We start from the raw sequence: 60,948 nt of genomic DNA, 5'->3' as shown, positions 1-60,948 counted from the left end.
GTAGACACTTCCGTTGCATTACATCACACTTACGTTTTTACCTAAATATGTAGTTAATATATAACAAATATGTAGCTACTGTGTAGTTACCATGTACAAAAATACGTTTTTATTAACTTTTTTAGTCAAAATACAATAAATGGGAGTACTTAAAAGTAGTTAATCTTGTAGAAAATTTATTCATCAATAGGATAAAACTATGTGGGCAGGGTTGATGGTTTTAGTTAGGCAGCATTATTCAACGGAATATCAAAATTGAGCAATAGGAACGATTACTCTCTTTTGTATTTTTGGTTTGACCTTTTTCGCTAAAAACCTTTTTTAGACTAAATCCAATAAAAGCCAGTATTTAAAATATACCAGTCAAGTAGAAAATGGATTCTTTAACCGAATAAAATTATGAGGGCAGGGCTGAGGGTTATATCTAGATAGTAATATTCCACGAAATATCAAAATCGAGGAATATAGTTTGCAAACATGGACAAAAAACGATTAACCCATGTCGGCTAAAATACACTCCACGAATATGATGAAGCTTGAAGAATTGTAGCTCAGTTCAGGTGAAAGATATCGTGGTTTTTCTTTTAAGTAAAAACAAAGGACATGATGAGTCTACAAGAAAAATGGTTATTAGTATTGTTTATCGTGGTTTAACTCAAGTTGTTCACCGGTTTAAATAAGGGGGGCTTTAGTGGCCTAATAATCCCAGCTGTTCTGACTGTTCGGGCTGCTAATTTGTGGACAACAACGAGAGCCGTACGTACCTGTTAAAATTTAACGAATTCGGTTCGCGATCGGTCGTGTTTTCTGTCCGGCGGTTCTTCTTGGTGTAAGCAGAGTAAAGAGAAATGATTAATAAACAAAAGACTGAAAATGTTTAATAACCAAGGGAACATAATTAACCTGTTGCTCTGAGGCAGTGGATAATAGAAGAACAATCGGCGCGCTGCACTTTTTCTGCGATTGTTGGTGCGTGACCTATTTATGTAACCTGTTTTTGAAAAGAATATCGTATCCCGCTTCAAAACTGGCTTAACCCGAGTGGCCAAAGTGCTAATTAATGCAACAATACATTTAGATGTTCTGTTCTAAAGAAAAAGAGTGCAAAATTCTAGGCGAAACAGGCAGCAGAGAGTGTTTACGGAAAGAAAAAAAAGAGTGCATTAACCCTGCAAGACAGACCTAAGTCGTCTATGTGTATGTGTATGTGAGTGAGTGTTGGCTAGAAAACCCATCAAGAGAAAATGACAAGGGTCAAGCTAAACGAATGGAGCATCATCATTTTAATTACCATTGATTTTAGTATCTTCTCCGACGCGACGTGGCTGCATGCATTTTTTGCTTTTTATTGCCTTAAGCCTCTTCTCTGACCAAAAAATTATAGCTACGCTTCAGGTTTCGTTGGCTAGAACGGTACTAACATGCACACACACCGACAGAGCACACTCTCTCATACACACTCATACTTGGGCAGACACCTGCCGAAGAAGGGAGAGCAAGCGAGAGAGGCATGCGTAAAGAGCGGCTCACAGTGCAGCAAAACATACACACAGATTGGTTGGGTGCCCCCCTTTCCTCTCACTCTCACCCGCCTGTTGCTGTCTGGTTTTAGTTTCATAGAAGTTGCGCGCTCTCTCCCTCTCTCTGTCTCTCCTTGAGCTTGAACCTGGCTGTTCTTATTCGAATATCACACAAACACACACGCACACTTGTTTGGCCGGTTTGTTGGTGTTGTTGTTGCGCAACGGGACATTTTGTAGGGGGGCAAGGGACGATCCAAAAACCCTTTTCCCTTAAACGCTTTTCATTAGCTGTTTTTCTTGTTGTTTCTCTCTTAGCCACAAACCTTTTTTGCGTTTCCATTTCGGGGTAAGGTAACCCTAATGTTGCTGCCCCCCCCCATCCTCATTGGTGTCTTAAGCTTTCGCGACTTTCTGTTTGTTTGGTGAAACTTTTTTTTAAGGTCTTCTCTAAATACATAATAAAAAAAAACGCATACAAAAAAATGATGATAATAATACTTTGGCCAGTTTTTTGTGGATTTTTGTGTGGTTTTAAAGAATTTTAAATGTAAGACTCTAAAAAATGTGAAAGAAATTTCGGTGTATAATGCAAATTTGAGTAAAAGTATGGGGAGAAGGGAATTAGAAATGGTTATTACATACATATGTACGAAAAGTGTAAGAAAAAAATATTAATTGATAATTTGTATCGTAGACACAATTACGCCTAATTTTGGTAATAAATTATAAAGTTTAAAAAGTGTTTACAGAAGACTCAAATCAAACGGTGGTAATTCTACAAAATAATACAAGTTTTATAATAATAAAAACAGCATAAAAACATAAAAGTTATACAAAAAAATCAACTAAAAACCAATAATAATAAAGCTATTTTCTCCCCTCAAAATATATAAAAATTCGGTTTACTATAAACGTTGTCTTTAAGAAGAGTTCCATAAACTAAAGCTAATTCTGCGTCTCTTTCGTGTATTCTCCAAGTCCATGCCATTATAGCAGATCCAATTCCGTAATTCTTTACATAATTTTACAACCCATATTCCTACCAAACCCCACCCTTGCTCTCAACGCGATCTTTGTACAGCCAACAACAAAAATTGTGGTAAATGTCAAAGTCAAATTGAACAAAAGCTAATGTATAATAATAATGAACGGTATAAAGGTTATACATACAATACACATGCATATATACATATGTACATGTGTGATGCATATACCGTAATTGTACGTGGCAGAGTAGAGTCACAGCCACAGCCCCCCCCCCCCCCCCCCATACGAACTTTCACTAATGACTCTCGATGAACTTTTGGCTCACTCTCACACGCACACGTTTCACACAACGAACGCACTCTCTTAAGAGTCGCTCACGTGCTGCTCTTTTCCCTTTCTCCCTTTCACCTCCTCTTTCCCCTCTTTTCCACCTGCCTTTTGCATGGCAGTACGTGCCAAAGTTGAGTCAGTGATGGATTGATGCAGAATCTCTTGGAATCTGCATTCATTACGGAAATTCTTAGGCGCCTCTCTGCGGCTGATTCAGTTTCAGAGATACATACATATGTCTACGCTGATAGGGCACTTACCGCCCAAAAACCCCCGCCCTTACACCTGGTTTAATGTTCTTTGCTTATCTGGCAGGCACTTAAGCGGGTTTCTCCGATAAGAGCGAAATGGAATAGGTATTAGGCAATACTCGTATTTTTAAATGTTTATTTGTACGAGTGCTTGAACTCCAAACAACTGATATTCGGGTACAGTGGATACTCCCAAATTCCCAAATTCAATTGATTTTTAATAATATACGATGCAAAAACTGTTCCGTAGAATTCCATAAAGTTTCCGGCTCACGTTTTGCGCCCGTCTCTAGATGTTCTACTGTATATATGTGTGTCTGTTGATGTGTGGTGGTGTGGCTTGTAGATCAGTTCCCTATGTGCTGCTGCTGGTAATGCTGCTGCATTATGGGGTATACTTGTATTTTGACCGCCAGAGCGTAACCAGACTGGTATACGTGCCGCCGCCTCACTGTGTGTGCCACTAAATTTGGTTGCCGTTGTTTTTGTTGCTGTTTATTGTCTGGCATGTTGCAATTACCTTCGAGATAGGAGTGTATCCCCACTATATAGAGACGCCTCCAAATGAGTAACTATACCTGGTGGTGCGGCAGTGTCCGCTGTAGCTGCTGTTGCTGTTGCTGCTGCTGCTGCCACCTCTGCCGCTGCTGTTAGTCCATGTGTTAAATGATGGATGGGGTGTCCAATTGGAAGGCGGTTTCAAATGGCAACCGACTGGGATATGACGCCAACGTGAAATTGAGCCTCCATGGGGTGCTGCTGCCTCTTCAAAGGGGTCTTCTGTATGGGATATCTATGATCTGTAGGAGGGGAGCTATCCAGTGTTGAGTTATGGCCAGTTTGGTTCTTAACTGTTTCAAGTTTTTGCATAAAAAAGATATATGGCTTGACCATTTCGATTAAAAAGATGATGACAAGTGGAGTCTCACATGATCCAGTAGCTGTACCTTTAAAGAAACGTTTGTTAGTTGTGTTATCTTTGTAGGTCAATTCTTTGCGATAAGATTTGTTTATAAAGTAAAATTTTATGACGGCTAAGATTCAAAGAATTATCATACGATAATTGCTAAACGATTGTACAGATTTAAAGGATTATTCCAATGTAAAAAACCTCACAGAATTAACCTATGGAGATATTATGTTCATCTAAAAAACAATTCAAATACATATTTGTCTGCTATAATAGAATAAAATCATCTCATATCAAAGGGAAGATAATTTCTTATAAAACTTCACATGCCCCTTAAAATTTCCACATCTATCAATGTCCAAGTCCATTTTTCCCTTCAGATTTTCTTGAAACTTCCACTTTAGGATGAGAAAATAAAACCAGAACAATGGAAATATTTTCCAATTCAAATTTCTGAATAGAATCATCTCGTACATCACTTGGATTTGCCCCCCTTTGAAGAATCCATCAATGTCAACACCTTTCTTTTCTGAAATTTTCTAGAAATTTATCGTTATAGACTTGCAGTTTTCTATTGCTAATCGTATATAGTATGGTTGCCCCGAGCTCCTCCGTATAAAGCAATGAAAGTACATTTTTTCAATGAAACCCTAAAATCATTTGCATAACAAACGCAATCCATTCAGAGACCTTCATGGCTTTCGGTTCGGGTTCTCTCGGATTTAATTTTTGGTTACTGTCACGGAAGATTGTCGCTGAAAAGTGAAAATAGCTGGTTGGCCTTTTTTGCATGTCTATGGGATTCATTATTTATGAAGATCTTTTTGGTCACGTATTGGATTGTTTGATTTGATTTCGGAATGAAGAAAGAAGTATCGAAAGTAACGAATGGTTTAGGAATCGGTGACTAATTTTTGGTTGGAGTTTTTTTTTTTGGTGGTATTTGTTAATATGAATCTGAGAGTGAGTGTGTGTGATTGTTGGGGTTTCGTTAGAAGAAAAGAATTGACGAAAGTTTTCGAGGGGTTAAGAATGAATGACTAATAAGTTTTCGGGAGGCTATTACGATTTTAAGTAGAAAAGGAAATAGTTTCGAGCCCATGGCGGTGTTATATACTAGGATATATTTATTTTCTTTCTAAAAGATTAATTTTTACCAAACTCTGGCCTTGCGACACATAAGTGTTTGACTGTAAGTTTGACTGTAAATTAAAGTGTCTGTTAGTGAGTGTATGAATGGGTTATGTTATGCCAAATGAAAAGAAAGAAAGACATTGACTAGAAATGAGAGAGATATAGGCGGAGAGATAGATATAGAAAGCAACAACAAGAGGACGTCGACGACGACGGACCACAAACGAAGACAGCGACAAGTTGTGAATTCTTTCAATTTACCGTAAACTTCACCTTAATTCTTCGTCTTGTATTTTCCAAAGCCGGTTTCCATTGCCGCAGGCAGGCGCTAACTTGTTGCTTTTGCTGTTTGCTTATGGCTAACTCTCTTCCACTTGTTCTCTTTTATGGAACAGAACAACACCACTACAAAAAGAAGAAGAGGAAGGCAAAGAAACGAGGCAGAAGCAGACGACGACGACGACGGAGAAGAGCGGACGGACCTTCGCATTTGGATGCCAAAACCCCGGGAACAGTAAATGAAGGACGACGAATATGGTGATTGTAACACGTGTAAGTATCAAGAAAGAGAGAGACACCGAGAGAGGGAGAGCATAAGCTTCAAAGAGAGAGCACAGATCGCGACTTATCTATAATCATGCATCTATGTTGCTCTTCCTTTTGCCATAAAAAAACTTTAATGTGTATAAATTTAAGGTGAGGCCTTGTCCAGAGATCCAGAGCGAAAGAGGGAGAGAGAGTGCAAAGCCTCACCTTACATTCAATGCACCTTGTGCTTTTGTAGACAAAAAAGAGTAGGAGAAACACACAGAAGAAGCAGCAGCAAAAAGCGGAAGTTTCTTGCACATGTGTGTGTGTGTGTGTGTGCGTGCGTGTGTGGTATGTAAGCCATACTCCCATTGCGATGCTCCCACCCAGTCCGCTCTACACACTGGTGGGCAGAAATATTGAGACCGGGAACGGGTTTCGGGTGGGGGTACACTTCATTTTGTAATGGTAACACTTCTCCCTGAAAAGAACAGAACCCTTGAAGTGAGCCCCTTCTCCACCTGTCGTGTCCATATCCGCCCACCACTGTACTAACCATCGTTCAGGTCTGTCCCTGGTATCACTCTTTCTGTTGTTGCTTTTTGCTGCGTTCCACTCCACCGATTCTTACAACAAAAAACGTCAAGCTTTTGTTTTTTATGGCTCTGGGACTGGGTCCGTGGCAACCAAATGTGGCAGGCAGCCTCGTCGTAAAGCTGAATGTCAAATTGTACAAAATTGTAAAACTTGTGACCATCGATTCCACACACAGGGTGACTACATCTGGATAGAGCCCGCCTCGGGGCGAGAATTCGATGTGGCCATTGGAGCACGTGTCATCTCCGCGGAGGGTCGACGCATCCAAGTGCGTGACGATGATGGCGACGAGGTCTGGCTGGCCCCCGAGCGTCGCATCAAGGCCATGCACGCGTCCTCGGTCCAGGGCGTGGAAGATATGATATCGCTGGGCGATCTTCACGAAGCCGGTATCTTGCGGAATCTACTCATACGCTACAAGGAGAATCTAATATATGTGAGTACAAAAATACCCAATAATATACATAGATTTGTGGATAAATCGGTAAAACCTATATCGAAATAACTATAGAAATGCTAAAATCCCTTGAATCCACGTTAAGTTCTTTAGTAAACCCGCAGTAGATTCATTGAAAGTCTCATATGACCCCACTTGGAATATATTACATCATTACTGTGAAGGTATTATAGATATCAAAATTCTTATCACGCCCCATTTCACATTAGGTATTTATCGGGTTTTTTGCTTCCCTATTTGATATGTTGTCACATTCGAAAGAATTTAAGGGGTATTCCAAATGAAAAGAAACCTTAAAGCATGAAAAGATTATAAAAGAATCAAGATATACCTAACATTTTCTAGAAAAAATCAAGGCTTTTTTGGAGATCTTTGGATATTAATATACCCCTCTTTTATCCGACCTTTTTCCTTTTCAGACCTACACCGGTTCCATATTGGTTGCCGTCAATCCCTACCAGATCCTTCCCATCTACACGGGCGACCAGATAAAGCTGTATAAGGAGCGTAAAATAGGTGAACTCCCGCCGCATATATTTGCCATTGGCGACAATGCGTATGCGCATATGAAACGCTACCTCCAGGATCAGTGCATTGTGATCTCGGGCGAATCGGGGGCGGGCAAGACGGAGAGCACAAAACTGATCCTACAATATCTGGCGGCAATCAGCGGCAAGCATTCGTGGATCGAACAGCAAATCCTAGAGGCAAATCCCATACTAGAGGCCTTTGGCAATGCCAAAACCATACGAAACGACAATTCTTCCAGGTAAATATATTATTTAAGAGGAATTTTCTCATTCTTTGCTAATTGTTTTTTTTGTTTCTGTTCATTAACAGATTTGGCAAATATATAGATATACACTTTAGCGCGAATGGTGTGATCGAGGGGGCCAAAATCGAGCAATATCTATTGGAGAAGTCACGAATTGTCTCCCAGAATCACAGCGAACGTAATTATCATGTGTTTTATTGTATCTTGGCTGGTCTTTCGTCCGAGGAAAAGAGTCGCCTCGATTTGGGTGCAGCTGCGGATTATAAGTGAGTCGAAATGGGTGCCCTTTTTGGCTCAAAACTACTATATTTTCGCTCCCCCAACAGATATCTAACAGGTGGGAATAGCATAACCTGCGAAGGACGCGATGATGCCGCTGAGTTCTCGGATATACGATCCGCGATGAAGGTTTTACTCTTTTCGGATCAAGAGATTTGGGAAATAATCAAACTACTGGCTGCCCTGCTGCACTGCGGCAACATCAAGTACAAAGCCACGGTGGTGGACAATCTGGATGCCACGGAGATACCCGAGCATATAAATGTGGAGCGTGTGGCTAGACTGTTGGGCCTGCCCATACAACCATTGATTGATGCTCTGACCCGACGCACGCTCTTTGCCCACGGCGAGACGGTGGTGTCGACCCTCTCCCGGGATCAATCAGTGGATGTGCGAGATGCCTTCGTGAAGGGCATATACGGACGACTTTTCGTGCACATTGTGAGGAAGATAAATACGGCCATTTTCAAGCCGCGTGCAACTTCGCGCAATGCCATCGGAGTGCTGGACATTTTCGGGTTTGAGAACTTTGATCAGAACAGCTTTGAGCAGTTCTGCATCAATTATGCCAACGAGAATCTGCAGCAGTTCTTTGTGCAGCACATATTCAAGCTGGAGCAGGAAGAGTACAACCACGAGGCCATCAACTGGCAGCACATTGAGTTTGTGGACAATCAGGACGCCCTCGATCTGATAGCCATCAAGCAGCTGAATATTATGGCGCTGATCGATGAGGAGGCACGCTTCCCCAAGGGCACGGACACCACGATGTTGGCCAAACTGCACAAGACCCATGGATCGCACAAGAATTATCTGAAGCCCAAGTCGGACATCAACACCAGCTTTGGCCTGAATCACTTTGCTGGCGTGGTGTTTTACGATACGAGGGGTTTTCTGGACAAAAACAGGGACACCTTCAGTCCGGATCTGTTGCATTTGGTTAGCCAGAGTGGCAATAAATTCCTCAGGCAGATCTTTGCCCAAGACATTGAGATGGGAGCCGAGACGCGGAAGCGAACGCCCACGTTGTCCACGCAGTTTCGGAAATCCCTGGATGCCCTGATGAAGACCCTGAGCAGCTGTCAGCCCTTCTTTATACGCTGCATCAAGCCCAACGAACTGAAGAAACCCATGATGTTTGATCGGGGATTGTGCTGTCGCCAGTTGCGCTACTCGGGCATGATGGAAACCATACGGATACGTCGCGCTGGCTACCCGATACGTCACGGGTTCCGTGAGTTTGTGGAGAGATATCGCTTTCTGATACCCGGAGTGCCGCCCGCTCATCGCACCGACTGCCAGGTGGCCACGTCGCGCATTTGTGCCATGGTTCTGGGCAAATCCGACTATCAGTTGGGACACACAAAGGTCTTCCTGAAGGATGCCCACGACTTGTTCCTGGAGCAAGAGCGCGATCGTGTGCTGACGCGCAAGATCCTCATACTCCAGCGAAGCATACGTGGATGGGTGTACCGCAGGCGATTCCTGCGTTTGAGGGCTGCTGCCATCAGTGTGCAACGTTTCTGGAAAGGCTATGCCCAGCGGAAGCGCTACAGGAACATGCGCGTTGGCTACATGCGTTTGCAGGCTTTGATACGTTCGCGTGTGCTGTCGCATCGCTTCCGCCATCTCAGGGGCCACATTGTGGGATTGCAGGCCCATGCCAGGGGCTACTTGGTTCGGCGCGAGTACGGCCACAAGATGTGGGCCGTCATTAAGATCCAGTCGCATGTGAGGCGCATGATAGCCGTCCGACGCTATCGCAAGCTGCGCCTCGAGCACAAACAATTCGCGGAGGTCCTGCATCTGCGGAAAATGGAGGAACAGGAGCTGATGCATCGCGGTAATAAGCATGCCCGGGAAATTGCCGAGCAGCATTACCGCGATCGTCTGCACGAACTGGAGCGACGGGAGATAGCCACACAGCTGGAGGATCGTCGCCGCGTAGAGGTGAAAATGAACATCATCAATGATGCGGCACGCAAGCAGGAAGAGCCCGTGGACGATGGCAAGTTGGTCGAGGCAATGTTTGACTTTCTGCCCGACTCCAGCAGCGATGCCCCGACGCCCCATGGCGGCAGGGAGACGTCTGTGTTCATGGATTTGCCTCAAGGGCAGGCAGCCAACCAGGAGGACATCATTGCACAACTGCACGTGTCCGAGGATGAGGAGGATCTGTCCGAGTTTAAGTTTCAGAAATTCGCGGCCACCTATTTCCAGGGGAATGTGAACCATCAGTATGCTAAGAAGGCCCTAAAGCATCCACTTCTGCCGCTGCACACGCAGGGTGACCAGCTGGCCGCCCAGGCGCTGTGGATCACTATACTGCGATTCACGGGGGACATGCCAGAGCCCAAGTATCATACAATGGATCGCATGGACACCACATCGGTGATGTCCAAGGTGACGGCCACATTGGGACGTAATTTTATCAGGAGTAAGGTGGGTGTTTCTTGAAAAATCTCTTTTGAGGGAATGTTTCTAACATCTGTCTGTAATTTTGCAGGAATTCCAGGAAGCTCAACTCATGGGCCTGGATCCGGATGCCTTTCTCAAGCAGAAGCCGCGCTCTATACGCCACAAACTCGTCTCGTTGACGCTCAAGCGTAAGAACAAACTGGGCGAAGATGTGCGTCGGCGACTGCAAGACGACGAGTACACAGCGGATAGCTATCAGTCCTGGCTGCAGTCGCGCCCCACCTCCAACCTGGAGAAGCTGCACTTTATTATCGGCCATGGCATACTGCGCGCCGAGTTGCGCGACGAAATTTACTGTCAGATATGTAAGCAGTTGACCAATAATCCCTTGAAATCCTCGCATGCCCGTGGCTGGATACTGCTGTCCCTGTGCGTGGGCTGCTTTGCGCCATCGGAGAAGTTTGTCAATTATCTGAGGGCCTTTATACGCGAGGGTCCGCCCGGCTATGCGCCCTACTGCGAGGAGCGACTGAAGCGCACGTTCAACAACGGCACGCGCAATCAGCCGCCCTCGTGGCTGGAGCTGCAGGCCACGAAATCGAAGAAGCCCATCATGCTGCCAATCACGTTTATGGATGGAAACACAAAGACACTGCTGGCAGACTCGGCCACCACGGCCAGGGAGCTGTGCAATCAGCTGTCGGACAAGATAACGCTCAAGGACCAGTTCGGATTCTCCCTGTACATTGCCCTCTTCGATAAGGTCAGTTCTCTGGGCAGTGGCGGGGATCACGTGATGGATGCCATTTCCCAGTGCGAGCAATATGCCAAGGAGCAGGGCGCCCAGGAGAGGAACGCGCCCTGGCGATTGTTCTTCCGCAAGGAGATCTTTGCCCCCTGGCATGAGCCCACCCACGATCAGGTAGCCACCAATCTGATCTACCAGCAGGTGGTGCGTGGCGTCAAATTCGGGGAGTATCGCTGCGACAAGGAGGAGGATCTGGCCATGATTGCGGCCCAGCAATACTTTATCGAATATGGAACGGACATGTCCATGGAGCGGCTGTTCACGCTGCTGCCCAACTTTATACCCGATTTCTGTTTGAGTGGCGTCGACAAGGCGATCGAAAGATGGGCTGCTCTTGTGCTGCAGGCCTACAAGAAGTCCTACTATGTGAAGGACAAGATTGCTGCGCTCAAGATCAAGGAGGATATTGTCAGTTATGCGAAATACAAGTGGCCTCTGCTCTTCTCCCGCTTCTATGAGGCCTATCGCAATTCGGGACCGAATCTACCGAAGAACGATGTCATCATTGCCGTTAACTGGACGGGCGTCTATGTGGTGGATGATCAGGAGCAGGTGCTGCTGGAGCTGAGCTTCCCTGAGATCACAGCAGTGTCCAGCCAGAAGACCACAAAAGTGTTCACGCAGACATTTAGTTTGTCGACAGTTCGGGGCGAAGAGTTTACATTCCAGAGTCCAAATGCAGAGGATATCAGGGATTTGGTTGTGTATTTCCTGGATGGCCTAAAGAAGCGGTAAGTAGAGGGCAGGATATACGATCTCTGAGACATTTTAGAACCTCCTTTGTCCTATTTCAGTTCCAAATACGTCATAGCCTTGCAGGATTATCGCGCCCCCTCGGATGGCACGAGTTTCCTTTCGTTTTTCAAAGGCGATTTGATCATTTTGGAGGATGAATCATGCGGCGAATCTGTGCTGAACAATGGCTGGTGCATAGGACGCTGCGATCGCTCCCAGGAGCGTGGCGATTTCCCCGCCGAAACGGTCTATGTGCTGCCAACTCTCAGCAAACCGCCACAGGATATACTCGCGCTGTTCAACATTGAGGATGCGGCGCATCATGGACGTCGCCTGAGCATGGCCTCGAATGGCGGGACCATTGAGCCCCGAGATCGACCGCATACGCTGATGGAATACGCACTGGATCATTTCCGGCTGCCGCCCAAGCGCACCATGTCCAAGACGCTGACGCTCAGCTCGAAACGAAGCGAGGAGTTGTGGCGCTATTCGAGGGATCCCATCAAGTTGCCGCTGCTGCGCAAGCTGCAAAGCAAAGAGGAGCTGGCCGAGGAGGCCTGCTTTGCCTTTGCCGCCATACTGAAGTATATGGGGGATCTGCCCTCGAAGCGACCCCGAATGGGCAACGAGATCACGGATCATATATTCGATGGACCGCTAAAGCATGAAATTCTGCGAGACGAGATCTATTGCCAGCTGATGAAGCAGCTCACGGACAATCGCAATCGCATGTCCGAGGAGCGGGGATGGGAACTGATGTGGTTGGCCACGGGACTATTTGCCTGCTCGCAGGGACTGCTGAAGGAACTGTCGCTATTCCTGCGCACACGGCGTCATCCCATCTCGCAGGACTCGATGCATCGTCTGCAAAAGACCATACGCCATGGACAACGCAAATATCCGCCACATCAGGTGGAAGTGGAGGCCATACAGCACAAGACAACGCAAATCTTTCACAAGGTCTACTTCCCCGACGACACGGACGAGGCCTTCGAGGTGGACAGCTCCACGAGGGCCAAGGATTTCTGCAACAACATCTCGCAGCGCCTGTCGCTGCGCACCAGCGAGGGCTTCTCTCTGTTTGTGAAGATTGCCGACAAGGTGATCTCTGTGCCAGAGGGTGATTTCTTCTTTGACTTTGTGCGCCATCTGACCGACTGGATAAAGAAGGCGCGACCCATACGCGACGGTGCCAATCCACAGTTCACCTACCAGGTGTTCTTCATGAAGAAACTGTGGACGAACACAGTGCCAGGCAAGGATCGCAATGCGGATCTTATATTCCACTATCATCAGGAGCTGCCGAAACTTTTGCGTGGCTACCACAAGTGCTCCAGGGAGGAGGCGGCCAAGCTGGCGGCCTTGGTCTTCCGCGTGCGATTTGGTGAAAATAAAACAGAACTGCAGGCCATACCGTAAGATACCATTCATATATCCCAACAATTCATCCATTAATAGTTGATTTTTGTGATAGACAAATGCTGAGGGAACTGATTCCATCGGATATTATGAAAATGCAGAGCACCAATGAATGGAAGCGTTCGATTGTGGCCTCGTATAACCAGGATGGTGGCATGACCTCAGAGGATGCCAAAGTGGCCTTCTTGAAGATTGTCTACAGGTGCGACTTACACCAGGAATTCCAATGAGAATCTTAATTTATAATCGTTATTTCTTTTGCTGAATAGATGGCCAACGTTTGGATCTGCCTTCTTTGAGGTGAAACAAACCACCGAACCGAATTATCCGGAAATGTTGCTTATAGCTATCAACAAGCACGGCGTGAGTCTCATACATCCCGTGACCAAGGTGAGTAAATCTCTTTGCAACCCACAAAAATGTTGCTAGAATTTATATTAATTTTTAAATGATTTGTTTTCTAGGATATCTTGGTCACGCATCCCTTTACACGCATCTCGAACTGGTCGTCCGGCAACACGTACTTCCACATGACCATTGGCAATCTGGTGCGGGGCTCCAAGCTGCTCTGCGAAACATCGCTCGGTTACAAGATGGACGACCTGTTGACCTCGTACATTTCGCTGATGCTGACCAATATGAACAAGAATCGAACAATACGAGCCAACTAGTTAAACACAGACAGCAAATATTTATAATAATTATAAATGATAACTTGCAATAACTTACATATACACATACGCCTTAGTACTCTCTAGATCTAAGTAAATCCCCCCACCATGCATTCACTCCGCCCCCCCCCACCACCCCCACTCCCCACTCAGAATTCATTCCACGCTTTGCTATCGATTATACCAAAACCAATTTTTCTCATTATTTTGTTTTGTTTTATAGACTCTTTGTTTGTTTCGTTTTTGCGCGTTTTTGTTTCTTGTATAAATTTGGCAAAACAAACTGCTTTAGGTATTTTTTATGGCACATTCCACAGTTTACTTAAATTATTGAAATACGAATATACATATAATATATTTTGTATGAAGGAAAGGTCTTACATATCTGTAGATTATAGCATTTGTATCTGCGCATTTTGCATCTATCTCTTTTGTATATCTTAACTGCATATCTGTACTGATGACGTTTTGTATCAAATACATAGAAATGTTCAATTATTTAATAAATTATATACAATTTATAAGAGTTTATTTTTATTTTTCGATGGACGTTGCAATAAGAATATAGCGAAAGCTCTCAGGTATCTGAGAATGCTGTAGTAATACGACAGTGGCGAGGACTAATAATGGAACAGGGGCTACAGTTTTTGGAGTTTCTATATCAACTTCTTTCTTTTGACAGCTCTAAGATAAACCATTTAAAAATTATGAAACCTTGTACTTTATCTATGATTTGATTTGCCATGAAAATGATAATTTAAACTCTTGGGTATTTCATCGATTGGCAGTTTGATCGAACAGCTAAGATCATAATTAAATTAATAGATCGACAAATACTGGAACAAAATGTCTTCAAAATTGGTTGGGTGTGTTGTGTGGGGAGCCTCATGTCTAGAGCATGTGCTAACAGCAAAATGGGTGCGTAGTTCCTGTATAAATTGTCTAATAAATACATCCTTGAATTGGTGATTTTATATCTTAAAACAGTTTAAGGAGTCAACAATGAAATGATGTTTAAAGAAGCTTTGGATAACAGTTGTGAAAACCATGAGTACTATCTTAGATCTTGATATCATGTAATTAAAGGTGATGGATTGGCAGACCCATGAACTCTAGGACTAGCACTCTAGGACTGAACTAGGAACTCTAGTTCTAGGATTCGAAATCGACAAAATCGATGATGTGCAAAGATTTGTTCGAAGATTAAGACATGGCTGAGAAACGTTCCCCCTCGTTTTGTATAGTTTAAATTTTAATCTTTTATTTTTTCTCAGTTTTTTTTTAGAGGTGGTCCAACGTTTTTTCACATAACTTAAGTATCTGACATCTAGTTGTATTGAACTTTGCCATTCTGTAAAGCCGAAAAATACAGATATAAATCGGACCCAAACACTGTGAAGCTTCAGCTTACCCTCTGGAAAATATTAAGACTTCCAATTAAAAATTGAGAATTGCGGTATATTTCTAGATTTTGAAAACTCGGCAAAACTCGAAATAAATTTATTACTTGGGGGTTTGTATTTTCCTGGTATAGGTATGTTAATTTCGCGTCTTTTAAGGTATCGTTTCTAAAAATCTATGCATAAACGTTTAAGGTGCAGCCGTTGGACCAAATCTCTGAATGCCGCATTTTGCTGTTAAAATCCGCTACTCGAAATACGACCGATTTTATTTTTTATAAAAAATACTACAATTTTTTACTAGTATACCTATACAAGAAAAATACAATCCGATAAAGACTGCTGTTCCCCCCACGTAGTATTTTCAGATCTCAGGATGCGTTCTGTGTCTTGACGGACAGTGGAGCCAACATCCGTAGGTTCTTCCAGCGGCATGGATTATCGAACACATTGATGTACATTTTGGAACTCAATTTTGAATAAGTAATGTTTAGCTTTCGGCTATGTTCTGCAGGGAAAAATTTTGGAAATTATTAGATTTTTATGGGAAAATTTCTATAGAACAATCTTTACAAATTGTTTAGTTAGAAATATTAGGTTTTTGACTTCGTTAAACGATGGTATACTTAGTGGAAATTCACTGAATAGATAGATAGATAAAATATCTTCCCAGTATTTCAGGAGCTGTCTTTCGTCTAGCGAAAAATGTTTATAAAAAGGAGAGAGCTAACTTTAAAGTAAAATATCTGATGTAAATCAGATAGATCAAATCTGCCAAGGGCATTATTATATTATAATAAATAACACTATGCACGAGCACATTTCCGCTCCATTTTCAGGTTTTGTCAAACGGCTTCATTTTAATCGTTTATCCATAGATTTTTACAAACGATGCCTTAAGACGCGTATTTTACGTACCTATACCAAAAATATACAAACCTCTAAGGAATAAATTTAATTCGAGTTTTTCCGAGTTTTCAAAGTCAAAATTTTGAAAAAATATGCCGCAATATACCGAAAAAACACTCTGACACACACCTCTGAAAAAAAAACAGTAAACAAATACAAAATTAAACAAATTAAACCATAAAAAAGTATCAATATTTTTAAAAATTTTGTAAGCCCCAAATCTATTATCGTATTGAGTATAAAAGCACAATCATAGAAAATGACCACATCTACCAGATTGTCGAATCTGAAACTCACAACGTTCCCCCTCGTTTGTAATGTTTTTGAGAAAATTAATAAATAGCCTTTAAAAACGTGTCCTGGAAACCACAAAATTTCTTGTTATATTAACAATGAATCAATCTAAACAAAAAAATGTATTTCATATAAATCGGCAAGTTGGTTAAAAAGATATAACGGTTTGACTTTGGATAATTTTTGAACCTATTAGCTATAGAAAGGACTTTAATCAATGTAAATTGTTACAATCTCAATTGTACTATCAGGCTATCTATAATATTGATTCAACAATTAAATATTGCAACATCTAAAGCGCAATTTAAACCAAAATCAATATTAATCAAAAGAAAATATGTAAAAAGTCGCACGGTTAAATTACACAATATAGAGAGCCACCGCAGACTAATCCATGCCGCCTTCCCTTTTTCTCAATGTCAATTCCAATCGATCGGTCCAAGCCGTCTTGACCTAGGAATCGTATTTCCCATATAAAAACCAAAAACGGGCAACCCAGCAATTAGCAGTATATATACAAGTACTCGTATATTTGTAGGTCTATATAGTAGGACTTGCATGTACTTGGATGTATAGCTTCCCCTGAATTTTCTTGGCTGGGCTCCCACGCAACCGATTTCCCACGCATTGTATTTTGCGGAGAATTTCCATTTTTCCACAGCGTGTGAAAAACGGCAGCAGTCAACGGCTGGCGGGGGCCACTCGAGACGGGGTAGACTTAGATTTCTTCAAGATAATTAACTACGTTTTTTTTTTAAGCAGCAGAGCAGTCCTGAGAACTTTTAGAAATTGTTTTCTTCCCCCTTTCTCGCTGGGATACCGACCGACCGCAATCAAGGCACCCAACTGTCCAACCAGACAGATAGTTGTACTCGGAGAAGGGGAGGCACCATGGAAATGTTCATTAAAAATTCCAAACTAATTTCATATTCAGCTTCTTATAAGACGACGCGCGACCTTAAGAAGTTGCAGTTCCAATTACAAAACTTGAGACATTTTGGTGGTGGTTTTTCCATCATCATCCACATCACGCAACGAGCGAGTTTGTTGTTTGAGTCTTTCGTTTTCCCATCGAAGAAGTGCAGCGCTCTTAGGGGTTGACCTGCTTGGCTGACTCTGCCTCTGCCTGTGCATGAGCCTCTCCGATAAGAAATTTTGTCTCCCAAGTTGGGAGATTAGTTTTACTGCCTCTCTAACCGTCTATCCCAAGCGGAAGTAAGCGATAATTAATTCAAAACTGCGAATCTTAATTTGTAAATCTGTAAAAGGCAACAACAACAGCCACACCAGATGCATAAATATTCAACAAAAGGCAGTAAAAGTTCTCACAGCGGCACAGTCGTGTTAGACATTGCCTTTTGGGCTGTGAGAAAATTCTGCTCCTTAACGTTGGCCAAAAAACGGAAACAATACTCGTAGTGTTATATATACACAGACGCACACAAGTTTCTTGACTTGGCATTCAGCATTTCCAGACCAAACTGTAATTAAAGTGGGACCGTAAGAAGGGGGAAGCGAAGGGGCCATCGTGGGAAGAGGTGCACTTGTTTTGTTTAAAAATATTCACACGATATCTGGCCATATTCCCACAGCAATTTCCTTCCACCCCAACCCCTCAAGACAGACCTTCCAATGAAAATTGGTGGACTAGAATAATGTTGAATCATGCTAAATCATATATAAACTGACGACATGCTTTACTTTTTCTTTTGTCATAATTTCGGTTTCCCGTTCTTGTTTTTTTTTATTATTATTGTTTGAGCTTACAAACAAATCGCCTTTTTTGTCTTTTATATGTTACAAAATATTATAGAGCGGTTCTTTGATCGTTGAGAATTTCCAAAAGATATGGCCAACACCAAATTTATATATACAGAAAATAAATCGTTTTTCTGGGGGATAATGGAATGTGTTTGTTTTTTTTTTTTTTAAGAATTACTATATGTATTTTCTGTTAGCTGGGGTCTTCCCGTTTGAGCCATTTCTTTGGAAATTCACAAGAATACAAGTTTTCAAAAATATTTCAACCGCTGCCAAAAAAATCTTCTATATGCTTATACAAAATTGTATATTTAACTAGAATTACAAGTGTATATATTTTATACAAATATATAATGTGTGTCGTCGTGTCAGTGTGGGCTCTTTCGAGTTATATACAAAGTGTTTTATGTATCGCATTTACACATCTATTGGTTCCGTACTAGCACTAAATATAGGATGATTCTAGGATAGGTTGGTGTCTCTAGGGAGGAGGCATTGTTTGTTCGCGCCATGAGAAGTGAAAAATTAGGATTAGAAAAATTGCCAATCTACAAACTAAGGACTCTAATGAAAACTATAAATAACTTAGCACGCATAAATGTAGGATGCAAAAGTCCTGCACTCAGGACAAGCCGCTACCATGACTATTCCATTGCACTTCTGAGATGGAGGGCAGCGCCTGATGCTGCTGAGGCTGTTGTTGTTGCTGCTGCTGCAAGCTGCCACCCGCCGGCGATCCAGCATTATTGTTGTTGCTGATGCTCGTGATGTTGTTATTGTTGTTGTGCCGTGTTGTCCGCATCACATCCTCAGCCTGGGTGTTGCAATGTGGTCGCGGTCCCGGCTCTGGGGTATAGGTGAATGTCAGGCCCGTGGCATAGATAATGCCATCGTTGCGCACCAACGAAATGGGCACCTGTGTGGGCTGGCGTACCTATCAAACCCATAGATATAGATAGAGATACAAATGGTGGAGTGTTTCTGGGGAGACACCTACCCAAAGCCATTCGCCGCGAAACTGTGAAATCTCTGGCACCACACAGAGCAGCGTCTCCGTACAGCGATACATGGTCTCGGCCTCCACATCACCGAACCACACCTGCAGATGGGGCGTAAAGTTATCGCCGCTCAGCTCCAGCATGGCCACATCGCCGCCGCCATTCAGATTCAGAGAGTTGACAATGGGCACAGGTGTGACAGGAGAACTACAAGAAAAACAAAACTCCAATAATATCCAACAATCAAGGAACAGAGAAGCTTCGACTTACGCCACAGGACCCATGCCCTCGTAGAACTGATACTCCGCCTTGTCCGTGGAAATGATTGTCCAACAGGCACCATCATTGATCATCTCCTTGTTCGGTTCCTTGGGACACGGTGTGGCCTGGAATTGAATAATCTTCTCCTGCGACAGACACAGATACATGCGATCCGTGTCCTTCATGTAGAAGGCACATTTGTGGAGCTGCGAGACAGGATCATCGGCCTCCAGCAGAGCCATCTGCTTGTCCACCTTCCGTATGATGAGACGCGGCAGAGCCATACCCGTCACTGAGCAAACCAGCTTGACTGTGGCACCGTAATGGATATAGCCATCGCGCACCTGAAACTCCTCCGACTCCGATTCGTTGTCGTCGAGCAGATGTATCGTGAATGCCCCCCATTGGGTGGACGAGGCATGAAAGTGTCCGTTCTCCACATGCAGATACCGCGTGGAGACGGTCTGTGAGCGCAGGCGATTGAAGAGGGCCACATTGGTGCCGCTGGCTATGCACAGGTCGGCGTTCTTCAGTGACTGCTTCTTCTTGGACGGCTTCGATATCACCTTGATCCGTTTCGAATTGAACACACCGATGTCGTGGCCATTCCCGTAGAACATCTTCACCGACAGCATAAAGTGTTTGCGCTTATCCGAGTCCGAAATGAACAGGGTCTTGGCCGCACAGTACTGCTTGCCGTTGAGATCCAGCTGCTGCATGTCCTGGTCACTGCTACCGATGCCAATGAAGGCGCACAGCTGCGCCCCCTGCTCGCCCTCGCCCTGCTGCAGCATCTCCTCGTAGCGCCGCCGCCAGCCGCTGCCAAACAGATAGATGCAGGGCGGAGGGCAGAAGAAGCGCTTCTCATTGCCATAGGACTTCTGGGCCACCTGGAAACACGCGACAGAGGGTAAATTCAATTAGCACAAATTGGTACTCGGATTATCGGCAAATCGTATCAAAACCGCAAGCAATGCAGCTTTGTTAATTTTCTGTAATTAATTTCAATTATTTTCATTGCGGCTCGGACCGCACCGGCCCGGCCCGTCTCGGACCGGACCAGAGCGAACCACGAGCGTGTTGCTCAATTTGGATGCAGTCGAGTGTGAAGGATTCCCATTTGGCGGCAGTCGCCGCCACCGCTTGAAGATCGCCACCACTAAAAAGCAACCGCGACAATTTTTTTCTCATTTTTTTGCCTCTATTTTTCTCTAAAACCGCAAAAATGTAACACTTACCAGTGGACAAACGAATCGGACACCTTAGGGGGTGTTCGCGGAGGAGGAGGCTCTGATTGACCCATCAGAATGGGTATATATTTTCGAAAATACTTGAAGAAATTTAGCTAGTTGTAGGATCATATGAAAGCGGTCGTGGCTTAATGGTTGGCTGAAAGGCGGAATATTTCATACGGATAAAGGATCTCTATGTGTTCTCGAGATGGTAGCAGGTTTTTGAAGAAATATAAAATTCTAAACTCTTTTCTCAGTAGATCATACAACACTTTCAATATTTCCATTCCTTTGACAGCCATCAAGATTTCCTGCCTTATCCCTTATTTCTAAAGCAATTTCCGGCATTGCTTTAAAGATCTTATAAATCCTTTACCTTTAAGAGCACTTCCACAACTATTTCCAACCGCAATTAATAATTCTGGAGCCCTTAACATTTCTGACGCACTTTAATACCACTATCGGGCACCTGTTCAACCTGAGTCTAATCCTTGAAATCCCCCCGAAAGCAACCTGAATTATCCCCAAATCATATCGCACCTTGGCATGGAGTATCACGATAACCATATCGTTGCGCTCCCTCATGTACTTCTCCATGGCATCGCGCGTCAGCTTCTTTTCCTCGATGTGCGGCCGGTACGGACCCGGCAACATGGACAATTGCATTTGTTGTTGCTGCTGCTGCTGTTGCTGTTGTTGCTGCTGCTGCTGCTGATGGTGCACTTGCTGCTGCTGCTGCGACGGCGGCGGCGGCGGCTGAGGACCGCTGCCCAGTCCAAAGTGCGGCATATCCTGACGTTGCTGCTGATTGTGATCGAGGGGCGAACTGTTTGAATTGAGGGCTGCTGCTGCGGCTGCGTTCTCGTAGGCAATGGCGGGCGGGGCGGCGGCGTTCAAATTAAATTGGTTGTAGCTCTTCATTTATGCACATGTCTTCTGCATTGAATTCTATGAAATTGAATGGTTTGCTGGCTTTTGGTTGGTTCTTTTCTTTTGATTTTTTTTTTGGCAAATTTGTTAAAAACTTTGGCACTTTTTGTGTACTATTTGTTGTTATATGTTTTGTATTTGTTATCCTGCACCAACACACACGGCCAGCAGCTGTCGTTTCTCTCACGCACTCTCTCTCTCTCTCTTCCTCTTGGTCGCGGACTCGGAGCTCGGTTTCGACGATGGAGATTTAATTTTTGTACTAGACGCCGTAATCACATATTTGTATTTTGAAAAGCACTTGACTAGCGACTAGCGGTTGTAGCGGCTGGCTTCTGTTTAACGCTGCAACTAGCGCTTGAGTTATATTTATAATAGCTACAACTAAAAAAAGCGACTATGAGAGGATGTTGTATCGATACTTCGATGGTTTGTTATTTACGATAGTTGACACCTACCGGCGATATCTTCACCTCTTAACAACACTAGGATTGTACAAAGAGGGATATGGCGAGCCAGCTATTTTATAGCTAAATGTTGTTTGTGGCGATATACTGTCACTTCTGAATATTTTAATACAAATCTAATTATTAAGTATAGGGCGCTGAATAAGACGAAGCTCCTTAGCTAGAAATTTAAATATAGCTACTTTCAGCAGCAGTTTACTGAACTACCAACTATTCCACCCGTTTACCAGCACTCATAAAATGTATCGATTCTCGCGCCCTCATTTGATATTCAAAAATCAAGCTACCCTTTGACCCTTCTGACCCATTAATATTTAATGGTGTCCGTGGGAAAGTGCAATACGTGCTTGGCTTCAAAATAAGGGCTGTAGGTTAAGAATGAAAAATGGCATTTGGTTTTGGCAAACGTGGTACACAACTTTCATTGAATATTTATTAGTGTCTTTAATTGCGGTCTAGTGGTTGTACAATTTGCCTAGCCTGTCAATATTTGTGTTGAATGTTTAAATTCCACAGCTCGTGATCCATCTCGTGAGTGAAAATATCACTGCAGTGAACATCACTTCTTATACCATCGGTAGCTACAATCGATATCACTTTTATTCTTTCTACCATCGAACAGAGGCGGCGGTGCCGGTACGGTGTACGGTATATTATCAACTTTTATATATATTGTGACGTGGAAATTGAGTTGAAATTTATTGTATATTTAGGGTGTATCGGTATATAATGGTATATAAATTTCATTTTAAAGTTAAATTAAAGAACATAGGGTATAGAAAATTCCATACGAAGGTTTTTAACTTTCGCTCAAATGGACTGCGTATATATATATCCTTGTCAATCATTCACATTCAAACTTAGGCGCGCAGCTCTTCTATCCAGTCGATATTCGATCCGGTTGTTGGAATTTATCTTTTTTTTTGGATTTGCTGTCTAGTTCGGGATGAAAAAGTTTCATTTATGTTTGATTCAAGTTGCACGTCGCACCTTGAATACCCTAATGAACAAATAATCCAAGGCGAAGTCATGTATGAAATTATATTCGTATATTCTATATTGTTGGACAAGCTTCTTCAAAAAGTTTCCTAATACTCTACCAACCGTAAAACCTATACTACGTGCAGAATGTGATAATGCGTGAACACATTTACTATATATTGCAGTGAATATCCCTTCTTACACTATCGGTAGCTACAATCGATGTCACTTTTGTTCATTCGGCCATCTCTAATACTTGTGAAATCAAACAGCGGTGCTAAAAAACTTAAAAAACATTCTAGAAACAGTGATAATGGAGCAATTTAAGGGTCTGCAAAAATCTCTATACATATGGACTGATAGCGCCGATCTGGACAAGCGTGTGGAACAGCTGAAAACAGCCACCGGGGGCGAGGTGGCTGTGGAAAATGTGCATCGCCTTTCGTTTTGTAAGTTGCGTGTGATTGGTGCTCCGTGTGAGTCTTGCCTGTGAGTCAGCATATTCATTAGCGACCTGCATCGAATTTCAGCCTCCTACGCCAACTCCAGCTTCGACCTGATTGTCATTGAGTGCGCCCAGCTCACCGACAATTACGTAAAGCTGCTGCACATGCTGAAGCCCAGTGGAAAACTCCATTTGTTTTCCTTCATTGGGCCCGCCAGCAGCTTGCTGCAGGAAATCAAACTGTCTGGGTTCATTAACTGCAGCGAGGGTACAGATACACTGACAGCAGAGAAGCCCGGCTACGAGACTGGTTCCTCGGCCAGGCTGTCGTTTGCCAAGAAGAACGCCAGCGCTCTGAATGTGTGGAAAATCAGCGGCGATGATGAGGAGCTGATCGACGAGGAAGACCTGCTGGATGAGGAGGACAAACAGAAGCCAGACCCGGCTGGTCTGAAAGTGTGCAGCACCACAGGCAAGCGCAAGGCCTGCAGGAACTGCTCCTGCGGCCTGGCCGAAGAGCTGGAGAGCGAGAAACAAACCGCAACGGCCTCTGAAAACGCCAAATCCAGCTGCGGAAATGTATGTTAATCCCCGGATTTCCTATCGTATTCATAATTATTTTGATCTTTGTATTTCCAGTGCTATTTGGGCGACGCCTTTCGTTGTTCTACCTGCCCCTACCTGGGCATGCCCGCCTTCAAGCCGGGAGAGAAGGTGCAACTGGCCGACAATCTGCTGAAGTCTGACATTTAACTTAAGAACCCATGCACGCAATTAATCACATTGGGAATAGTTTATTAAGCTGACTTACTAACCGAAAATAATGTCATATGTAAATACAAATATGCGCCGCGACACAAATCACACAACAAGTGCCCGAAACGGCTGCTGCTTACATTTCGCACGGTGTACCCTTGATGAGATCGCGGTTGTTGCCCATCAATATGCGGTAGTTGACGGCCGAGGGATCCAGCTCCTTGTACAAATACGTTGGCATCTTGTCGGACAGAACCCAGATGGTGCCCTCATTATCAATCTTCAAGTCGTTGGGGAAGACCAAGGTGTGAGAATCGGAATCAATGAGGCCCTGAGTGTCGGGCGTGTAGGGACGCTTGATGTTCCAGCAGGCGATGGCATCCTTGTTTACTTGCGTGTAGAAGATGACACCGGTTTCCGGATCAAAGACTTCGGCGGTGGACTGACCATTCATGCCGCGATCTCCCACATACTTGAAGTCATAGTAGGAATCGCCACCGGTCACATGCGACTCGTTTTGCAGCACTCGGTTGGACACCTTGAACTCCTTGGTACTGGCCAGAGCATGGAAGTAGATATCCTTGGAGTGATCCGGATTCATGGGACCCACGGCCAGGCCAAAGACTCCATCCGTCCACTGGAAGTTAACGCCACCCACATTGAAATCGCCCTGCAGCGGATCAAAGTGAAAGAAGTTGTGCTTGACGCGATAGGACTTGTCGTTCCGGAGGGAGTACACAATCACACCATAGGCACCCAAGTCGGGGACATAGGCAAAGGCATCTTGGCACTCTGAACGATCAGCATCCACAACCTGTTAATGGAACATACTCCTTAGTATAAGTAAGTCAATATTTCTTCATTATTTACTCACGATATTTGCAAAGAACGAATCCTCCTTGGACTGATCAGCCGGAATGGTGAAACGACGCAGCAATGTATCAGTCTTAAGATCAAATATCAGGATGGTATTCGGTGTAATCTTTTTGGGACTGCCCAGAATATCAGCCAGACCCGTATCCAACACCCACAGACGATCGCAAACATCGACCTGAATGCGGAATGTGGAAATGATGGTGGAGTTGTCCTTCAACTGTATGCCAGCATCCTGAGCCTTGTCAGCATCTAGCCGTCCACCCGAGGGTGTCTTTTGCTCTTGAGGTTGGACATCGATGGGCAATTTGTTCGCCTCCCAGCTGGGATAGGGATGCAGTTTTGGTGACTTCTCCGTTGATGTGAGATCAATGTAGTTGAGGGTGGCAGCAACACCGGCCTTCCATCTGGGGAAGGGATAGATATTTGAGATTTCATATATTAAAGACAGAGATCTAGAATAAGTTACTAAACTGAAGTATCTCTAAGAGAAGGTTGTTAATCTATTATAGAGACCCTTGGGAGATCAGAGATTGTTTGGGAGTTGATTATATATGCATATACCATTTCAGAATTGAGCTGGAAATTTATTTTATGTGTGTCATCCCACTGATAATTCCCTGATAATTAAGTTTCTTATTTTGATTAGTCAGAGCTCCCAAAAAATAATCCAAAATTTGTTTGTCTTTTGGGATCGAATATCTATTGAGTCGAGGGTAAACCCCACTAGTGCTGACGTCACGCTGTGATCGTTTTGACCTTTTCTGTGAAAAGGTTCTAATTAAATCCGACCAAGTGTTTACTTTACCATTTGAATGTTTTCTCTTATTAATTATAACACAATTTCCAATGAGCATTTACATTTAGAAACTACAATTTAAAATGCAAAATAGACAAAGGAAAATAAACGTTTAAAGTTACCCTAGTCAACTGGGAAACCGGTTTATGGAGCCAGTCAGTGATTTTGCAAGTCTAGCTTGACATTTAATTACCAACAAAACAACCAAAAATGGTAAGGTAATGGAAGAGGTAATCGCAAGTTGGGTTTTGGTCTGTTGATTACTATAAAAATATATGTATCTATTTGGTAATTTACCTTGGCACAGTGACAAAGATTCTGTTTTGCCAACGCTCCACGCCCAGCGGCAGGTTATTCTCCTCGATGTAGTGTCCATTTGCTTTGGCCTCCGCCTCCGCCTCTGGGCTGGGCCAGTCGAAGGCCAGTTGCTTCCACGAGAATTTCTCTTCGAGCTTGGCCAATGCACTCCAGCTCCAGCAGCTTATCAGGCACAAGACTAGCCCTAGGCTCACCAATCTTATGGAATACATACTGTTTTTGTTTTCTTGAATTTGTTCGGAAGTACTTTATTCGGTTCGATCTCCGCTTTTATAACCGTTCGATACGAGCTTTGGGCGCTGAGTGCAAGATCTGTGCTTGAAGACGAGCGTAATATACTCTGGGAGACCGATCGCCCAAGCTTAAAGCTCAGCTCAGGTGAGCTGCTATAATCGGAATGACTGTTATAATCAGTTATACCGAAGAGCTGTGGGAGATCTGTCTGTCTGTTTTCTCTGCTGAGTTTTGTGGATGATTAAAATTAGTAACACACGCGGAAGGAAAAAGATGCGATACGCACACGCACTCAATTGGTAATATTTTAAAAATAACCTTTGGGATGATGTCTGAGTGCCCATCTGGAATATAATAAAATTTGCAGTGAACCAATAAGATCGAGGGGGAGACTAATGTGGCGTTGATGGCTTCAGAGTTTTGAATTTTAATTTGAAAGTGGGTTTCAGAATAAATCAATTTATATATATGGATATAATATTTTTTTTATTTTTAAATGTAATAAATATGAGCTCATATCAGAGTTAAATTTTCATAATTGTAATTATAAATATTTGCGTATATTCAATGATTTATTTAGTTAATCCAATTGAAATTCCAATTCAAATATGCAAAAGGGTTATAGATGTATAGATGTAGGCCAAACACCAGAATAATGCTTTTAGCGCCATAGAAAAGGCCTGTCGGTACAAAAATACCTTTGTAAGTTCCTAACGGAAAACTATAATTAAGATATTTAGGTACCCACCTAACCACATGGATTTGCATTGACTTTCACTAATGAAAAATCTACAAAAAGTAAGGGAAAAATATGAGTTAAAGAATGCTTAATTCTTCAGTTAAGTGATCTTACCTTTGGGTATTCTTCGGGGCTAACGAAGCGTCCGTCCATGCCCAATAGGTTGACTGATTTCAATTTGAAAGAGGGCTGCAAAATATTACTATTTTTATATCTTAAAATTTTGTAAATTGTATCTTAAACCTTTTTATATTCAATGATTTATGTACTTAATCCAATTGATGTTAATCGCCCCACCAACACGTTTCCAATATTAATAATTCAAATGAATATTTTATGCAAATATGCTGAAAGGTTGTTGAATCTCTCATTAAAAATGCACGGCACGAGTGGAGTGCAACAAGGAATTTCAATTAAAATAAGAGTATTTCCTGCAAAAATGAATATGTAATTGAAATGATAATTCTTTGAGAGGTATCATCGTCTATCCCATCTCCAAGATCATATACCTTTTACCATATTTTCTACATTTTGCACAGAAACGTTGTGATTCCTCGTTTTCGGCAACCAATTTCTGATGGCGTTCTTCATCTTCCTTGGATATAGGGCCTGTAGGTACAATTCCTGTAGGTACAAATATATCTGTGTAAGTTCCTAACGGAAATTTGTAATCAAGATATTTGGGTACCTACCTAATCACATGAAATCTCGTTGACTATCGCAATGCTCAAGCTCTGGAAGTATTGTAATATCATCAGTTGTAGATACTGGATCTTCGAGTGGGAATGTTTCGCGATAACGCCGCAGTGGGTCAAAGTTTTTGGTAGCCCGTTACTGATGGCGTTCTTCATCCTCCTTTGGAATAATTCCCTTAAAGCCATAGACAATTCCTGTAGGTACAGAAATATCTGTATAAGTTCCTATAGGAAATTTATAATCAAGATATTTGGGTACCTACCTAACCACATGGAATTGCGTTGACTTTCACAATGCTCAAGCTCTGGACGTATTGCAATATCATCAGCTGAAAATACTGTATCTTCGAGTGGGAATGTTTCGCGATAACGCCGCAGTGGGTCAAAGTTTTTGGTAACCCGTTACTGATGGCGTTCTTCATCCTCCTTGGGAATAATTCCCTTAAAGCCATAGACAATTCCTGTAGGTACAGAAATATCTGTATAAGTTCCTATAGGAAATTTATAATCAAGATATTTGGGTACCTACCTAACCACATGGAATTGCGTTGACTTTCACAATGCTCAAGCTCTGGACGTATTGCAATATCATCAGCTGAAAATACTGTATCTTCAAGTGGGAATGTTTCGAGATAACGCCGCAGCGGACCAAAGTTTTTGGTAACCAGATTCTGATTGCGTCCTTGAAGCTATAAACAATTCCTGTAGGTACAGAAATATCTGTGTAAGTTCCTAACGGAAAATTATAATCAAGATATTTGGGTACCTATCTAACCACATGGAATTGCGTTGAATATCACAATGCTCTAGCCCTGGAAGTATTTTAATATCATCATAAGAGGCCCGAAATCTTGGTGTATAGCTGCAAAAGTTCCACTTTTTTTTTAGTTTTTCTAGAAAATATAACGTTTTGTTTTGAATGTAGCTAAGTTAATATTTTATGAGTTTTGTACCTTCGGGCCAGTTTTCGATAATGTACAACGGGCGGATAATAACGAAGTTAAAGGTTGACAAATCTACAAAAATTAAAGGTAAAAATGTGAGTTACAAAATGGAAAAATCATCAGTAAGAATGTCTTACCTTTGGGTAAGAAAGTAACCTTATAACCATGCTCCACCGACTTTTGTATAGCTTAAAATCAAAACCTTTTTAAATAAAAGTAAAAAATATTCGAATACTTCCTAAATTCAGTTTTTGTGTGTTTTGCTTTTTATTCAGTAAAATTCTCATTTATTCCGTTTTATTAAACTTTAAATTAATTCGTTAATGTTACTTTCATAAGAACATACCGAGTTTTTCATTCTTTTACAGGTTCTTTGTTTTTTTTTTGCTTTTCTTTCCCTTCATATTGCTACCATGTTTTTGTGGTTTTCGTTTTGGGGGTTTTTTTTTGTCACCAACAGTAGGTTTTTCTTTGTTTTTTATGGGGTGTGTGTGTTTTTTCATTGGAAATAAATCTGGATTTATTTTTGCATTTGGTTTATTCTATGTATTTACTCGTATTTATACAACAATTAGCTTGGCTAAAGTGTGTGTGTCTTATTTCACTAAAAGTTCTTCATTCGGTTGTGATCTGAGAATAAGTATTTAAATCAATAAGTAATTAAAAATCATATGTTTATTTGGTTAAAAATTTGCGCTTTTTATTTTTGGGGCGTATGTGGATTTCTGTGTTGAGAGGAGCCGAAGCTAAATGTTCTATATACAATATACATACATGATCTACCCTAACAGCGTTCCCTAAATGTATACCAAACACAATCATTCCAATTAAACTACAAATTCCAACGATCCTTAACAAATATCAATTTACTAGAGATGATCTTTGCCATGTGTAAATTCCATATACATATATATATCTTTATATATTTATCTCGTATATATATATATCATATAATCATCAATGATTTATCGTGTGTATAGTTTTGTTTTTGTTTTTTTCTTGGTTTTCCCTTTCATTTTAACGGCTTAGATTTTAAAGTCTTTCATTTCGTAGGAATTTGATGTTTTCTATGTGTGTTTTTCTCTAGCACTTTTCGTGATGGATTTTCTTCATATTTTATTTTCAATTCTTTGTTTTCGAATGTTCAATTCATTTGTTTGAATGTTCGAATGTGAGTGTGTTGTGATTGATTGAATTATAAAAAGGGTCCAATTCGATCAGAGATAGTGAGAGTTATAGAGAGTGTGTGAGAGTGAGTCATCTTTCTCAGTAGGTTTCAGTTGTTGTTTTTTGTTTTATTTCAGTTTAAATAAAGTCAATTCCTATATAACGACACGCTCATTTATATCTGGTATTCCTTCATTTCCCGTGTATAATATATATATATATATATATATATATATACATATATTATATACATATATAATTTATAAATGCAATTTTAGAACTTACAGTATGTTCAAAAATTTCTCATTAATATTTTTAGTTTCTCATTAGCTTCCTTTCTTCATTCCCTCCGTCTATGTATAACAGTACATAAAAATTAAAACGTTACTTGAGCCTTGACCTTGACCCACCCATAATATAATATTAACTTTTGAGGCTACACTAGACTATGCTATACTATATGTATATATATCCCTTCATTATCTAAGATTTGCTAGACTCTTCATTCGATTTGTGCTATTTACGATTCGCTGAAATTTAAACTATTAAAACTTGACCGAGTGCACTATACACGACACGACATACTCACACACACATTTGGATCTATACAAAATCTCTAAAGCTAACTTATCTATAAGGAACCAAGCCCCATCGCCGCCTGCTGAGAAAGACAGAGAGAGAGAGAGATAGTACTGGGCTTGGCTCCTGGAGTCTAGGAGTTTGGTTTGTATTGCCGCGACCTGGTTCAGATAAAGACGTGTCTTGTAAGATATAACAAAAGTTCAGGAGAAGGCCGCCATGGGGGGAATCTTTTGTGTGTGAGTGTGTTCTTGCAGGCTATACATTAATAGAGCTCTAGGAGACAGCACTGAGCAAAATAGGTTCGAAACGAAATCAACAGTAATATGTACCAAAAAACACAACAATTTTTGTCTTTTCCCATTTTGCATTTAAAAATTACTAACTTTAACATGATTGGTTTTTGTTTTCGGTTTGCTTTCTTGACTACTGTTTTTTTTTGTTTTGGTTTTTGTTTTGGTTTTTGTTTTTTTTTTTTTTTCAACTTTAAAGCCTAACAATTTGCTTAGTTCAGATGCTAGTGTAGAGTTTTCTTTTCGTTTTGTCTTAGTTATTTGTAAGTTAAAAGTATTTCGTTTTCCATATTAATGCTAACACGTTTAAGGTACAATACATATTTCAGTTAATCTACAAAATTGCTGCTACCAATTCACTTATTTAGCTCAGCTTAAAGTTGATACAAAGTTTATTAAGTACATATTTTATATTAAATTTGTCCGTTTCTTCCTTCGTTTTCTCATCCTTCTTATATGCATTTCATATTTTCTCTTGTATAATTCACCTATCACGCAAAGGAAATTGACAAGTTTTTTCATGTACGATGCTCATGAGTATCTGCAAAAGGAAATCACAATGGAATTAGTTTCAATTCAAATTCAAAGTTCAAATTAAAAAAGAAGATCGAAACATCGATAGAGCTATAGAATAGCTATATCGATACTTGCAAGTATCGGATGCACAACCATCGACACCACTTGTTGATCGAATTTACCGTATTATTGAGAGTTAAAATTGTGCGGAAAAAAGTGAAATTGTGTGTTTTTAGGTGTTTTAAAGAAGATATTTTAATGAAATTAAGTGCTTAGTGTGCTGGCAGGTGAGTTTGCGTAGCATAGTAAGCAATATAACCTTTGTACTCCATTTCTACGCCGTTGTACCTAATCAATTGTGTCAATGCCCACGAAAATGGCCAAAATTTCTAATTGAGATTGAAAACATTACAATTATATCGATCTAATACAACAATTAAGTTCCACATGCAAATGTCTATTAGGAGAGGGATCATCCATCATCATTATCTGTGTGGATCACTTACCTTGTGTGATTGCGAGTGTGGCTGCGGGCGTGGGATGTGCGGATGCGGATGCATTGATGAGAGAAGCGGGTTGTGACGTCGTGGCTGCTGCTGCAGAGGCGGCGCCCGTTGCTCCATTCAGTTCTGTGCCCTTGGCGTCGCCCCGCTCCACGAGCCGCTGTCGTAGGACCCGTATCTTTTCCTCCTTCTGCAAATGGCATTGGGAATCCATGAATGAATGTAAGCGGAGCAACATAATTGATATGTTGATTGTTTTGTTTACCTGTGTTATTAATCGTTGTAATTCCTCGTTTTCGGTAACCAGTTTCTGATAGCGTTCTTCATCCTCCTTCGATATGGCCGAATCGGGATTGTATTTCGACTCGGCTTTATCCTTGGGATGTCGTATGACCTCAATGACCTGCGAAAGGCATTTGCATCGCTCTTAATTGGTTATTAAAAGACGGATGGGAGGACATACCTTTGGCACAAATATCAGCAGCATACTTAGGAAACAACAGAATATCACAGCTAGAGCAACAAAGGCAAAGGATGCGTCCTGTTGCGATGCAATGACCATGCCCACCGGTGCTGTTATCAGGCATAGAACGACCACATTATAGATGCTCATGCCCACATAACGCGAATCGTTGATCTGTTTCACTTTAATGGAACGCGTCTCATAGGCCAAAAATAGGCCAAACACCAGAATAAGGCCCTTAAAGCCATAGACAAGGCCTGTAGGTACAGAAATATCTGTATAAGTTCCTATAGGAAATTTATAATCAAGATATTTGGGTACCTACCTAACCACATGGAATTGCGTTGACTTTCACAATGCTCAAGCTCTGGACGTATTTTAATATCATCAGTTGTAGATACTGGATCTTCGAGTGGGAATGTTTCGAGATAACGCTGCAGCGGATCAAAGATCTGCCATGAGAGTAATATCACTAAATCTATTGATAAGAGGCCCGAAACCATGGTGTATAGCTTCCAAGGTTCCACTTTTTTCTACAGAAAGAAAACGTTGTGTTTTTTAATAGGTTTAAGTCAATATTTAATGAATCTTGTACCTTCGGGTCAGTTTTCGCTTTTGTTGTAAAACGATGCACACGCCAGACTTTGCTGAACATTGCACCATATGCTAATGTAAAACCGGTGGATAATAACCAAGCTCGAGCTTGGCAAACCTTCAAAACGTGGTAGAAAAATGTGCGTTAAGGAATGGAAAAAGGTTCAGTAAAGATATCTACCTTTGGGTATTCCTCGGGGCTAACAAAGCGTCCGTCCATGCCCAATAAGATGACTGATGTGAGACAGATGATGACACCAAATAACATGATGGTATTGCAAACAGGATGTGAGGATTGTATTACTCTGCAAATTTGATAAAAATTAAACATGCGCCGAAGGGGAACTCTCTCATTTATAGTTACCTTCTATGCTTATTCCATATATTAAAGATGATCAAGGCGAATGCAACAAAGATGCCGCAACTGGAGATGGTGCACATACACACAAATAATGGCAAGGAAACTGTGCGTAGGACATGGGTAACAATTGTGCGATCTTGAGGAACCTAAATTTAGATATAAACCCGTTCAAATGTATTACTTTATAAGAAATCCTATCTACAAGAAGTATTCATAAGAAGTCACAATGAATCATGATAAATGAGGGCCTGCTGCACCCTCTGACGATTCTTCTCATGTCCCATTATTACAAAAAACGAAACTTGACCAAAATCTTCTTCATTATGATAAATATTCTGTGCCCAGATCTTGCAATTGATGTCAAATCTTTCGTTTGATTTTAGATTTCGTAGCTTGAGAGCCACAATACGATTCAAATCTCCCTGGTCAAGTGTGTCTTTTACAAATTTCTCTTCAATATCCGTGTATTCCGTTCTTATAGCTGGCTCTGGATAGAACTCAATTTGAAGTTTATTCTTGGGTTTGGTGCTGCAAGTAAGCCAAATGCGATTCTGACGCTCCTCTTGGGATGTGATGTTCCTTAAAAGACTCTTTAATATCATTTCATCGTGTGTTTTGCAGTGTTCTCTGTCCACCTGATCTGGATGTGTATAAGGAACAGTTTTGAATCCAATCAGACGATTAATTTTGAGGAATACACATGGTGACCTGCTCATATAGCCAAACTTTTGATCAGCCGTGCAGGGTCCGAAGCGTTCACTCTCCTCCAAGTCGTCATATTTCTTGAAAAAGTCTAAAATCCTGGTGTACATATCATTGACTTCAGTATCGTTTCGTGAATCAAATGTGAGCCCACGTGTTGCAATCGCAGAAAGACTTAAATGGGGTTGCAACATTTTTGTAATTGGTTGATTGTTGGTCATATCCTCAGTAATATGATCGAACCAGGCCATGCTAAAGAGAAATACAAATAATATATATCCCACGGTAGTTAAAACCGTATAGACCCAGTGCATTGGAAGCCGTGATAGGTATGTCCCTTGAAAGCCATCACGAAAGAGCCTACTCCAATGGTTTCTGCCCGGAAAGTGGTATTCGCATCCCTCATAGTAGGAACGACTGCCAGTTTCCATCTCGTATGTCCCATACTCCGACTGTGGCGCTGCAAACAGTTCGTTAATGCGATTCATATCTATTTTGAAGGGAGTTATGGGATCGATGGGTGTACCATCATCGATCGGATCGCAAGGATTTACAGTGTTAACCCCAATGTCTCGTAGAAGACCGTAAAAGTGATAGTGCATCTGAGATATAGATGGTTCACTTTTAATTTCCGCTGAAATTTCCTCTTCTTTTTCTTCTATTATTTCCGTAATCTTCACCGTTCCTTCCTTTGAATCTTTTTCATATACGATAATTTCATCAAAATCCTCCTCCCATCTTTGAGACACTCGAGAGATTCTAGTATTACTGGCTTTATGTTTTATAAGAGGATCATCATTATCATCTAAAGATATTTCATTTTCTTGTTCTTCTTCGGAGAACTGGTGTGAGCCTGTGCTCTTAGGACCCCGTATCTCTTCTAAAGTTCTGACTTTCCCGCGATTTCTTAACTCAGATTGCTCTTGGTCTCTCTGGGCATACAATTTTTGTATATATTCTGGGGTTAGGAACTGATTGTCTACCGTAGTAGGTGTCGATTGTGCTTTAAATCGTCTGGACACACCACCAATAGATGGTTCATGTCTGACATTGTCGAACGAAGGTCTTTTAACACTTGGGATATCTTGAAGTCTATCATCCGGCACCGTTTCACCGCAGTCGGGTACGTAGGGCAGTTCACTTTCAGAATTTGGATCACTATCATCTGAATCCCTCTTTGGTTGAGCGGTTTGCACACTTACGTTGGTCTGAGTACCAACCAGACTTACATTATCCTCCTCTTGTAGCTCTTTATCCGTCTCGATTGGCTCAAGATGTATTTTATTTTCCTGTGTAGATTCTAAAACTGTGGTACTGGGTATTTGATCCACTGATTGTTGACCTTCTGCATTATCTAACTCTGATACAAAGCTTGTTTGAGTTTCAATGTTCTCATTTTGTTGGCTTTGTGGTAGGGTTTCCTCGCTTTCTGGATCTGTTGCATGTTCAGTGTGGTTCGGCAAAGCTTTACCTTCAGCTTCAGCTTTACTGGGTATTTGATCCACTGATTGTTGACCTTTTGCATTATCTAACTCCGATACAAAGCTTGTTTGAGTTTCAATACTCCCATTTTGTTGGCTTTCGACGTTACTTTCTTCAGGATCTTCACTTTGTGGTAGGGTTTCCTCGCTTTCTGGATCTGTTGCATGTTCAGTGTGGTTCGGCAAAGCTTTACCTTCAGATGCTTCCGCCTCATATATTTGTGATTCCAACTTTTGATTATCTGCTGACGTTTGTGGCGATTCTACAGGTTTTTTTGTATCAGAACCTTTCTTAGATTCCTTAGATTTTGGTTTGGGACTAACTGGAGGAGCAGGCGGTTTGCCAGAGCTATCTCGTTTGGTATCCTCTGCTTTCTCCGGCTTCTTATCTTTATCAGACATTTTGCTTATTAAAGTTCTGATTACTCTAAGTCTACAATTATTATTTTGAATGATATTTCAATGCTCACCTTGCCACCAATCCATTGTTCGGTATTCAACCAGGTTAGGTTATCCAGCTGGGTGTCGTAGTATCCCAATTTCTCGTACTTGCCCTTCACCATCTGTTCGATCTGTGTGAGGGCAATACGATCGCCCTGCGAGCTGAATGCCACAACGCCCTAAAGAAAATTAGAATCCTTTGTAGGACATCTCATAGAAATGTGGAACATTCATGAATAGTTACCGATACACCCAGAAACTGTGTTGAATTCATGGCCGCATAGATCTCATCGGCAATTTCCTTGTCCGTATAGGTGAAATCTTTCAGGGATTTCTGGCCCATCGTTAGACGTTCCATTGTTTTATTAAAAGCTAATGCCACACTCCAGACAGCATCATAGGCTAGGGGTGCCTCCTGATAGCCCTCCGGATAGCGCCCATGACTTATGTCGTATTTCTCCTCAATTAAAGCCTGATTCAGTCGATGTCTATAGAGGGAATCATATACTTTAGTTATGGACATGATGTGTTTATATTCATTGATTCGCTTACCGAAATTCCTCAGCAGTCATACCGGATATTGTTGTCTGATTGTTCTGATTCCACATGAGAGCCTCTGTCGTTAGATGTCCTTCAGCAGCTATACGCATTTGCTCAACGGTACAGGTGATGCCCTCGGATACTAGATTCACCTCATACCAATTATCTTCATACCAGCCTGGAAAAAAGGGAATGGATATAAAAGGAATTCCCATAAATTTTGCATAAGTGAATGGACACATGTCACGAACAGAGACAATTCGCGCACGACTGATTCGGGACTCGTGTAACTGCCCTTAGTGCTTACCTATGAAGAACCATACATGTGCCCGCCCATAGAGCTGCTGTTTGTACATTTCGCAGAGCACTCGACGAGCGGCCACCACATAGAAGAGTCCCACAATGATGCGTGCATCCTGGCGTCGTAAATTGCGTACGGCGTCTGTTGGATCGGATAGAAATGATTGTCTAGTTACGATTTCAACGCCAGCTTCCATGCATCGATTCTCAAGATCTTCTACGGTCTGAAATCATTTACAAAGATGTTTCTCGTATAAATATCATGATGTGTTTTGTTGTGACTGTACCACCACCATCGACTTACCGATATAAATACTTCTTCGGCCTGTTGTAGGATGGCCACGCGAGACCAACCAAATTTCTTCATCAGTTTAATGCGCGTTGGATTGTGCACCGTGGCCGATGGATGGGTACGGAAAAGCGTTGGGAAACGCTTACGATCTGACAGGGCAGGACTCGAGGCTCCATAGCAAAGCTGTTGTGAAAAGAGAAGAGAGAACAGAGAACAGAGAACAGAGAGTGGGAATCATTATGGAATTTCGCTATGGAATTGTACATATTTTGCATTATGCAATTTGGCAGCCAGCACACTCACCACAATGAGATTCCACATTTTGGCAGCCTCTGCCACAGTGGTGCACACAGTGCTGCATCCAGCCAGTAGCATGAGTTTTTGCGGTTTATTATACAGCAGATTGTACATCACACTGGCGCCCAGTCCCGGCTCGCACTGTCAATGGCAATAGAATAGAACGAAAAGTGAATTAGCTTTCTAACCTCATTCGGTGGCTTGCCAACAGAACAAATATATGTATTTTCTGCGGCTAAATATTCTGTTGAAATATAAATAAATAAGTTCTCAATTGTTGGCTCGTATACATGTGTCTGGGATTATTGATTATTGTGTGTAGTGGTTCTTAAGCAGTTTTAGAAATCCAAACCAAACGATTCTTATTTTGTGAAAATTCTGCAATTGTGTGATTTATTGTTGTCTGTCATTGGAGGGGAAATAATAATTAAAATGGTTTATTTCCTGTGAGATGTACGAGTACTCGGATGACTGGATAAAACGGTAATTCGCGTCGATTAACATACGAGATTTATGACGGGAAATGGTTTAATTTTTATTAAAATTAATGAATTTCCATTCAAATTTAAACGAATGTTTAATTTAATGAACATTTTTATAGGCGAACTGATGCCACAGTTGGTGCTATTAAAATATTTATCTATTTTCAAATTTCATTAGTTTTTTCGACTACGTCTTTATTTTGTGAAGCATTATTTATATTCTTTACTTATTTTTAAAGACCTCAAACACCTCCTTGTGTACTAAAAAATTTGCAGCTTTCCAACATCCAATATCTGGTTGCAAAAGCAGTAAAAAAATTGTCATCTTATATTCACAAAGCACATTCTATAAATATTTCATAGCTGAAATTTAATAGGCTTAATAAAATGTGTTTATTGAAATCTTTGATTTAGTTTTTCACTCCACAAAATGAAAGTGTAAAAATTTTACCATTTTAAATAGAAAAAGCCTGATTCCTGGCCATAAATCACTAATCTTGCATTATTTCTGGGCTTCTAATTAATAATTCCAATAAATATTGCAATATGGAATGTTAGATTTATTTTTGTTGGCCTTTAACTTTGTGTGTAAAATTTACAATGTAAATGGATATTTTTTTTTTTAAATTTATGGGAGTTATGGGGTTAACATTATTTATGAATAAATCACGCAACACCACCTATAATGATTCGTGAATTAGGGCACTTTAACACCCTGTTATCAGTTGCAATATATCAATGGCTCTCCTCCGGCAGACGGCGCTAACATTGAACGACACGACAAAGACTGCGTGCGAGAAAGACAAAAGTCAGAACGTGTAGTCGGGCGCTGCGTGGCCACTGCAAATTGATTTGTTCCTTTTGGCTATAAAACTGATCCGATCTGATTCAGATTCGGCAATCTGGTAGATATGGTCATTTTCTTCAATATTGTGGATGCCTCAGATTTTCTTTCTTTGTGGGGGGCGGAAGGAGACGGGGCGAAGTTTTGAAATACACTTGTAACAGAGAAATATCACAAAAGTCTGGATTTAAAATTTCGTTGCTCTAGCTCTTATAGTCTTTGAGCACTAGGCGCTCATAGGGACAGACAGACGGACATGGCTCAATCGACATGGCTATTGATGCTGATCAAGAATATATATACTTTATGGGGTCGGAAACGCTATCCTTCTGGACGTTACACAAGTCCAAACCCATTTTGAGTATCGGGTATAATAATTATATTTTCGCCAAAAATGTACTAAATGCGTTTCAGTGGTTTCGATGAGCATATTTTTGATCAATTTTAATTTTATCCTGAGATCTTTTAAATTAGTCATTAATCCTTTTAAACTCTTAAATTGTCATCATTCTTTTCCTCAGTAAAGGAAAATAATTGGTCAAATCCTCTTCCATATTGCGCAACAGGTATGTCCTCTGCGCAATAGGATCCCCTCCCAGCACTTTCTCCTTGTATTCGGGATCGTCGCATCTGTATCGGCTGCAAATTTTCTTGTAGCTCTCTATTTCAGAATCCAGATAGTCGTTTGCTCCCTCGGATGTTTCACCGCGCAGCTCGCGACGAATGCACTCCCTTAGGAAGGTCATGTCGCAATAGCGGTTTGTTATCACAGTTTGACTGGTTTTCTCTCTGTCAGACTCCTCCTCGGAGGCCTCTGGTTTCCACTGATTCATCGGGGTGCCATGAGTGTTGTGTTTCTCGATCTGCTGCTCCTTCTGTTTCGATCGCTTCAACCCGTACTCTTTCTGTATGGATTCCTTGATCGCGTACTCTTTCTGGCTTGCGAATTTCGTTCTACAGGATTGCAATGGACTTTTATAACGAATTTCATCATCAAAGTATTGTTTGTCATTGAAAGATAGTGGCGTCTTGAGGTATGATGGATAAACATGAGGGGCCTGCCCGTTGAAGCAGCTCCGCTTGAGAATCGAACGTGTGGGCACAGCAGAATGAGAATCAGGAGGAGCCTCTATGATGGCACTGCCCAAATCCTTAACTGTCACACCTCCTCCTTCTTCACCTGATGGGGAGAACTCTTTTCCTTTTTTACTTGCCGCCTTGACGCGAGGGTGCGCCCCGAAGGTGTGGAATTTCACGCTCGACGGTTTGTAGTAGGCGCCCGACTGTTGCCGTACTTGGGGCGCTGGTGGAAAGGTGGCAGGATCATAAAAGGTTTCCGTCTGTGGCTGTTCCTGATATCGCTGCCGTTGTTGCTGGAATCTCTGCGGTTCTTTTGCCCTATATACCTGAGGTTCTATCCTAAGTCCTTGAGGTTCTTCCATGAAACGCTGTTGTCTATCCACCGGTTCCCGCGGTTGTCGGCTTGAAGGCTGAGGACTTTCCAAATTCGTTGTCTCAAAGGGATCGAAGGGTCGCTGTGGTCCCCGCGTCGATTCAAACTGCTGCCTCGGCGCATGATTTGACCTGAATGATGCATGATTCGATGACGCATTAGTCGTGGTGTCCAGAATGTACATCCAATTGAGTTCTTCTGGGGGCATCTGCTCGAAGATCCCGTAGAGGCTCTTCTGGTTTAGGCACACACTCAACGCACTAATGTATCCGTTCCGCAGGCACGCCTCCAGCACCGTGTCGCACTTCATAGATGTCAAAGTATTCAGCCACTCCCTAGCGCATTGGCATTCCCGGGAGTTGGGGTGAAATGCCTCCTCGGGTTGGGGGCTGCAGTCCAGCATCACAAGGCAATCACTTATGCGGAGATTTACCTTGGCATCGTAGACCGTCCGTGGATCCTTCTGCTTTTTGTTTTCTTCGTCTCTTTCTGACATCGTGTTGCGACTGCCTTTCGAACTCCCCGGTTTCGATTGTCGATGTTGCATGCTCGCGTCGTCGCTTTCCTTAAGGGAGGATACCCAACGGCCATCAACTTTCTTTGGAGAGAACATAATCTAAGGATCTAGGGATCAGAACTATTTCAGATTACTTAGGTGTTTCTTTACTGAAATTTGGAATATGGGTACATTTTCAGACGAATCAGAAATATTTTAAAACTGAAGGAAAGTTCTAGGGATAGTTCTTTCGGGAGATTTCTGGGATATTTCTAGAGATTGTTCGAAGAGTTGGAGGGGAAAGTTCTGTCCGGAGAGTTCTATGGATAATCCTTGGGATATTTCTGGGCGATAAATTTGGGGTATCTGCGGAAAGCTATCTAGATAGATTTAGGGATATTGTAGTAAATTCGGTGGCATCGATTTTGAGTGTCTCGTCTGTGTGTTTGTGTGTTTATACCAACGATTGCCAGGAGAATAAGTATATCTTCGTCTTGTCAGAGCCAGATCCCATCCATACTCCTCCCATTTATCGTGTCTCGCGTGTGGGTGATGTGGCAGATCACGCATTTTTTTCGGGGAATAATATATACATCTATTTTTTTTAGTTCTGGTTATAATAATCGCCACGTCAATGATCTGCAATCGGGTATACTATGTTATACTCTGTAGATACCTGCACTCTTTGTAGTATACGAAATATCTTTCAACATGTTTCTAAAACATTTAATCATATCTAGAAATATAATTTAACGAATCTAGATTCTGCTTTTTAATTTGCGTTTTCAATGCTAATTTATGCCTTCATTTGGAATAACTTTTTTTACGCTTTTTTTTGAAACATTTTTTATTTATTCCCCAGACATGAAAATTATCAATTAAACAAGAATCATTCATGGCTAATGAATAATTCATTATGGTGTCTCTCTGTTTCTTCCTTCCTCTTCTCTCTCTTTGGTTTTTTTTTAACACCCCCCCCGCATATGAAGGCGAAGGCAGGCAGGAAATGTGATATATCCACGTTGACCATATGAATGATTCATTCATTCAGTTATTCATTCTCTCCACTCATTCATTTACATGGCAAACTCGTTTTTTCTCAGTTTGTTCTTCCCTCTTCAAGTCCCGGTTCCACCCACTGTTGCCACCCACTCCTCCTACTACTCTGACGACAATTTTCATATTTCTTACGGGCTTTGCGTGTAAACAACCTCTATAATTGTTTTTTCTTCTTTGCTCCTTTGGCTCCGTTTTCGTGTCCAGTCCCTGTTTATGCATAAGTATTATCCCGTACATACTGGTACTGCTACTCCCCACCCAGATCCCTGGGTATATTTATGTATGTGTGCCAGGTCCCGAGGCATGCCGCATTATGACCCAGCCATAGCCATAGCCAGTGCCAGTGCCAGTGCCAGGGCGAGGGCGAGCTCTCTTATTTAATAGTTTCTCTCCTGCGGGTAATACTCTTACCCTAACAGAGGGTATTATGATTTCTTTTTGTACAGAAGTTTGAAAGGCAGAGAAGGAATCTTATTTGGGTCATATTTAGATAGACAAAGGCACTATAGTTTCAAAAGGCATTCTAAGACTTAGATATCGTGGGAAGACTTTTTTCGTACCCCTTGTTTTTTGGGCCGCTAGGATCTATATCTAGGAGCTATAGCATAAAGCTATCCTAGGAATCCATTGTCATTGCTTCAATTTCGTATTCAGTATTAGAAGGAAAGGAGTCTATTTGAAAGACTTTTTCTTGGAAAATACTCCAGTTTTATGAGCATAATATATCCATCAAAATCTCACAATAATACAAAATATTTGTTAAATAACTTCTGCTAATTTATGAGGAAACATTCAACTTCTTCTTTAAGATTCCTCCATAGAAAAACGAGGTCTTAAATTGAATGTTGGTTGTATTCAAAGTTAGGCGAATAAAACTGCACTAACTAAATGGATTTATGGCTTTAACTAGTTTTTATAATGATAATACAAATCAGAACTATTCTAACGCATAGCTTTAAAAAAATACCATCTTCCAGCCAATACTTGGTGTGAAATTGAAATGTAAAGAAGTCATTCATTGAGCTACCAAAAATAGTAGGGTTTATCTTTGACCCCGAGTGTAAGGGTATTCCAAAGCGTCGTTGCTTTCCTTAAATCTGCTATTTTATCCCTCCCTGTGCCCCTGTGCACGCTTCTTTGGGGCATTTCATACGTCAAAGTAGGTCAAGCAAAAGGCACAGGCACAGGCAAAAGCTGAAGCTGAAGCTGAAGCTCAGGCTGAAGCTGACTCTGAGGCTGGCTGAGAGAGACGACTGGCAGGAGAAGGCAAAGGCAAACATTGCGTGCGACCTTTGCCGCTTGTCGCCGCGCCATGTGATGTGGCAGGGAGATGGCAACTAATTATGCAGCATTTAACGGAAGCTGTTTGCCAAAGCCACAAACATAACGCAACGCAACGCAACGGAACGGAACGCCAAAGGAGGAGGCTCAAATCCAGCGAACCGAGAACTGACTGAACATAATTCAGTACTCCTACTCCCCCCGGTTCCATAGACATACAATATCTACTGCGGCTATCTGTCCGTACTGGTACTGGCCACGAGTGTGCGGCGGGTATTATATGGCCTAGGATAGTGACTGTCCGTCTGTGTGTCTGTCTGTCTGTACTATATGTGTGGCTGTCCCTCCTGTCAGCCTTGAATAAAAATAACTCAAATGATGAGCTGAAAGCTAAGAGAGAAAGCGAGAGCTCGCGAGCGCGGCAAAGTGACCTCATTCAAAACTCAAAACAAGTAGTTAAGCTTTTCGCTCACTTAAAACTAATGAGGTTCGCGCTTATAAATAGACAGCACCCATGCCTCATGCCCCCCGTGCAGCATACACCATGCCACAGGACCAGACCAGGGCCGAAACTAAAGTAGTAGTCAAAACCGCAACAACTGTACCGCAAGCAGACCCTTAAAATGGCGAAAAACAAAAGCAAAAATATTAAAATATATAAAAACAGTTGTATGAACGGGTGGATTGGTGGTGGTGGGGGTTGGGGGGTGGTTGTACATTGATAGGGGTACTTTATTCAGGGACCAAAGTTACTTTCGAGTGAGGGTCCTGGGACTCTCTCCTGCCGGCCATTAATTATGATATACGACATTTTATATGGCGGATGGGGCTGGGGGAGCGCCGGCATTTGTCTGATAGTAAACGCTGCTGGCCTTTTTGTCTCTTTGTGTGCCCAAAAGTGTTCTTTGTTCAAATTTCGCTTTGAATTTCAATGGAAAATTGAAACTTTAGTTACAGTTTTAGGTTTTACGTTCTGTGCCATTGGAAACTTTTCCGAGGAGGCTTTGTAAGAGATTTATTTAACATTTAAAATAAATATTGGCTGATAGTCAATGCATTTAATTGGATGTTCTCTCGTTACCTACTTCAGAGCAATCAGGTTTTATGGAATTTATAAGAGAAGAGTTTGATATTACAATGATGTTCCTTAAATCTTCGGAAATGTGTACAAAACTGTCTAAAAATTGTTGCTCAATAATTAAACGATTTACTTATACTTCTGCGTAAAAAAGAAAAATTAAAAAGCACGAGTACATCAACTAATTTATATTAAACTATGGGACACACCCCGGCTCACTCGCTTTGCTCGCTTTCGAGTAAGATATCGGACGACGAACAAAATTTTTTTCATAGAATAGAAAGATACGCGACCGTTGGGACACTATATATCTTATCTAAGAACCTTTATCTTATCCTTATTTATCCTTATTTATATCCCTGTTTTCATACATAGGAATATATACATTGGAATGCATAATAATATTTTAAGCCAAATTTAAGAAGATACAAAAAATAAAAAAATAGTGTAAAAAAGGGCACCTTTAATATATCATCCTGTTCTCTATTGAATTTATAAAAGTATGTACTAAAATTTATAAAGAAATGAACAACTCTTTGGGAAATTATGTCCAATCAACAGAATCCTTACCATAGCCTCCAAAATACAGAAAAATTCTCTTAGTGATGCTTACAGAACTTTCTTTTCTTTAGTTCCAATTGTCCATTGTAATCAATAATTTAACATATAGTAGTTATAGCTATAATCACGATAATGCCACCATCTGCTCGCCTAAATACCTTTTCTTCGAGTACAAATGACACACACATAAAACAACGATTTATCCTAACTCTACTTTGATGAATGTAATTGCCTGCGAAATGGTCAACGCTCAGCTCCAAGTCCTGCCCCGTCCGGCCACGGCGTTCACCCAAAACTCAATTACAATTTATGTACGGTCGTTAATCCTCGAAAGGAGCAGGGAATTGTTGCAAAAAGGCTGCTGCTGCTGCCGGACGGCAGGATGCCATGGCGGAGAAATTGCGGAGAATTCAATTTGCGGAACACTGTGACGTATAAATACCCTTTAAATGGGTGGAAACTATGACAGAAATCATAATAAAACTAGAAGGCAGGACAACCCGGATCAAAGTCTCTAGAGAAATATGCTAATGAATGCCAGCCCCCCCCTTCCAGCCAAGCTCCTCCAGTCATCAGTGGAATAGTGAAACAGAAACAGAAAAAACAAAATAAGTGGCACCCAAGGGGTCTGAGAACCATACCCATACATACACATATCATATGCCAAAGAGAATATATAAATACAGGGGCATATACATACAGAGTTAGACAGCTTATCCTCTATTTTGAGTACTCACCTCACTGTCATTGCTGTGGAGGATGAGCTTGAAGCCTGGTAGAAGATTTGGCTGCTTGTTGACATCATCCAATGCCAGTTTTGCGGCCGGCATGCATGCCTGCCCGCCCTGCCATCCTCCTTTGCCTTCTATGGGGAAGATGCCACCTATATGCAGCTCATCGGGCCTACCCGCCTCGCCTCCCTTCAGGTGCGGCGAGGTGGCTATCAAACAAAGCAAAAATATCCAAAACGTAACAGCACCATCACTTGTCATATCCTGTAATGGAAACAGAGGAAACAGTCAAAACCGGAATGAGACAAAACAAATAAAACGCTTCAAATGTGATTACCGAATTTGGCATAGCGAGAACACAGCAAAATACAAATCGGGCCGAATACAAATACAAATAGACCGAATAGGAAATATAAGAAGGACAACACCCCACAGTCCATAGCCCACGGCCCCCGGCCGACGGCTAGGACCAAGCCCAAAAAGCGATGAAAACCAAAACGAGAGACAAAATAAAACCAGAACCCAAGACAAAACCAAAGCGAGCGTCAAGCTTCGTTTTATGTGCCAAAGCAATTTTTATGACTACATGGGCAAACGTAAGCAATTTATACACTTTGCTGTGTGGCGTCCTTCAGATTTTGGGGCATACCGGGATACCGGGCCGGGCTTGGGCTTGCCTAAGATTTACTGCCAGATGTGGGCTCCAGATAATATGTTAATTTGTGCAAAGATTGGACTGGACTTGCGGGTCTCCAAGATATGACACATATATTTATGGAAAATTGTTTAATTTTAGAAATTGATTTAGACTAGAGTGGATTTCGGGAGTTTATATTTTGATTTAGTTTGCAGAAATTCCTGTATAAGTTATGTCTAAGATAAACAACCTGAACCTTGGGTCTTTAATCGTTGTCTTCACTTTAGCCGTATCTAAGTTCTGAGTTAATCTGAGTTCCTTAATAAAGTTAAAGATACCGTTTAAACGTTACTACACCCTTTCAATCTATTCTGAGAGCAATCAAAGTCTTTACATTGATTGAGATGATTCATTTCGATTGATTGTTAGAGCTTTAGTACTCATAAATCTTTTAGGAACACACCTTATACATATGTAGTAAATATATCCTTAGTAAAAGCAATACACGTCGTTTACGACAAAGTTCTTGTAAAACCGCAAACATTAATAGATTTCAATGTGTCTTGAAAACCTTATATTTTTGAAAATTAAGCTATGAAAGAAACCTTTTAGGTTCTGCACAGAAAACCTGGATATTTCGAACACCAAAATATTTATTATGAGACCACTTTAATTTAAAGGAATATTTGTTTCAACGAATCCACAGAGATGGAGAACATCTCCATATCTGAAATCCTTTCAGCAGCTTTATATTTCTAAGCAGCTTTTATAATAGCATGTAATAAAATTCTCCATTATCTAATTCACTACTAAATGAATTGTTTTTTCTTCATCAGAAAGTTTTACTTTTTTCGTTTCATTTTAGTTCTAAAACGATTCATTTTATCATACTTTTTTGGGAAACATTTTTGGTTGTTATTCTTTAAGCTGGATTACGCCAAGGATATTCATTTGTGCATTGCCTGCTCATTCATTTGAGATGGAGGGAAACCCAACCCCATTTTCTATTCCCCATGTTTTTCTTTGCCAGGGAGTTTCTAAGAAATAACAAACAAGAAAAATGGCTTTCGAATTCTTTTAAAAGGATTGAATCTTGAATTTCTCTTGATAAAGGTTTTGTTTTCTACCTTTTTGTTCGAAAGCAAACTATGACAACTTCTAGGAACTGGGGATGAGATGGAAAGTCTTTATATTTCTTTGGGAAAGGTGGAAAAACATTTGGAGTATTTATTTTCTTGCATATTTCTTTGAAATAGGGGACTGTACTGCATCTTTTACTCTGATGGAATATTCTTATAGCGTTTCCACATAATTTGTTGGCCTGACAAGTACAATATATGGAAATTTCCTGGAACTTGGTATTGGATTTATTTTAAGATGTAATTTAGGGGTATTTTCTGGGGAAAATTCTTGCCCAAAGATTTCTTTTGAAATTTAAATGGAACTTTTAGTGCAATATTTCTTTATTGATTTAGCATTAGTTTTTCTCCCGGTTTTCTCAGGTCAGGGCTTTTTAATCGAAAAACTGAAGTGCCAAAGCATCAGCTCTCTCTCTCTCTCTCTCTCTCTCTCTCTCTCTCTATCCATCACATTTGGCACGTAATCCAATAATCCAATCCAATAAAGCGACTTAATTCAATTTCCATCAATACGACTACCGGAATCGCAAATCCTCTCGCGTTTAAATTCATTTTAGTTTTAATTAGCAAAATCTCATTAGGCACTAAAGTGGCTGGATCAGAGTCCAAACCGAAAATCCCCGCAGGCTAATCCTCGAACTTATGCACATACATACTATACGGAATAGTTTATCCGGCGAATCAGCAATGGAAGCCAAATCAAATCTGTAAAATTCAATTGTGTGCTGACCAAATTGAACTTGGATTTAATAGTAATTGTTTCTCGTTTTCTTTTTGTTGTATCATTCTCTTTTTCTGTGGTTTTTATTTGTCTCTCTGTCTCTGTATGTATCTGTGTGTCTATTTTGGTGCGGTGTGTGTGTGTGTGGTGTGGTTTCTATTTGAGTTTTGATTTGAAAGCTTTTAAGCTTTGTTTCAATTGAGATTTGTCGAAACAAATAAATATATAAGCAGTTTCTATTTATTTTTGGCTGTTCTTTTCTGGGCAAAGGGCATTTTGCGCTTCGGCGCCTGAGTTTTATGTGTTTTACTTTGGTTTTTTTTTTTATAGGAGTCCCCACCCCACTCTTCTTCTCCCCCTTTCGACAGCACGTCTCTCTTCCCTTTTTAATATCTCTTCTTCTTCGCCCTGGCTGATAGCTTTTTTTCTGCGCCTTCGGCAGTGTTCCAAACTCCTGCAAAAAGCATACTTTTTTCCCCTGTACAAAAAATATGATATGTTGTTGTTGTTGGTAACACGCATACCGTCATGCACGCACTCATTCACACAGATACTAAACCAGGGTACGTTTGCATATGATTGTCGGCGGTTATTGAATGAATGCCCTCGAAAGTAGGCAACATAATTTCGCGCACGGCACACACAAGCACGACACACACGCACGCACACACAAAGAGGCGCAGACAGGAACAGACACGCTTAAGCATCAGCATCCCCTCCATCCCCTGCCAACACTCGAAAATTGTTTGCCAGTTAATCGCACTGAACCGTTAATCATGCTGCCTGGTGGGGGGTGGGGAGGTTGTGCTGCTGTTGGTTGGGTTTTTGGGGTGTGGTTGGAGATTTTGCGAGTTGACACCTTTTGAAGGTGAGTTGAAAGGAGGGATGGAGTGGCTGATGGGGGGGCCTAACAGGGGACTAACTTCCTAGTGACCTAGTTTACCCACACACACACACACACGCACACTGAAAAACACGCGTGTCACAAACACACACACACACACATACGTATTAATTACACCGAGACTTTTGCAAAAAATTGCGACGACAAATGCCTTCCACTTCACTTCAGTGGCTCTTCACCTGCTCTCGCTCCTTCAATTCCACTCGCACGAGAAGGAACTTACCCTGCACACCCTCTCCCTCTCCCTCTTCTGTCCCTGCATTGACTGCTGCTGTCCTGTAATCCCCATCTTCCTGCATTCGCATTCACACCTGTACTCAAACTCTCTCCTGCATTCAACCTGTTTTCTCTCTCTGTCTTCGTCTCTCCCTCTCCTGTTCTCGAACTTACTCCTGTAGTCTTACGCTGAGAGAAAATGGGAATGCTTATGCGGTACGAATATTTCCAAGATTATTGTTTTATATTCTGCGAATTTAAAAAGTATAACAAATGTGTAGAAATGTAGATATGATAAACCCTATGATCAATAAATGCTCTGTAGTTAAGCTCAAGTTTTTAAGAAAACCTATGCCAAATGTTCCTGAACTTTCCAGCCCCGAATCTAATGAATATAAGAATATATGTATCTAAGAACAAAACGTGGACCATGTGCTAGCGAAAAAGCAGCAGAATCACATTTAAAAGTAGTCCAATCATATCTATAAATTTCCTTCGATAGGGAATGAGAGATCTAAAGGTATTTATATTCCTAATTACATATTTTTAAATAAATCCTTTGCCTAGCAGTCTCTTGAGTGTGTGAAAGAACTTTCACAAGATTATACGATATTTTATGTATGAATTCCTCTAAAAAAACATAGATTTCTGGATAATTTAGAGGTGTAATTTTTTTTGCGGTGTACTTGCGGTGCCTCTAACTTTGTCTCCGTTTTAAACACACACATACACTCGCATTCGTACACAATGCCGATCCCATGCCCATGCCAATTCCCACATCCTTCAGTCCCATTCCCATTCCCGTTTTTTCTCTCCTTTCATTTACACTTCACTTACTTTGCGTATTGCCGTTTAAAAATTTGATGCGATTTTGGGTTGCTGCTGTTGCTGTTGCTGTTTGCTATTGTTGCTGTTGCTCCTTTTGTTGCTGCTGCTGTTGCTTCTTCTTCTTCGTCTTTCTCTTCGTTTTTGTCCTTGTCTTTGTCTGCTGCTTTGGCTGCCTCGGCCGGTGCCTCAATTGTTTCATAAGACGCAATCTCTCTTTCTCTCTGATTGGAGGCGCAATGGGGGTATTCAATGGTGATAAAGCTATTGTTGTTGTAGTTGTTGTTGCACGTAGCTGTTGTTGCTGCTGCTGCTGCTGTTGTTGTTGCTGTTGTTGCTGCTGCTGTTGCTGTTGCTATTGTTGCTCCTGGCTTGGCGGTCGTGCTGTTCAAACATAATTTGATGACTGCGCATTACAATCGATAATCCCATGCACAAATGCAACCCAGCGCATCGGCATTGGCTTAAATCCATTTTAATGAAACCAATTCCGTAATCCCCAACTGATGAGTATTCCAGCTCTGCCTCTTGCTCTCTTATCTCTCTCTTCTTATCTCTTCTGGTTGTTGCACTTTCACCGTAAAACCAAAAAAAAGAAAAAGTAAAAAGAAAAAGGTAAAGAAAAATACAGGGACACACTCGGGAGGGGCGTGAGCTTTTTCCTTTTTTTTTTCTCCTTTTTTTTGTCAAGCTTAATTATTATCAACTTTTGGCTTGAATCCTGATTACAGGCTATATATCCTTGTTTTTATTTTTTGCTATATTTTGTACTATAACATTTCTGGGCTCAAATCTTTCTTATCAATTTATTGCGTTTTTTTTTCGTTTTTCGAACCGAACTGAATTAATAATTTATTCGATTCACAGGAGATGATTTTTTTCACCCATCACACAATTTCACACGCCTCTCGATGCCCACACGATGCACACACGTTAATTCCTTTGAAACTCAATTAAATATTTTTCCTTTTATATCCTTTGGTATCGTAACTGTTTTTTTTTTAGCATTGGAGTTTTTTGTCTATTTTTTGTAGAAACTTTTTCGCATTGTATTTGGGGGATGAGACGCGAATTTCTCCAGTTGTGTTCGTTGTGTTCCACATGTATCCGACGACTGGAACTCCATGACTGACATTTACGGATTCGGTTCGCCAGGACGAAAGCTTTCCAGAGTCCCGTGGTTGAGCTTTTGCCTTGGCCGAAAGCTTGCGCCCATCGCCATCGCCATAGCCATATTCCAGTTGCCAAGCCGTTTCGTTTCTGTTGAAGTTTCGCTTTTAGTTTAGATGAAAGTCGCGAAACTCTTCGGGCAATTATTGTTATTAGAGCGAGACAGAGACAGACACAAACACACAGACACAGAGGGAGCAAAAGAAAGAGACAGCATGGAGGTGGAGGTGGAGGTAGTGAGGTTAGAGGTTTTAAGGACACCGGTTTTATAGAGTTGTCAAATGGCCTTAGGAATGGCCAGTCAAAACATCAAAATTCACTCGCAATTGGCCAAGGGCACATACACCACATTGTTGCTGTTGTTGTTGTTGTTGCGTGGAGAGTTGCGGGGTTTTGTTTTGAAAGCGAAAGGCCATTATGGGCCTTGCCTTGCCTGGCATTGCATGCCACATTCAAAGCCAAAGTTTAGTTCCTTTTTTTTTGGGGTCGTAGCACAGAGAGCGAGTCAAACATGCAAACACGCACAGGCCGTGGAGGAGGAGGCATACCCCGCCGCCAAGGTAAGGTCCTTGTCATTTAACTCACTTGTCGAGTTGACCTTTTGTTGGCTTGTCGTGTGCCACACACACACAGGAAATGCAACAACAGAAACAACACTTAATGCCCAAACGCCACGCCTTGAGCTTGAGCCATAGCAACTTGTAGTTTTGTTACCGTTCCCCCCTTTCCCTACCACCTGCCACCTCCTTCGTGAGGCATATGCATGTTTGATGAGCCTTATCAAGGCTCTCTTTGTATCTTCCTCTCTCTCTCTGGGATTATAAAATTATTTTCGAATCGATATCCGGCGATATCCGGCACAGCCAATTAGTTCTCAACTTAATTGCCAATGAATAAATCATTGCACAATTGTGTCGTCTTTGTCTTTGTCGTCGTCAAGACCTCAAAACTCTAAAGTCGAAGGATTCTGTGGTGGCCAGAAATAAACCTTGCATTTGCATTGGCCAGAAAGTCTAGTTTTTGGTCCAATGAAAAGCGCCACATTGTGTGGAGTGTGGCACGACCATCAAGGGAAATCAATTACTCAAATATTTACTCATGAAAATGTAATGCAAATTCACTTGTTTTGAAGTTTGCCCCGGAAGTTAATTGGCAGCAAACACAATTTAGTTTACGAGAAGGGGATCAAAGGAAACCGGTCTGCACAATCGGACACAACCATTTATAAAAGACTACAAAAAGACGTACAAATATTTGCGAAATTAATGACAAAATAATGTTCCACAAACGGATATTAAGTGAATTATGTTATACAAAAATGGACACTGAAACTACCAGAACTTTTCCAACCGAACAGACGCATAGAGACCAAAAATGGTCGTTCAAAAATATACTGAAAAATACAAAGTGTCGATTTCAGGAAATATTCGTTAAACGGTCTCAGAAAATTCCCAAACAAATTTATAGATAAAAAATGCCATACATCAAACACAAAGAATACCCGAAAATGCACGCTAAAAACCATTCAAAAACGAATTAAATAAATGTCCAAGCGTTTTCCCTTAACGTATTCCTGAAACGACTGAAAATAGGGAAAAAATGCAGAAAAAAATTTTAGAAAAAGTGCACAAAAAATGTCAAAAAATTTGGGAGAAACCCATCAAATGAAAACGTACAAAAAAAATTTATCCAAAAACGTATAAAAATACCGTTTCAAAAGAAAATAATTGTACAAAAAAAGACAAAGCATAGCTTTAGATAAATTTAAAAATATATCTCCGAAAATCGTATAGAAAGGGTGAAAGAGCAGAATTATTCTTCCATGAAAAGAGTGAGGATTTTATTGGCTTTCATTTTTGAGCCAATTTTTGGCTTCTGAACGTTTTTAAAAGTACTTTTAAAGCAAGCTTTAAGCGGTAAACAAGTAAAGTCTGTAGTGAAACAAGCTCAAGAAATTTCTAAAAAGGGATTTTCCCCCCATACTTGAACGCTTAAGAGCTCTGGAGATGTATGTACAATTTGTACAGAATTAAATGTGGTCGGAATACTTCAAGAAGAAGTGGGAATAAGGAACAGCAAGCTCAGAGAATTTAAAGGATTGAAAATCCTCGTTGGATTTATTATTGTTATATACATGACAGTGAAAACAAAGTTGGTTTTTAAACCTACCTCAAGCCTCAACTGCCTTAGAGGAAGATAAGCTTTAAATTTTTGCTGAATTAAAACTAATTAGATATTTTGAATTTAAAGTGAGAATCAATCAGATGAAAAATATCAGTTTTTGTGGTAAAATTATAAAAAAGCTTGTTTTTTGGTGCAAGTTTTTCTGACTGTTTTAGGAAACAAAAAATGTATGGCAAAACATAGCTAAATATATACTTTATAAGAAGAACAAGAAGAAAGAAAAACACGAATGAATGCAGAGAGGGCTCAGGAAAAAATTCGGCTAACTCGAAAGTTTAAGTCTATTTCGTTGCATTTCGTTAACTCATACAACTGAATGCTGAAAACTACAACTACAAAAGACAACACACACTCGCATTCATATAACTCAATTCATTGTGGGCATCGCATCTCACAACAATACCAGCCGTTTAATCTCGCTCCCCTCTGCCAGAGCACGCACACTGCACGAGAAAGAACGTGTGTGAGGGAGAGAGAGAATGAGGAAGCGCGTAGAAGGCGTAGCGTTGCCACTGCAATTGTGGAGGAGACCTTGTCGCCTGGGTCGAAAAATGTGAGTAATCAAGTCGGCCCCTTGTAGAGTGTAGCAACTAATGTCAGATTTATGTTTTAAAAGATCGTCAGGTTTTTGTTTGCATACTGAGTCATAACAGGCATTGACAGGATTGTCAATAGTCGCTAGAATATCATGCAAAATTAGAAAGTAAAAAAGAAGACTGATTTATATCATCAACTAGACCATATATGAAAGAGAGAAATTCGTGATTAGCGATAGATAGATAAGTATAAGAAATCATTCTAATAAATGCAGTAATAGTTACAGAAGCACAACAAATTGTGTCTTTTTTATAGGCAATACAAAGTTTTAAATTTATTTGGGAAAGTATTTCAAAAGTGATGGTCTAAAAATAATTGTATATATTGTAAAATGTTTTTTTCAAAATAGGCTTAAAGATAACCTATCTTATACGTGCACTCGTACTTGGATTTGGAAGAATTAAGAAAATGATTAAACAAACTGTGAGTATTCTTTATATACCGCTTCAAGTAGGAATTGACTGAGTTTATAAACTCATTCCGATTAGGTAGCGTTGACCACGACCTTCTCCCTAGCAGATCTTGATTTGTTTCGACCAGCTCCCTATCGAATTTTTTAATTATTTCGTTACTTTCGGACCGCCAATTATTGTACATTTCTCGGAACTCGGGCTGGTCTTGGTAATTCCAATTGCAGAGTATTTTTCGCTTGTAGGCACACTTGAACTTGTTCAAAAATGCAATGGCCGATTCGTCTGATTGAGTGAGGTGTGAAAACAAGATATCTTGTTCCATACATTTCTCGAAATTTGAATTTAATGGCAGGATTTCAATGGCAGCCCTCCCAAGAGCTGCTGCCTTTCTCGATAGGGACTCAAGCATCATGTGCCGTTTCATCTCAATACCTTCCAGGTGTTCACACATCATTTCCTTGTCTTTTGTCGTTAGAGTGGCACTGGCAAAGCCCTGGAAACCGAAGAGTTTTAATTAATATCCCATTATGTTAGGGATGTTTTTCTACTCACCAGCACAGCTATAGTCACAGCAAAGATCAGCGAGCAATGCATCTTGTTCAGTGTTTAACAGCAAACTATACTTCACTGAAGATTTGCTGCGCTTTTTATAGTAGATCGGTGCGTGCCTTGACGTAATCGAAAAATTTTCCCAAGGAAGAGTACCAAGAACCGATTACGAGAATGTAGCTCAGTATGGGATTGATTCAGAGATCAGTTCTTATGAACAGACAAGAGGAAACACGAGGAAACATCATCGGAATGACGCTCTTAATGGAGATGCTGGTAATGACGCTGTAGGCGAAGCAGCCTCCATCAGCTCTTTTCTTGCAAACTGTTTTCCCAGTCATCGGAAATTATACAGAACTTTCCGGCTGGATATTTAGTTGAAATATATTATTATAGACTTGCAAATTTCATGCAGACGGCAGGCAAGTGACGGTAATTATCTCTATAAAGGTTAATATACATAGATCTCTCATAGATCTTCTTAAAGATTGTTGCCCCGATGATTACAACATAATTTAGACCATATTTCGGGAATTTCGGGATTAACGAATATTCAATTAGAACACATATAAAATGTTTTTTTTTTTTATAATTTGTTTATATTTTTAAACCAGGGAAATTTATATCTACATACATGTATATACCTCTACGGGGCAAGCAACCTGCGCACTCGCTCCGATATGAGCGACGACGACACAAATCTTTTTTTTTACACAATAGAGGGATATATTATTCCTTATGCTCTATCATAGGTTCTTTCCGTTTATGGAACCTTTGTTATTATTAGATCTATTGGTCTCTCCTCCCTTTCGATTCAAATGGATATTGAAGGTTTGCTGAATATTTAATACTATTAACACAGCCCCAATAAAAATTAGTGAGACTCACGTCGTCTTTAGGCTCTAACAAAAAGACATAGAACGTCTTATGAATTAATCAAAAGGCTGGATGGTCTTAGTACTTCCGATTAGAGGGTATACATATGTCACTCGTGGGCGCCCTAGAACTTGATTAAAAAATTAATCATCTCTTTGTCTGTTTGAGAAGAGTCAAGTTCGAGATCGCCCTCTTATACATCTCTCGAAATCAGATTTCTCGTAAGAAAAACCAGCCAGTTGCGTCGCTTGAAACGCCTCACATTATCGCTGAATTTTCCCAAGAACGGCAACCAAGAACTGATTACGAGAATGCAGAATGCAGTACGGTGATGATTCTGATTAGCAGACAAAATAAAGCACAAGGAAATGTCAGCGCAATAATGTAGTTCGTGGAGATGCTGATAAAGAAGTCCAGCAAAATGCTAGTCCAGTCAGCGCAAATTCTAGAGAATATCGCAGCTGAATGCGTTACGATTGGACTACAGGAAAACACAAAACGAAGATGACCAAGAATGCCAGTTGCACAACTACAAAACCCACGAGAGCTCCTAAAATCATTTTAAACTTTGATAAGATTTAGTTTAAGCCACAACTAATATTGGTTTTGCGGCTTGCAACTTTATTTTGTTATACCCAAAAGAACAATTCGGGTACTTGAAATAATTGTGCCCAAGGCACTCCAATCAAATGAGTTCAAATCCAAGCTAAGACTTACCTCAATTCCACCGCCAGTCATAAAAGATTGCAATCAGCACACATTCGACCTCAAGCTGGGTGGGTGGGATTTCCCATTCCTCTTGACAGCAATTCCAAGGGGTGGCCCAGACCGAAAACCGCTGCACCCAAAAACCCAAGAACCAACCAAGAACCGCAACCTTAAATGGTGGGTGAATCACTCATGCATTGAGGCAGAGGCACAGGCACAGGCACAGAGCAGAGTTCAAGTTGCTTTCCCTGTCCAAAGAGGAACCACAAAAGATTACCAGGCGATGAGCTGCAGCTCATCATTTTCCATCCTCTTTGAATGGTGTGTGTGCGGTGCGGTAGTGCTGGGTCCTTGGGCATATATGCACAAATACGTGTAGAATTCGTGCACCCTCTCTCTCCCTCTCTCTGGAGGGTTTCATGATTTTGGGGAGAGGGAAACATTCTCTATTTTTCAGTGACTGCAGTCATAGTCCCTCAATTTTTAAACTAGTTCGCTAAAACTTTATAAAAAAGCTTCAATTTAAAGAACGTATCATATAAAATACGGAATATCACATAGTTTTTTATTGGATTAAACGACAAACTAAATAAGTTCTTCTTTACAATACAGTTTTCCATGTTCTTATATATATGAACCGAAGAACATTTCATAGAATCTATTATTATATCGTAAATATTCAAAAGAAAAATATTCTTTATAAGAAAACTTATGTGGATTTTCCCAAATCAAAAAGTTTTAGTTAAATGAGAGCTCTTATGCATTTTCCATTCAAAATTGTCAGCTATAAGAACACACTATATCGATCCATAAAAACCCACACTCTTCCGAAGACCAACAACATAAAAAGCAGTTCTTTAATGTCTTTCCTAATAGCTTTGTAAACTTTGTACAAAAATCGAATGAAAGAAATGATGGATCTGCCAGGGTATTAAAAGCTTTGTCCTCCACACCCGCCAAAAGTTTTTTGCCTTTTTTTCTTGTTTTTGTTATTCTTTTTGTAGAATTTTTGTTTCCCCATTTCTTTAACGTTCTTTTTTGGATCTTTTTTGGTTTTTTGTTAAATTGTTGCGTTAACCAAGCCAACCCCTAGGTCCATTCGCGCGGTGCTTGGGGCAATCCTTGTAAAAAGTTTAGCATAGCGTAACGCATACACACACACACAGATACTCTCGGCAGCAGGAACATCGTATGCCTGGCATGCGTTTTCCACATTGTTTCATGCGGTTGAATAAACACAAGCCGCACAGCCATACAACATGTGCATTTTATGATCTATAGAGAACACACAGACAGAGACGGCAAGATAGCGAAAGAACAGGCTAGAAAGAGAGCGAACGACCAGTCCGGAAAGAGATAGAAAGAGTGTGCGAAAGCGAGATGGATAGACACTTATTCGCTCGCTTGCCTCGACGGGAGGCTTACAAAATAAACATTGCGGCATGTATTTTGTTTGTACACACTGCGTATACGTACTGTGAGGCCACCACCACCACACCACACCACCACACATTTCCTACCTGCCTGCGTTTTGTCAGTGGGCACGGCCACACCAACACACTGACACACGTACACATTGCAGTCACGTATGCACATTACTCAACACACGGGCAGGCAGGCAGGCAGGCGGGCAGCCAGGCTGCTGGGACATGGACTCTGGCTTTGGCATTGTGCTACAGAATTTAACCCTTGTGCGCTGTGCTGGTGAGGGGATTTGCTGGTTCTTTTATTTAAAGATTTTCAACAAATTGGAAAGCAATAAAAGTTGAACAAATTAGTTGTGGCACATATACATACAGATGGAAGTTTATTGGGGGATCCTGTTTCCATTTCACTCAATCAAAAATTGGTTCGAAAGTTAAAGCGTTTAATAGACAGATACTGCAAGAAATCGTAATGTTCTAAATTTATTTATTTAAAAGTGATACTCCATTAAAAATCGTAACTAATATGTTTTTTCTGTAGTACGAAATATTCCATAAAATAGGCTTAAAGAATGTAGAGGGTATATGTGCATTCGTACTTGGATTTGTCAAAATTCATACATTCAAAACTGACAAATACTGCTGAATAGGGTGGGTTGCCCACGACAATCTTTTAAAAAGATCATGGGTTTCATCGACGAGCGTGAGATCGAAATCTCTGATTATTTCGTTACTTTCAGACTTTCAGTTGTTGTACATTTCTCGGATCTCGAGCTGGTCTTGGTAATTCGAATTACAGAGTATCTGTCGCTTGTAGGCGCTTTTGAACTTTTTCAGAAAGGCAATTTGTTTCGCGTCTGCTTGAGGCAGGCTAAAGAAGAGCTCATTCTCCAAACATTTCTCAAAACCAGAATTGTTTGGCAGCAGTTGAATGGCCGACCGGCCAAATGAAGATACCCACGCTTTAGGGTCTCTAGCATTATCTTGAGAATCGCCTCAAGATCTTCCAGGAATCTACAGACCATCGGTTTGTCAGTCCGCAGGAACGGCACTGGCCAAGGTCTGGAACTAAAGAGTTTCAATTAGGATCTCATTCTACCCACCAGCACAGCTAAAGTCACAGCAAAGATAAGCGAGTAATGCAAGCAATGGGTACCAAGAACCGATTACGAGAATGTAGCACAGTATGGGATCGATTCAGAGATCAGTTCTGATTAACAGACAAGAGGAAACACTAGGAAACATCATCTGAATGATGCAGTTCATGGACATTCTGATAATGATGCTGTATGTGAAGCATGTCTATGTTCCTCTGATCGAAAATTGTACAGAATTTTCCGACTGCTTGATTGCACTGACAAGACGTCTTTCAAGAATATTTTATAGAGTACCTGAAGTACGTTGTATCCCACAAAATAAAAAAATCCGACCAGAAGCTTGTTGCAATTCTTGAACCGTTTGTTCAGCTTCAAATTGTTATACTAATTATTTTTTCATACCGAATCTTTGGGATTAATAAGTGACAAGTTATATCAAAAGTTACACAAAAGAGAAAAGCAGCATGAATATTTAAAATTTTAATTTCTTCCATGGCGAAGTGGGTGGGGTGGCTGCGGGTGTCATCAGATTCAGCCCCTTGTCGGGGATTTGGGTTAAAAGTGAACTAATTTACATAGACCGCATGGTACAATGCGCAGGCGGCCGCATGGAGAAGGTAACAAAAAGATTCATTAGGGCCAATCAGTGCAAAGCGAGTCGTGGCGAAGGACATGGCGGAGAGGACCATGCCCTGGCCAAGAGAATGCCAGCGAGAGGATGTAATGGGTGGGACAAAGGGGGTACCGTACAGGGCAAGCCGTGTGTGCAAACGTAAACAGCTCTCTGTTAGCCATGGCTCTGGGTTCTGTATGCTATGCTCTGGTCTCTCGGTACTGGCTACTGGGCTCTGGGTTCTGGCTGGGGCTCTGGCTGGGTTCCTCTGTTGTTTGCCTTATAAATACGCACGCTCTACTTTAAACAAAGCGGACCCATCCACCCATATACCCACAGCAAACACACACAAAATACCCATACATACATATACATATATATATATATAAGTATGTATGTATACTACACGTGCCTGGCTCTTGTTGTAAACAATTTGTTCTACCAGTACCAGCACCAGCAGCAGTGCCAGTACCAGAGCTCTGGTCGGTATGGCTGTACACACTGTGTACGCCTCAGTATGTGCAAAACAAATTTAAACTTTACACCCAAAGTTTATTTTTATGAGCAAAACTTTAAATAATGAAATTATCTGACAAGAACTTGGAGAAATGGCCGGCCATCATCCACAAACGAAAGAAGAGCCCAAGGAGCCATGGCGAGAGAGAGACAGAAGGAGAGAGAGAGAGAGGTAGACAGACACACCAGATACACAGAAAAAGAGAGAGTGAGAGGGGGGCACTACCGTACCTCATATACAATGAAGGGGAGAGGAGAGCAGAGCTACACCATAACTGATTGCCCCAATATAAAGTTTTGTGCAGTTGGCTCGAAACCAATCAATGGCGTAATTTATACCCAGACCCGTTCCACGCACCTGAGTACCTGAGTTTCTCCTAACCCCATGGCAACCCCCACACCCCATAGCTTTGTTTCGTTATCAAATATTTATTTACACTTGAGCTATAATAATTCATTGATGCATTGAATGCCTGGCACGACACGGTTATGACTCGGACGCCTGCCGCCTGCCGCCTGCCGCCTGCTCGCTCGCTTTGGGGCCACACCAAGAAGGCTAGGCTAAGAGACCAGGCCAGGTCTCGGTCTCAGGCACGACCCGGCAACGTAAACGTCAGGACTAACCTTTGCCCGATGTCCTTCAAAGGCGCCGTCGCTGTGAAAGCAACAGCTGTGCGCTCTCAATGGCCATGCGAAAGAGAGCTGCTGCTGCTGCTGCTGCTGTTGCTGCTCTGCTCTTTGCTCCCTTTTCGAAGCTTTCTGTGCATTCCAGCCTTCCAGTTTCGAACTCGTTTCAGCCGACAAAAGCTTCGTTATCAGAGCTTTGCAAAGCAATAGCGATACACGACTCGAGCGAGGGTTGTCTAATGCTTAATGGTCCTTCGGCTAGGAATTCGTAGGTTTGAATCTAATTCAGAAATCAAAAGACTGTTGCAGCTTGTCTCAGCCGTACTATGGTTTCTGCAGAACATTTCAAATGGTCGGAAT

The 60,948-nt window shown here is 41.2% G+C and overlaps 7 protein-coding genes across 9 annotated transcripts; 2 read left to right on the top strand and 5 right to left on the bottom strand.

The window, feature by feature from the left end:
• Positions 1–742: 742 nt before the first annotated feature.
• LOC108162793 (myosin-VIIa) lies at positions 743–14,320 on the top strand. 3 transcript variants are annotated; one of them, XM_017297695.2, is made up of 11 exons: positions 743–829; positions 5,531–5,687; positions 6,436–6,696; positions 7,137–7,486; positions 7,558–7,758; positions 7,819–10,213; positions 10,278–11,728; positions 11,792–13,147; positions 13,207–13,353; positions 13,421–13,541; positions 13,616–14,320. In XM_017297695.2, the coding sequence occupies exons 2-11, from the start codon at positions 5,670–5,672 to the stop codon at positions 13,820–13,822; spliced, it is 6,507 nt and encodes a 2,168-aa protein (XP_017153184.1). In that variant the 5' UTR covers positions 743–829; positions 5,531–5,669; the 3' UTR covers positions 13,823–14,320. The 3 variants fall into 3 exon arrangements, with proteins under 3 accessions (XP_017153184.1, XP_017153182.1, XP_033248707.1); XM_017297693.2 differs by having other exon boundaries at positions 770–969; XM_033392816.1 differs by lacking the exon at positions 743–829 and adding an exon at positions 1,016–1,207.
• A 3,801-nt stretch (positions 14,321–18,121) lies between these two features.
• On the bottom strand, positions 18,122–22,041 carry LOC108163658 (suppressor of hairless protein). Its single transcript, XM_017299079.2, has 4 exons — positions 21,218–22,041; positions 19,455–20,335; positions 19,184–19,391; positions 18,122–19,120 (listed from the first exon to the last, which is right to left on the bottom strand). The coding sequence occupies exons 1-4, from the start codon at positions 21,596–21,598 to the stop codon at positions 18,809–18,811; spliced, it is 1,782 nt and encodes a 593-aa protein (XP_017154568.1). The 5' UTR covers positions 21,599–22,041; the 3' UTR covers positions 18,122–18,808.
• A 1,214-nt stretch (positions 22,042–23,255) lies between these two features.
• Positions 23,256–24,375, top strand: LOC108163560 (anamorsin homolog). The gene is made up of 3 exons (XM_017298925.2): positions 23,256–23,504; positions 23,586–24,079; positions 24,140–24,375. Exons 1-3 carry the CDS (start codon positions 23,369–23,371, stop codon positions 24,251–24,253), a joined length of 744 nt encoding a protein of 247 aa, XP_017154414.1. The 5' UTR covers positions 23,256–23,368; the 3' UTR covers positions 24,254–24,375.
• Positions 24,279–26,562, bottom strand: LOC108163559 (protein yellow). The gene is made up of 3 exons (XM_017298924.2): positions 26,226–26,562; positions 25,131–25,536; positions 24,279–25,070 (listed from the first exon to the last, which is right to left on the bottom strand). Exons 1-3 carry the CDS (start codon positions 26,456–26,458, stop codon positions 24,393–24,395), a joined length of 1,317 nt encoding a protein of 438 aa, XP_017154413.1. The 5' UTR covers positions 26,459–26,562; the 3' UTR covers positions 24,279–24,392.
• A 4,490-nt stretch (positions 26,563–31,052) lies between these two features.
• Positions 31,053–50,945, bottom strand: LOC108162485 (gamma-aminobutyric acid type B receptor subunit 1). The gene is made up of 16 exons (XM_017297235.2): positions 49,827–50,945; positions 45,379–45,636; positions 37,394–37,528; positions 37,103–37,273; positions 36,806–37,022; positions 36,511–36,676; positions 36,203–36,446; positions 35,988–36,137; positions 33,338–33,480; positions 33,155–33,278; positions 32,975–33,091; positions 32,705–32,912; positions 32,380–32,636; positions 32,182–32,319; positions 31,920–32,106; positions 31,053–31,438 (listed from the first exon to the last, which is right to left on the bottom strand). Exons 2-16 carry the CDS (start codon positions 45,631–45,633, stop codon positions 31,416–31,418), a joined length of 2,535 nt encoding a protein of 844 aa, XP_017152724.1. The 5' UTR covers positions 45,634–45,636; positions 49,827–50,945; the 3' UTR covers positions 31,053–31,415.
• LOC108162486 lies at positions 33,487–35,970 on the bottom strand. The gene is made up of 2 exons (XM_017297238.2): positions 35,712–35,970; positions 33,487–35,507 (listed from the first exon to the last, which is right to left on the bottom strand). Exons 1-2 carry the CDS (start codon positions 35,917–35,919, stop codon positions 33,556–33,558), a joined length of 2,160 nt encoding a protein of 719 aa, XP_017152727.1. The 5' UTR covers positions 35,920–35,970; the 3' UTR covers positions 33,487–33,555.
• Positions 50,946–54,071: 3,126 nt separating the features above from the next.
• LOC108162492 lies at positions 54,072–54,821 on the bottom strand. Its single transcript, XM_017297245.2, has 2 exons — positions 54,731–54,821; positions 54,072–54,671 (listed from the first exon to the last, which is right to left on the bottom strand). Exons 1-2 carry the CDS (start codon positions 54,770–54,772, stop codon positions 54,117–54,119), a joined length of 597 nt encoding a protein of 198 aa, XP_017152734.1. The 5' UTR covers positions 54,773–54,821; the 3' UTR covers positions 54,072–54,116.
• Positions 54,822–60,948: the final 6,127 nt, after the last annotated feature.

This window comes from Drosophila miranda, chromosome 4 (genome assembly GCF_003369915.1).
Source record: "Drosophila miranda strain MSH22 chromosome 4, D.miranda_PacBio2.1, whole genome shotgun sequence".
Classification (NCBI taxonomy): Eukaryota; Metazoa; Arthropoda; class Insecta; order Diptera; family Drosophilidae; genus Drosophila; species Drosophila miranda.
The sequence above is the reverse complement of the archived record's forward strand: the minus strand, read 5'-3'. Positions and strand labels throughout refer to the sequence as shown.

What these genes read in the sequence shown, in the direction of transcription:
- LOC108162793 (XM_017297695.2), top strand. An exon ending in CTGGATGGCCTAAAGAAGCG is followed by an intron (nt 11,729 to 11,791) that starts GTAAGTAGAGGG and finishes GTCCTATTTCAG; the next exon opens with TTCCAAATACGTCATAGCCT. An exon ending in TTCTTGAAGATTGTCTACAG is followed by an intron (nt 13,354 to 13,420) that starts GTGCGACTTACA and finishes TTTGCTGAATAG; the next exon opens with ATGGCCAACGTTTGGATCTG.
- LOC108163658 (XM_017299079.2), bottom strand. Translation starts at nt 21,598, where the DNA reads ATGAAGAGCTACAACCAATTTAATTTGAACGCCGCCGCCCCGCCCGCC. An exon ending in TCGTGATACTCCATGCCAAG is followed by an intron (nt 20,336 to 21,217) that starts GTGCGATATGAT and finishes GCGTGTTTCCAG; the next exon opens with GTGGCCCAGAAGTCCTATGG. An exon ending in TTCGCGGCGAATGGCTTTGG is followed by an intron (nt 19,121 to 19,183) that starts GTAGGTGTCTCC and finishes TGGGTTTGATAG; the next exon opens with GTACGCCAGCCCACACAGGT.
- LOC108163560 (XM_017298925.2), top strand. Translation starts at nt 23,369, where the DNA reads ATGGAGCAATTTAAGGGTCTGCAAAAATCTCTATACATATGGACTGAT. An exon ending in TGTGCATCGCCTTTCGTTTT is followed by an intron (nt 23,505 to 23,585) that starts GTAAGTTGCGTG and finishes ATCGAATTTCAG; the next exon opens with CCTCCTACGCCAACTCCAGC. An exon ending in CCAAATCCAGCTGCGGAAAT is followed by an intron (nt 24,080 to 24,139) that starts GTATGTTAATCC and finishes TTGTATTTCCAG; the next exon opens with TGCTATTTGGGCGACGCCTT.
- LOC108163559 (XM_017298924.2), bottom strand. Translation starts at nt 26,458, where the DNA reads ATGTATTCCATAAGATTGGTGAGCCTAGGGCTAGTCTTGTGCCTGATA. An exon ending in ATCTTTGTCACTGTGCCAAG is followed by an intron (nt 25,537 to 26,225) that starts GTAAATTACCAA and finishes TCCCTTCCCCAG; the next exon opens with ATGGAAGGCCGGTGTTGCTG. An exon ending in ATTCGTTCTTTGCAAATATC is followed by an intron (nt 25,071 to 25,130) that starts GTGAGTAAATAA and finishes TTCCATTAACAG; the next exon opens with GTTGTGGATGCTGATCGTTC.
- LOC108162486 (XM_017297238.2), bottom strand. Translation starts at nt 35,919, where the DNA reads ATGTCTGATAAAGATAAGAAGCCGGAGAAAGCAGAGGATACCAAACGA. An exon ending in TGAGGCGGAAGCATCTGAAG is followed by an intron (nt 35,508 to 35,711) that starts GTAAAGCTTTGC and finishes CTGAAGCTGAAG; the next exon opens with GTAAAGCTTTGCCGAACCAC.
- LOC108162485 (XM_017297235.2), bottom strand. Translation starts at nt 45,633, where the DNA reads ATGACAAGTGATGGTGCTGTTACGTTTTGGATATTTTTGCTTTGTTTG. An exon ending in ACATGTATGGTTCTTCATAG is followed by an intron (nt 36,677 to 36,805) that starts GTAAGCACTAAG and finishes CCTTTTTTCCAG; the next exon opens with GCTGGTATGAAGATAATTGG. An exon ending in AAGCGAAAACTGACCCGAAG is followed by an intron (nt 32,913 to 32,974) that starts GTACAAGATTCA and finishes TTCTTTCTGTAG; the next exon opens with AAAAAAGTGGAACCTTGGAA.
- LOC108162492 (XM_017297245.2), bottom strand. Translation starts at nt 54,772, where the DNA reads ATGCATTGCTCGCTGATCTTTGCTGTGACTATAGCTGTGCTG. An exon ending in CTGTGACTATAGCTGTGCTG is followed by an intron (nt 54,672 to 54,730) that starts GTGAGTAGAAAA and finishes TTCGGTTTCCAG; the next exon opens with GGCTTTGCCAGTGCCACTCT.